Raw genomic sequence first — 72089 nt, 5'->3', positions numbered from 1 at the left:
TATCTTTAGATAAAATGTTTGAACTCAACCTTATCTTTCCTTTCTTTCTTGCTTCCATATGCTCAGTTTTGTAATATAACATACATAAATAGCTTAGTCCCTTTATTTCTTTCTCTCGTCCCTTTCACTCCCTCTTTGGCCTAAATTGTCTCTGGCAAATTCTTCCATCCACTTTGACCGCTACAGCTGACCTTATTCCCGAAAAAGAGATGTCTTTCCAATTCATTACAGCCCATGTAAATTGAAAGGCCAAAAGTGTTGCATATAGTCTGTTCCTGAGCCTCGTTCATCTATTCAAATATTCCCCCGACTCACGGATCTAATGCCATCTCCTAACAGCCTTTTGGTTTTCTCACCACAACTACACAGGATTAAATTTCCACAAAGTTTCCATCATCATCTTTTGTATCGCTTTTTTTTATTTTTAAACTCTGAAAACAGCTATTCACATCCTTTACTGTAAGATATTTACAAAGGACTTTTCACACTTCGATTTACCCAAAGCAGTTTGACTTTTTATTTTCTCCCTTCGTTCTTCCTCTATTTTTACAAACATCACTTTGCACAAACAATTTATACAAACAGTATTTTACATTTCATGACGACAATCATGGAATGCAGTTTCAGAGATGATAAAACCAGTAAATCTTCTAGCCCCGTTATCTATATGTTTTGCTAACTAGTTTTCTTTCCTTTGAAGAGAAGAATCCTTACATTCTTTGAAACTCTGCAGAATAAAGAGTATCTACTATGTGTTTCCTTTCTGAGTTATAAACATGTTTTAAACTCTTGCTAAAGTCTTTCTCAACACACACACACACACACACATATATATATATATATATATATATAAAAAAGAGAGAGAGATAGGTAGATAGATAGATTATGCAGAATGTAGAAACTATGCATAAATGTAAAATTTCAAATATTTAGACCAAAAATTGGCTGAGTAATTTGGTAGAGACTGCAGAGATCAAATTTTTTTTTAACTTTGACCCCAATTTTGACCCCTTAACATTTATTGTTTTGGGCTCAAATTAAATTAAAAAGTTTAATCCATGTCCAAGTAACCTACATCTAAAATTTCAAGTGCTTAGACCCAAAATTGGCAGAAGAGTTTGGTAGAGTTTTCAAAGGTCTAATCGTGGAACTTTGACCCCTTAACAGCCAAATTTCTGACCGAAAGTCAATTAAAAAGATTTTCCCAAATCTTGACTGAAAATTGACAGAGTAGTTCGGTTGGGAAATGTACATACACAGATACACACACAGACAATTTCACTTTTATAGATATAAAGATTAATTATTATTATCATTATTACACAGAATAATAATCTATCTATATACATAAAAGCGAAAATGTATGTATGTATGTGTGTATTTGTGTATGTTTGTGTGTCTGCTAAAACTTTTGACAGACGGAACAAAAATTCACAAACTCTGTATCATATTGAAGCTCCATCCTTCGCTCGAAAAACATCAAAAAATTGCCCAAAAACGTTCACTTTTTCACCCCGAAATCAACAATTTTCGACAGGGGGGATCAACAAAAATGGTCCTCTTATGACGACGACCGGTTCTATGCATGCGTCAGATGACGTCATGACCTGATTTACTTTAAATAGTTGAAAAACTGAACAAATTTCATGTACGTCGTGTTAGCTCAGTTGGTTAGCGCGTTGGTTCATTATCTAAATGTTTTGGGTTCAAATCGTGGTGTGAGATGTCTTCTTTTATTTTTTTGATTTTTTTAATTCAAATATTGAACCAGTGTTATTTAAGCCATTTTTCACGTAACGTTTGTTTTTCTGTTTTTTTTTTTTTATTTTGCTTATCCACCCCCGACCACACACCCAAAAACACCCGAGAACCCACCGATTTTTTAAATTTGAATATTGAAACAGGCTTATTTAAGCCATTTTTCACGTGTTCGTTTTTCTGTTTTCATCGTTCGTTTGCCTTACATTAGTTTTTTTTTTCGATGTTTTGATTACCCCCCCCCCTTAAGTTTTAATGTTGTTTTCTTTTTTCACTTCGCTTATAACAAACAAACCTGGTCATTGAACTCATTTGCTGAATAGCTTCTATCGTCGTCGTCGTAACGTTCGACGACTTCCATGCGCGCACCTGTCAATTTGGTTCTTACTTAAATAAATTCAAACATCTTTCAGTAATTCATTCTGGCTGGCCGATTTTATTTTCAAACTTCGCCTCAGGGCTTCGGGTTCGCTCCTACCAACTTTTACCCCCCCCACAGTTTCTTTTTTATTTAACACCATACACACCTCCAAACACCCGGGCAATGCCGGGTACCCCTTCTAGTCTATATATATAAAAGCAAAAATGTATGTATGTATGTATGTGTGTATGTTTGTGTGTCTGCTAAAAACTTTCGACAGACTGAAAAACATTTGACAAACTTGGTCTCATATGAAAGCCCCATCCTTCGCCCGAGAAATATCGAAAAATTGGCCAAAAACGTTCATTTTTTCACCCTGAAATCAACACCTTTCTACAGGGGGGAGGGGTCAGCAAAAACCGTCCTCTCATGACAAGATCAGTTCGTCATAACCTGATTTAGTTTAAATATTTGAAGAACTGACACAATTAAATGTACATCGTGTTAGCTCAGTTGGTTAGAGCGTTGGGTCATTATCTAAACGTTTTGGGTTCGAATCGTGGTGTGAGATGTTTTTTTGTTTTTTTTCGTTTTTTTAAATTTAAATATTGAATCAGTGTTATTGAAACCATTTTCACGTAAGGTTCGTTTTTCTGGGTTTTTTTTTTTTTCTTTTTTTACTTCGCTTATTCTTAATGAAACCCGGGTACCCACCGATTTTTTAAATTTTAATATCGAAACAGGCTTATTTAAGCCATTTTTCACGTGTTCCTTTTTGTTTTCATCGTTCCTTTGCCTTACGTTAGATTTTTTTGTTTTTTTCCACGCTTAAGTTTTAACGTTGTTTTCTTTTTTTACTTTGCTTATAACAAACAAACCTACGTCGTTGTCATCGTAACGCTCGACGACTTCCAGCCGCGCACCTGTCAATTTGGTTCTTAAACAAATTCAAACATCTTTCACTAACTCATTCCGGCTGGCCGATTTTATTTTCAAACTTCGCCTCAGGGCTTCGGGTTCGATCCTACCCCCCCCCCCCCCGGTTCTTTTTTATTTAACACCACACACACCTCCAAACACCCGGGCAACGCCGGGTACCCCCGCTAGTTTATAATATAAATCTCACCTGTCTGTTTAAATGTATGTATGTATGTTTGTATGTCTGCCTAAAACTTTCGACAGAGGCGACGGATTTTCACAAGATCGATATTGTTTTGAAGCTCGACCCTTCAGATGACAAATATTGAAAAATTGGCCAAAAACATTAATTCCATCACCCTCACCTGGGTGTCTTTTACAGGAAGGGTCGTTTTTTTTTCACTGACATTTTTTGCAAGTCATTCAACCCTCGCATCCACAACATCGCATAAAAGGCGTTATTTCGACCACCTCTGACGTCACAACCACGGTAGGCACATCGGTAAGACTGTTTGTTTATTTTAACTTCTTTTTCCTCTGGCGCATTACAGGTTTGAGCCTGTTTACTAGTCCTATTTGTTTTGTTTTTTTTGTGATCGCTATTTTCCTTTTTTTTTTTTTTGCTCAACCAACACTCATACATAGACCTCCACTTTCTTTTCCGCCTTTGTGTCACAGGTTTGAGCCTGCCTGCCTACTACAACCTTTTTTTTTGCTCAACAAACACCTCCAAACACCCGGGCAACGCCGGCCACTCAGGCTAGTCGTTAATAAATGCTCAAATTTGTTGACAAACACCCATACAGGTCTGTCATATTAGTATAGATATGTGACATATATAAAAGATTAATTTTATATGTTGAATGCTTGTGATGGTTGTGAATGTGACTTTGCTGCTTGTTATTTGCTGCCAATCCTTACATCTCGGAACATTTCTTGTACGATTTGGGACAATATCAACTCGGCCTGTGTTTACTCCACATCTAACTGTTAGACATGGGCCCCAAATACTGATTTTCCACAACTTTGACTGTGCCATGATTCAACCGTGCTTCATCAGAAAATTGGTGTTGGTGGGATTTCGGATGCCTTATGCCTTATTCAGTGTCTCGGGTGGTTTGACCATGTATACCATGCCACCTCCTGCATCAACTCCATAACATGCTTGATTACCCCAGGCACTAGGGTGCATGGTCGGAAACTTGGTTTCTGTGCCTGAGAAGTGATCTGACTGTATGCAGCATGACTGATATAAACTCTATTGAGAGCAGGTGCGAGACATTGCGTGGTGCTGTTTTCCTCAGAGTTTGGGTCAGTTGCAGCATCTTAAATATCAAATCAGATAATAATGATGTGTTCTTGCTCAAGTTTGAAATGGTATTTTCATTGCAAAATGCATAGATTGAATATCCATCCATGTTATCGTTTATCAGCAGTTGTAGTATTTGTAGTTGCAATCTAAAGTTTGTAACCTAATTGGTTACTTTTTTGCATTATAATTTCTAATTGTTTCACAACTCCACCTATAAACATGCACTGTCCAGCATGGTTTGATGGATGCATATGAGTGGCAGATGTTGCGGGTGATAGATGCTTGGCCAGCGAATGACTGAGAGGAGAGATAGAGAACTGAAAATATCTTTGGCTGGAGACAGAGAACTGAAAATATCTTTGGCAAGAGATATTTTCTTTGTTTGAAAAAATAAGTACTTTATTGAATGAGAAAGTCATGATAGAAGTGACCTGCTGGGGAAAAGTCAGATGAGCTCCAAATAAACCTCATCGAATAGAGATTGTCCAACTGTTATCTTTAATAATCAATTTCTGGATGGTCGAATGGTGATCACTAACAAAAGGCCAGAGTCAGTTAGAGGTGAAAAAATTCTGGGAGATAGGTAGGAGAGGTGGTCAGAGCTTTCCTTCCTTCTGAAGGAAGAAGGGTTGGAGTTGAATGTTTGACAGAAGCAGTTGATTTCCCAGAGACCTGCTAGGCAGTTCGGCCGGTGTGCCTTTCCAGGCAGGTTGGGTCCTTTGGAGTTCTCAACTAAAGGATCGTGTAATTGAACTTGCATGTTCAAGTCTGGTCAGGCAAAACTCTCATCCTTCATGTCTGCAATTCAACCTTTGGAAAGTGAATACCACTTGTAATATCTCCTTTCCCTTCAAGAAAAAAAAACATTATTATTTGTGTATAAATTTGATGTGTAGTTTTTGTTTTGGAGAGAGAACTCCCTGGCACAGCGAGTATGAAGATCAGGACCAGTGCAGTGAATGCACTAGGGTATACTCATACATCCAAAAGAGAAAAAAAACAGCAACATTGTTCATTATATTATACATTATTTATTTTCATATCACAGAGCGAAAAATGAAGTAAAAAAATAATTTTATTTGTTTGTGTACAAAAATATAATTTAGTTAGCAAGATGTATTAAATAAATTTTATGTTTTCCACACGGTATAAAAAGAGTTATGGCATCAGAAGTAGATTATCTCCCCTTGCACTAAACAACCTTAGCATTATTATTTGATGTTAATGGCTTCCTTCATAGCATTAGATTGGGAATAAATTGTTTCAACAATGTGTGAAATAGGAGAGAAGTCTGATGCAAGAGTCGTTTGGTAAGACTGAGTAGGTTTTAAACATGTAGATTTAATGTCTATTGATTGTGAAAATGGAATTGAAAATTCTGTGGATGATGATGGAACGGATGATATTGATGTAGATATTACTGTTGATGACGAGGATGGGAAAGTGGTTGATGTGAAAACTCGATTATTGCTCCTGCTGCTCCTTAAATGTCCATATCTATTGTCATCTGTTTCAACTGGTTCAGTTTTTATATTGGGGTAAATGACAAAGCCAGCAGAATTTCCAGACTTGTTTGGAGTCAGTGGTGCTACTGCCGATTCTTGGCCAAAGATGGCAGCCGTGTCCTTTTGGACTTGAGCCAAATCAGCTTCAGTGATTTCTTGCTTGACATCAAGGACCTGAATGGCGACAAGAGGATTGCATTCTGTGGAGTTGGAGGCGGGAGAACCAAGTAAATCGGTTGATGACCTCATGGCAGGAACTGACATGTTAGTTTGAATTTGAGGAGCATTTGTGAAAGCAACAGCAGCAGCAGAAGGTTGCTGTACGTGATTTGGAAGATGACTATCACATAATTGTTCAAATTCACTCATGTTCAGTCTCCTTGCAATGATCTTCAACTCTTTCAAAATCTGAACATCCAAATCTAAAATTCCATCGTACATATACTCAGCAAATGCATTCAGTGCTTCCCTGCTGACTTCCTCAGGGAAATTCAGTTGCAGAAATTCGTGAGACAGCAAGTCCGCACTAAACAGATGAAGCAACTTTGGGCACATGGCCAAGAGGACGAGTTTATGAACCTGAAAAATGAAAAGAAAAAAACGTATATATATTTCACAGAGAAACAAAGTGCTTGGCTGAACTTCAATCCATGGTCCCTCCCTATAAACTCAATGAAAACTCATCTAGCTACAACCACTGTCAATAATTTTCCTCTCTCTCTGTGGTTAAAACTAAATGAAAGTTTCTTTTCTAGAACTACCTATTTATGGAACAAACTACTGCAGGGCTGCTTTGCAGCTAACTACAACATTGTCGTTTTCAAGTGTGAACAAATTTAAATAAGCGGATATTCCAAAGTTTCACTATCAAGACCAATCATCACGGTTTTGTATTAACGTTCACCTGACACTCATTAACCCTTATCCTCGAGTGGCCTTTTGGCCTTGATAAATGGTGCCTCTTAGTAAAAAAAGCACTACCTTTAAGTGATGTAAATAGATTCTTCTTTTTCAAATTAGTTGTTTGAAAGGTGATAAACATGACTGGATGTTACTACATTCAGTTCAAGCCAAAGACCAATTTTGAAAGCATTTTATTTTTGGTGTTTTGTATTATTTGAATTATTCTGACAACAATTCTATCTCCATTGTTATATGCACAATGTTTTGATTGATGTAAACTGCGACCTTCTTCTGGTACACTGCTTTTAGATTGAGGCACATATATGGCGGGAAACTGCTGAAAGTGGTTGTAGTTAGAGGAGTACTTTTTGTGAATATTTGACAGAGGGGACCATAGATTCAGATAAGCACTTGTCATGCAAATAATGATACACAATGTCTTTTCTGTGGAAAAGAATTGCAGGGAAGAGAAGGGCCATCACCTACTAGGATTCAAAATTGATTTTGAACTCTGTCAAGGCAGGATAGGTTGCTCCGAATAGCTTCTGCCCATATGTTGCAACAGTGCTCAATTTTAGGATGAATTTGGCTCTAATACAAATAGGGGAGTGCCCTTCAGAACTTCAGACTACCATCATGCAGGACTTTTTGAGGACAGTATTAGTCTGGAACTCTTCTTTATAATATAATGATGGACGCCCCTTTTGTTGGAGCTGGAATTCCCAACCCATTGTAACTTGTTGAACTTAATATAAAATATGAGTGTAACGATGTTGCATGCCCGGGTAACACCGATTCACCCTGCTTATGAGCTAAGGGTTAGGTGGAGTGTTGACATTTTGTTAAAAATCACACATGGCTAAAAGGAATGACAAGAAATTGAAAAAATGGATTTCAAATAAATAAACACAGGGAAGCCATGCGCAGAATGTATGAAAAGAAATTTAGATAAAAGATAATAATCTTGTGGGCAGAAAGTTTATTAAAAATACGAACCGAAGGAGAGCTACCTGTTTTATCTCACATATTTAGATGTCTGATTGTGGATCACCCAGGGTTAGATAACAACTGGTGAACTGAATTATTGCAACCATCAAAAGTTTATTTTGAATAACCATAAAACAGATTAGCTGACAAATCCTAGAAACTAGTTTGCAGATACAGATTCAGTGCCCATTAATTGTGCTCATTCTCAAAAGATAACAATTTTTTTTTTCTCTTACAAAATGGCATTTGGGAAAAACCCTTGGTTATGTAAATGAAGTAGGAGGAGTAGGAGAGACCCTCCCACATGTGCCCTGAGCATCTGAGTGGTATTTTCCAGTGAGAGTCTGGTCACCCTTGAAGGGTCCACGACTAGACAAAGATAAAAGTGTAGCCACCAGGACTTAGGGTTAGTATCCAAACAGCACATTTAAGGCGGTGTTGTATTACATATTTGGTCCTGAGAACCAGGATTGCAACAAATATACTCCGAAGAGGCAATTATACAAGTGTCGTTCTCTCTTTATTTCTCGTTCTTTCTTTTTGATATGTATTCTAGTTTTCTCTCCCTTTTTTTTGCTGAAGAATTTTACCCCTTCTCTCGCTTCACTCTTGACTGTGTGTAAGAGAGAGAGAGAGAGAGAGAGAAAGAGAGAGAGAGAGGCAGAATTTAACAGTTTAGTGTTTTTTTCTTGCATGAGAACAACCTCAAGCAAGCCAGCTCTTGAGTGTTTTTTTTATGTCTTTCAGATATTGTAAAAATAAATTCTATATATTGTTATTAAAGATGCTTGCTCGCTTTTTTATTACAAAGCATTCAATTTTCAGCTGCCAATTCCTCAGTCAGGCTAATTAATTCTCTAGAAAGAATTAACAACTACTAAAAAGCCAAATAAACCAAACCATCCAACAGTGCAATCATCAATTTGGATAACACAAAGCTGTTGTGTTTAAAAATCTTAGATCATGTGAGCTAAACATTATAAGATAATATTGTGTAACACCCAAGAACTGGTGGTCAGTGCTAGGATGATAAGAGCCCTTCCAGAGACATCCTCAAGGACTTAGACTCTCTGGCCGACAGGGTTACAAGGATCCCCTGCCCACAATAGTAATAGAATGGTCTTACTAGGAGTACATAACTGCGAATGGTATAGCATACATGATCAACAAAAACATTAAAAATTTCATGCAATAGAAAAAAAATAGAAACTCACTTTGACAGTTGTTGTTCCATTACCAATGCCTGCATCACATAACTTTCTACATTTCCAGAGAGAAGATAAATTTGACATGATACAACGTTGATGGTCGGTAATAACAAATATTCGTTTTTTTTTGGGTGGAGGCTTTTCTATTGGCTTTGGCTTAACTACTTCTACCTGAACAGGGGGTGCAGTTGGCATGGGGACTGGGGGCAAGGTAGCCAATTTTAAATGAGGAGGCACCTGTGTTTGAGAAGAAAGCTGTTCACTACGTCTATCTCTCAAAGTTGGTTGTGTAAACATCCGCCGTCTGCAAAATATAATAATAATAACTATAAAATACTAATGAAAATAATAATAATAATAATAATAATAATAATAATAATAATAATAATAATAATGATAACAACAATAATAAAACATTTGAATAACACTGAACATAGTGCCATTATTAATTGCCGAGGGCTTAGTTTGTTTTTGGTTTTTTCTACAGTTTAAACAGAAACCATTAAAGAAAATTTCAAAAAGAAAACCAAAATACACTTCTAAAGTATATTTCTCCTAAGCCTTAATTGTATGTTTAACAAACATAAATCAGATAAAAGGGATAAATAAGGGGTGGGGCAGAAAAAAAAAACCCTATCGAGACATCTTTCAGCCAACCCTTTTCAAGATTAATGTTGGCAACAGGGAAGAAAACATTGTTTAAAAACGTGGTCAAAAGACCATAAATTATTAGCGAGGGTAAAAAAAAAAAAAATTGTATGGGGAATAGGAGAAAAGAAAACAATCTCAACGAATACCCATAAATTCCAAATTATGGGTATACTCTCTTTGTTTACACAGAGATGGTTGGCGTAAATTAATGGATACTGTTTCGAGAATTTTTAAGTGAATTCTCGGGCGTGCTTTGTGTAAAACCGAGAAAGTTTCATCAGTGTATCCGTCAGTGCAGATCTGCCACTGTAATAAATGTTCACCAATGGCCGACTTATGAGCTTGTAAATGCCTGGATGTTGGCCTTTTTTTGTGCCTATGTATCGAAGGGGGGACATGTTGGGAAATTCTAACCTCCAAATGTTGAATGGTATGGCCCATGTAGTCAGCTTCACACTGACCGTTAAACCGATAAACAACCATATTATATTGAGTGGTAAGGATACCATCCTTTTGAAAGGAGGGGAAAGCATTTCTCGTCCCATATACTATTTGAACCTTGGTTGCAAAATAGCAACGTAAAACAGTTGTAGCAATTTTATGCGAAAACTCCTGGCTTTTGATACCAATCCACGAGTTTCACATATATGGGATATTTTTGAGGGCCCACAAACATTCCGCCTTTAAACGCCAAGATTTTATCCCTCACACATTTTTGAATTACGTGTAAAGGATAACCATTAGCCAAAAGGATCTCAGTTATGCTTTGGAGTTCCGCATCTAGTTTAGTACTAGAGCAGATCAACAAAGCCCGATGCACTAAAGTTTTAATCAGATTTAATTTTCTGATTTTACAGAACACATAAAAAGCCCAACATCCGCGCATTTACAAGCTATGTTTCTCCTATTCCCCATACAATCTTTTTTTTTTTACCCTCGCTAATAATTTATGGTCTTTTGACCATGTTTTTAAACAATGTTTTCTCCCCCGTTGCCAATGTTAATCTTGAAAAGGGTTGGCTGAAAGACATCTCGATAGGGTTTTTTTTTCTGCCCCACCCCTTATTTACCCCTTTTATCTAATTTATGTTTGTTAAACATACAATTAAGGCTTAAGAGAAATATACTTCAAAAGTGTATTTTGGTTTCCTTTTGAAATTTTCCTCTTTAATGGTTTCTGTTTAAACTATAGAAAAAAACCCCAAAAAACCCAAACAACTAAACCCTTCACAATTAATAATGGCACTACGTTCAGTGTTATTCAAATGTTTTATAAAATTATGTACCCATAAAAATCTTTTAATAATAATAAAAATAATAACAATTATAACAACAACAATTATAAAATAATATTAAAAATAATAATAACATAATAATAACAATAATAATAGTCATAATAATAATCATAAAAATAACAACAATCAAGACTATGCCAAAACTGATTGATCCAAACACCTGGTAGTTGCTAATGTGAGATGGGGACAATCTGGTAAATATGCAGTCATTCTTTTACTCTGGTTTAACCATTGTACCATCTAGACGAAGGGAGCTGAGGTTGAATGCTGTATAAGAGCTGCAAGGTTCATTTTTATCCATCTCAAACATTCACTGTGGTGGTGATGGGAGATTTCAATGGCTACTAAGGAGCATATGTGTCAGGCTACGATATGGACAATTCTTCATTATGGTTACAAAATGTGGCCAACGAGAGCAATTGATCTGCTGAAAATGTCTGTTTTCTTTGTATTCTGAAAGGCCGCTGTTTGGATAAGTACCAACTAAAATTCTTCATCAACAACTGAATTGCTGACCCTTCCTCTCCGTTCATCTCTAATGCCATTAATGATGGCTTTGACATACAGCTTGGTCCCCAAGAGGTTCTTTTCTTTCCTCCTTTAATTGTTGGTGCAGATGTGCTGGAGGCAATCTAATGATACTATTAGGTTCACAAGTAGTCAAAGATATAAGTAGCCAATGGCAATAAAGCTGAAATTGAGATGAATTTTCCAAACTTGGAAGCTAAGAGTTCAAGGGATTAAAGTTGACGTATGTCAAATGCGGTAGCTAGGGTCAGCGGTGACAACTGGAGTGTCATTCAGTTCGTGTGAAAGAAAATGACACATGAAAAAGAAAGAGAGAAAAGATGTCTTTTGGTTCGCATGCAGGTGCAGTCTAGCTTCTGATTTTGGATGAAGCAGATGAGCAGTTTGCCTTCTAATAGCAATACACATGAAAAAATTGAAATAGCTTGAAATATTTCAATATTGGTATGCATAGAAAGAGCTTGATGAGCTAAGAAAGAATCTTTTTAAATTTTTAAAATCTGATTAAAATTAAGGAAGTTATGGCTATTTTTGTGCCTCACACATTTGGATATTTTTCCCTCTTTAAGACCATATGCGTTTCGTCACATTTTTTACACTACTTTTTCTGTAAAAATGTCATATCTTTGTTAAAACACAAGACTAAGAAATGAAATTTACCATATAAGTGTATTTTTGTACAAGGAATCAGAATATGCAACTGAAAATCTCCCAAAGTTTATGGTTTCCAAATAATCTGCAGTAAATGTGCATAAATATGCAGCAATTCCTTAAAAATGCCATGTATCCATAAACAGAAAAGAAGTTGGAGAACTCAAAATTGAATTGTAATGTGCTTTATGTACAAAAAACTTAAATCTAAACATAAGACCATTTAAAAATGAATATATTGCAATATTTCTTTGGTATTATTGTAGATTAACACCTTCTGTTTAACCCCACTCAACTCCTTCTGACCACCCCTCCAAAATGTGATTCTACCTTTTTAGGAAATTATGTATAAAATGCCATGAAAAACTTTAATGAAAGATAAACAAATTATTTTAGAATTGAATGTAAAATAATTTCCTAATATAAGTCATTCTAGCATTTTAGGGCAGTTAACTGTTTTTTTTTTTTTTTAAGATGATTATGTGTAGTTTTAAGAGGGTTTCTATGCAATGAGAATATGGGGAGGGTTGCCATTCGGACTTTGAATTAATTGTAGGGGCTAAGGAAAATTATGTGTGAACATACTGAAAACTTGACAGAGACAAAGCTAACAAAAACAATATTAGAGGGGGGAGCGGTTAGTTTCACAAAAATTTAATGTAAAATAATTCACCATTTCCTGGCCATTCTAGCATTTTAGGACAGTTAACCAATTTATTTTCATGTGTATTTTTCTTTAAGGAAGGATCTATTTTTTGTTTGTTTGTTTTAGATGCTTGTATGTGGCTTACAAAGGTATTTTATTTGGGGGGGGGGGGGGCTTGCCACTCGAACTTAGTGTTATTGTTAGGGTTAAAGAGTGTTTTAGGAATACGAACCGTTACTTCATTTTTGTTTTGTTGTCCTAACAGCAAAATGCCGTTTCCATTTCAAATAAATATTTTACAGAAAGATATATATATATATATATATATATATATATATATATATATATATATGTGTGTGTGTGTGTGTATTCGACAGGTAAATAAGTCAGAAAATGTTATATTTAGTTTTAATTTAATAAGAAACTGCGTTGCAAAATTTCAAAGAAAATTCCATAAATTTGTTGATTTCTATTTTCGAGGTTGAAGGTGTTAATTCCATAGGCCGTTTATACTACGCTGGAGCAGTTTGTAAAAATATCTTTCGCTTAATAAGTAGAAAAAAAAATAACGAAATAAAAAGCTTCCTAATTGTAGTTTGATGTGTTTTCTTTTAAAATTTCAAGAATATTGATATAAATTTTGAGGGTTTGTATTACTATACACATAGATTCGAAAAAGTTGTCAAAAAACAAATATGTAACAAATAAATGTTATCAAAAGCAAGTTACTTTTCTACATAACTGGATAATTTTTTAGTGTTTTTATTTAATGTAACATGTTTATTCAGCTTGAAAACAGTGTTTACCGATGTTTTGGAAAATTTAAAATGGCGCCCGACTCTTGAAACGGTAAGTTTGTGGAAAAGAGTTAAAAATAAAAACGTAGACAAAATACTGCTAGAAACTCGCTCAATATATGTTACCGTGACATGTGACATAGGCTGACATATATTCGGTGAGTTTTTAACAGTATTTTGTATAGTTTTTTTTATTTTTAACTCCTTTTCTCAAACTTACCGTGTCAAAGAGAGTCGAGCCGGGCGCCATTTTTAATTTTCCAATACATCGGTAAACACTGTACGTTTTTCGAGCTGAATAAACATGTTACATTAAATAAAAACACTAGAAAATTATCCAGTTAGGTAGAAAAGTAACTTATCTTGCCTTTGATAACATTTATTTGTTATATATTTGTTTTTTGACAACTTTTTCGAATCTATGTATAAACGAGATTTTGATACTTATTTTGATTTTGAAAAAAAACATTTGTGGCTGTTCGCAGTAAAACATTGTTTTAATTTGCTGTTCAAAACTAATTTTAAGAATAAAAGTGCATGCAATCTACAAAAGTTTATTTTGTTTTTTTAACCATGTTTTTAAATTTGGCGAGAAATGTGAGAAATTGCAACAGATTCAATGAATGTTCGCGTATTCAATCACCGCGAGCGGATATTTTGTCAACACGGTTTTTTAACAAATAAGAAATAATATTTTTATTATGTTTGAAACAACTTTAATAGTTTATTTTGGAAGTATATTCCATAAATAAAATAAAAAAAACCCACTTTAAAAACAGAAATTACGATTTTTTTATATTTTATTCGCAGTTTTGTCTTAGGGGTGTCAAATTTGCAATGGCGATTTTCTCAAAGATTCTGACACTGCTACAGATTCATAATGCCGAATTGGTTGGGATTGTTGTTATTATACATTCTGAAAACCGAATAGTTCTAAACTAATGTTATTCTGATAATAAAATAGCTCTAATTAAACATATAAGAACATTTATATTCATATTTTATGTTTTTCTTAATTCGTTCTTGAATAAAAATTAAAGAACACGTGTTGTTTATACACTGTGCTGTGCTATGGCTGATTCTACAGGCTGGAGCTGCTGCTGCTGCTAGTACTTCATTTGAACAAATTCGAGAAATAGAAACAATTTTTTTTTCGGGTAGGTCCTTTTAAATTATCAATTACCGCGGTCCTACTCAACATAAAATAATACTTTTAATTGATAAAGATAGTAAAAAGATTGATTTACTTACTACTGAGTGTCCGAAGAATTTTTTTTTCAAAATGTTTGATACTAGTCATATTAAAAGTCTTATTTTTAACACAACAAAAAAAGAAATGGTCAAAAATATTTCGGACACTTGACAGTATTAAGATTAACACCTCTACTGATTGGTTCCCAAATTTCATGACGAAATTCTTCATACAATCACGGTACGGACCTTTAGAAAACAGGGGGGGTCATTACAAAACCTTACCGAAAACGCCATTTTATGACGTTCACATTTTTATCACTTTATTTGCTTATACTCTTAAAATATATAATGTACATTCATATTTATTAATTCATTTGAAAGTATATTCATTTCCGAACAAAACAGTAGTAATTTGAAGACTTGAAGTGCTTTGGTTTAAAAAAATATGGCTATTTTAGTAGAGCTACCTTGAAATCTGTGATTATGCAAAGCGTTTTTTCGTCCGTGTGTATTACTACTTCTAATTTGGGACGAGATGGACGTGTCGAGCGACTCAGAATAGGTAAAAAAAGAAAGAAACGCAAGAAAGTTTGAGTCACAATGTGATGCTTACCCTCCCCTGTTCATTCGTTAGATGAATAAAGAATCCATGCGATAAGATTGATGTTATGTTTTCGTCAGATGTTCCTTTTCAGCATCTACCAGTGACGGGAAGAAATGATCAGAAGACCAAGAAACCATAAAAGGTATGGTGACTTTGTTGCAATACATATGCACACACTAGCAGTGACACGACTACATCCATAGACACACAAGTAATAATAAATAAGATATAATAAAACAAAGACAGAAAATCCTCCTCCTCATGCAACTTTATTACATTACTATGAAAAAAAAAAAAAATCTAGCTTGATCTTTCATGTGCTATGAATCATATTAAAAAGATTCAGTGTTTTAGCTGTTCAAATGAGTCTTCCATGAACAGCCAAAATTACATTTCCATATCAATTTTGTATGTTTTTTCAAAAGGTAATAAGATTTTGCCCAAATGTTCAAGCTGGTTTGATCTAATAATTATTACTTTTATTGTTAATAATTTTTATTTACTACAGTATGACATTACATTTGTTTGAAACCTGCATTTATACACTGTGAAAATTAGCTTCTGGACTAATAGCACACAAAACAGCAAATGTTCTCATTTCCAATGAACACAGAATAGTCATAATCCAGTAACAAACTGAGTTACCAAAAATAAATTTGATATGATTATGTTTTGCAAAGATCTATGTACACACATTAAAAGATTTTCTGAAATAAGGTTATTGCTAATTGCCTGAGGTGTCCCTACTGAGTAATGCAGACAGGGTGGCTCAGGTAATTTTTGTAGGCCAAAGTTTGCTTATCCTAGTGTGCTTGCTAGCTTTTTAAAACTATGCCTGACTTTGTGTCTAACTTTCTGGACAGGCAGTAAACATACTTTTTCCATCATCAAGACTGATCCCACCTCTTCCCATCTGGCCTCAATTGAAATAAATGGCTGTTATCTTAGGGAAGTACCATGTTTTAAAAAACTTCTGAGTCTGACTTTCACACCTGATTTGAAATGGAGCACATACACCAAATCCGTTGCCAAGGTCACTGGAAAAATGGTTGGATCATTCTACCACTCTAGTAGGTATCTCACTACTGACACAATCCGCTACCTGTATAAGAGCTAAGTACATTCAAGAGTGAAATACTGTTGCCACATCTGGGCAATGAGCTGCTCGGAATATCTTATCCTACCTTAACAGAGTTCAATACCGGCTTCTAAACCTGGTAGGTGATGCCCTTTTCTCTTCTCTGCAGCCTCTTTCTCATAGTATAGACATCACTAGCCTGTTTCTGCTCTATCATTATTTTTTATGGCAAGTGCTCATCTGAGTTCCAATCATTGGTCCCCCCTTACCAAACGTTAAAAAAAAACACTCGTCTAGCTACAACCACTATCAACAATTTCCCCCACTCTCTATCTGTGCCTAAATTTAAATGTCGATTCCAGGAACAAAACTTTTCTTTCCTAGAACTGCCTGCCTGTGGAACTCTGTTCCACTGGCTTGCTTTCCAACTGACTATGTTTGTCTTCAAGTTCAATGTAAACAAGTTCATGCTGAGTCGTCTCCTTAAATAATCAAATCGTGCCAAATTCCCACTACTAACGATTGCTACACTGTTCTCTTGATGACTACTGTACACTCATTAATTCTTATCCTTTGAGCTTTGATAAGTGGTGATGCCCCTGTATATATAAAAAAAACTTGGTTTAGTCAACTTATTTGAATCTTCTAAGAAAAGAATGCTTGATGATCTTTGATTTTCAACAACAAGTTCAGACAGATGCACACCTTGACGATGGTCGTTGGTGCAGGGAAGAAAACAGCAAATGTGGATACATGCAGCAATGCTGGCCTCAGTGCAAGGGGACACAAAACAAAATATAAAATAATTACCACAACTGATCGTACAATAGTTATAAGATAAGGACTAAACACTTATTCTACAGTCAAACAAGTCAGCATATATATATATATATATATATATATATATATATATATATATATATATATATATATATACATATATATATTTAGACAAATATTATTGAATAGCACAGAATTATTCTGTTTTACAATTTTCCTTTTTATCTTCTCCAATCTCCGAATAGTCCTTTTTGTGTTTTTCTCAAAATTGTATATGTTGGATCCATAATCGTGAGCGCTTTCGACAGAAGTACTTAATAATATTTGTCTAAATGGGAAAATGCTGCCTAAATATACACAATATATATATATATATATATATATATATATATATATATATATATATATATAATCCTTCAGTTGAATCTCTGAATATTGCATCAAGTATAGCTGGGAGATATAAAGGAAAGAGTGTGGGTGCAAGTGCAGGCAAATAAGAAATCTCTACTTACGAATTGTTGTCAAAACGTTGTTTCTGAAATTGTCCGACTTTGTTCTGAATTTTGGCAGCATTTGGTTTCATTAAAAGATTTTGCCGATTCAAAGAATTCACAGGTAATGAAGAGGCATTTATCCTTTTAGCAGTTCTGACAGCATAACACCGTTTCGAAGAATTTGGGTTCATTGCTTTGTTCTAAAAAGATAATTGAAGAAAGAAAAATAGAATTAAATTGGGAGGAAATATTTTGTAGAATATTAAAAGCAGACTTGGTTGCAGGAAACTTGAAGGAATATTGTTTTATAGGAAACTTAAAATATATTGTTATATAGGAACTTAAAATGCATTGTTATAAAGAAAACTTACACAAATATTGTTATCTGGGAAAATTAAAAAAACATGGTAATATAGGACACTTAAAAATATAGTTCTATAATCAGGTTATAAAAACAATAACTTAGCAAAGCATTGATTAAAGAAAATAAGTTTTAATTTTATTTATATGTACTGAAATATTAGTTACATATTATTAGTTATTATTTTTTATAAGTTATATTTATTTAAATGTGGACACACCAAGAAATGTGTGTTCTTTCTAAATATCAGAACATAATTTGTAAACGATTCATTGAAAACAAGTTACAATGGTTAATTTTTATATTCTCAGTATACTGAAATACAAGATTAACAGATTTACGGGCCCTGTCGGTGGGTCATTAGAATACGCCGACTGCTCCCCTGCAGAGGGTAAAAGTCCCTCAATGGGGGTCCTGGATATGACCTTAAACTATATCCAGTGGTGAGGCCCCGGCTTGTGGGCTTTGGGGAGTGTGGAGCCACCCTTTAATTACCATTGCTCCCAGGTCCACTCTGACCCGGAGTGGTAGTACCTGTTAGGGTCCCAACTATGGGTTAAATAGAAACCGACGTGAAAACAAATATTCTATTAGAAAAAATTTTTCTTCAAATCTTTGGATTCAGCATTAAATAACCCGAAAAGGGTTGATATGCCGTAAAACAAAAACAACCAACCAACAGATTTACACTTAGCGAAACCTTTCCGGTTATTCTAAACTAATTTGATCTTGCCAAATACCTTTCTCTTAATATTATGTGTTCTAGCAGTATTGAATGACTTTTCTCTTCTAAAACACAATAACTTCACTTTTTCTACTATTCATTAAAATATCTCGAATCAATTTGATTGTTCTACAAATGATTGATTTAACAAAATCAAATATGGTCTATGCTTCATTTTAAAACATGCGGTGTATTACTTATAATATAAAAAGCAATGTTAAAAAGCATGTTAATTAATTAATATAAAAAATGTGCCTCCACCTCCCCTACTATAATGGACAGTAAAGAATAAAAATTGTTTACAAAGAAATATTTTACCTAATTGTGAAACAATAAACATAAATGTTAAAAAACATGTAAGTTAATTTTATAAAAAGTTTGCATATGTGCATGATCTCCCCCAATAAAGGAAAATAATGAATAAAAACTGTTTACAAAGAAATATTTTAATCAGTTCTAAAACGATTTGTACTGGTGTTTTTGCAATAAAGGAGAAATCTTTATGGATTGAGGTAATTTTGTTTTGTTTTTCTGAAGTGATTAGTAATGACCTGGAATAGACACTTATACAATCAGGTTGGCAGATTAAGATCTATTGAATAAATGTTTAAAAGGCAGTTGAGGAAGGTAATGAATAAAAAATGTTTGCAAAGAAAAATTATAATCAATCCAAAAACCATTGGTTCGGGTATCTTTCAATGATGGAGAAATCCTTCTAGACTGAGATACTTTTTGTTGTGTGCTCATTATGTTTTATTTTGATTAAGTTGTTAATAAGTTAAGAAATGAAGCTCCATCAAAAAAATAAAAAAAAAGCGGTCAATTTTTTTAACTTTGACCCCTATTATGACACCTTAAAATTTATTGTTTTGGGCTCAAATCAAATTATTAAGTTAGATCCATCTCCAAGGAAACTATATCTAAAATATCAAGTGTTTAGACCAAAAATTGTCTGAGAAGTTTGGTAGAGTTCTCAAACGTCAAATCGTTGAACTTTGACCCCTTAACAACCAAATTTCTGGTTGAAAACCGATCACAAAGCTTTTCCCAAATTTCAGCACCCTGTATATCAAATTTCGAGTCTGTAGATTTTAAATTGACAGAGTTATTGTGTAAGGAAATGTACACACGCACACACAAACACATACACGTTCACTTTTATAGATATACTAGCATGAGTGCCCGGCGTTGCCCGGGTGTTTTGAAGTGTATGTTGAGAAAAAAAAAAAAAACGGTCAATTTTTTTAACTTTGACCCCTATTATGACCCCTTAAAATTTATTGTTTAGGGCTCAAATAAAGTTAAGTTAGATCCATGTCCAAGGAACCTATATCTAAAATTTCACGTGTTTAGACCCAAAATTGTAGAAGGAATTTGGTAGAGTTCTCACAGGTCAAATCGTTGAACTTTGACCCCTTAATTGCCAAATTTCTGTCCAAAAACCAATCACATCGATTTTCCCAAATCTCAGTACCCTGTATATCAAATTTCGAATATATATATATATATAAAAGTGAAAGTGTCTGTGTGTGTGTCTGTGTATCTGTGAACATTTCCTTATGCAATAACTCTGTCAATTTTTAGTCTACAGACTCGAAATTTGATATACAGGGTACTGAGATTTGGGAAAATCTATGCGATTGGTTTTTGGCCAGAAATTTGGCGATTAAAGGGTCAAAGTTCAATGATTTGACCTTTGAGAACTCTACAAAACTCCTCCGACAATTTTGGGTCTACACACTTGAAATTTTAGATATAGGTTCCTTGGACATGGATCTAACTTAATAACTTGATTTGAGCCCAAAACAATAAATTTTAATGGGTCATAATAGGGGTCAAAGTTAAAAAAAATTGACCTCTGTGGTCTCTTCCAAATTACTCTGACAATTTCTGGTCTAAATATTTGAAATTTTACATAAAGGGTATTAAGAGATAGGGCAAGCTTTTTCATCAGTTTGGGTCGAAAATTTTTAGTTACCAATATATAAATGTATGTATGTATGTCTGTTTGCATGTCTGCCTTAAACTTTCAATAGAGGCGACGAATTTTACCAAGATCAGTATTGTTTTAAAGTTCGATCTTTCATACGATAAATATCGAAAAATTGGCTAAAAACATTAATATCTTCCCTTTCAACTAGGCACTTTTCTACAGAAGGGGGGGGTCACTTTTTTCGCCGATATTTTTGAAAGTTATCCTCTCCTTTAGATTGTCTAGCCTTAATTTAAAAAAATGTCTCTTCAGGTTTGGCGGTGGTCGTAACAGCATAAACGTTGGGTTTTACCCCGTTCTTTTCCTCCTTTGTGGTACGGGTTCAAGCCTGCCATCCTACTACCACTTTTTTTTTTTTTTGCTCAACATACAATCCAAAACACCCGGTCATGCCGGGCGCCCCTGCTAGTATAGATAGATTAATAAAAATGCAAAATGCGATGATATTGTAATGTTTAGTAAACAATACATTCAAGTAAATTTAAGAAAAAATAAGAAAATCTTTTTTGGCAACTGCTTTATATAATGTAACAAAGTTTTAACATTGCAACAACATAAAGGTTTGGTTTGGTTGTTGTGTTTTACGGCATATCAACCCTTTTCAGGCTATTTAATGCAGAATCCAGTTATTTTGGAAATAGTATTCATGTTGCATCCAGTTATTTTGTAGAAATTTTTTATTCTTCAAGCTCTTTGTATCTTCAATCGCTAGGATGTGTACTTTTGCTGTGGTCAACAAAAAAATGAACAGTATTTCAGGATTGCTACTGGTTATAATATAGAAATGTCGGATGAGTAAATAAAAATATGTAAACAAAACATACGTGAAATTTAGGTTTTAAAGACAAGGCGGTTCTGTTATGTTCATACTAACCCAATATTTTATTTTTATTGTTTTATGGCGATATTGCGTGTTGTTCTTGCAAGTGTTTTCTAAAATTGTTTATTCTGTTAATCCCGAATTCCAAGAAAGCGCATACTAAAAGCCAATAAAAAACTGGTCACAACTATTTTAGGGAAAGGTCCTTATTTTAAGCCATGTTGTCAGAAGGAGCACTGTGAAATGTATGAGAATGAAAACTAAACACAAATGGCATCCTTGTTAAAAGCTCCGCCTAATGTGGAGGAGTTCTTGGTTATATTGGTCAGAGGAAGAGGAGAAAACAATTAGTGAGTGAAAATCGTGCTACCACTATTTAATATAATTTAATTTTGAATGTGTTTCTTCTAGGAATTAACATAATATTGTTTGATAAAAGGTTTAAGTGAATAATAATAATATGCACAAAACTGACAACAGATAGTGGATAGTAGTCTGATTATATGAAATTTATATGTGGCGTCTGCCTATGCAAAGCTATAACATTTATTTCTAAAGGGAATAATTGTTCCTATTGCATTATATAGAGAGAAAAGAGAAGAAGAAGAAGAATAGAAAACAATATATATAAGTATTTGTTAGAATTTTTAATTAATTTTTTTTTACATTAAATCAACTAGATTGCTTTTTGGTTTTTAGAAGACAAGTTAACCATTTTACAACATAATCATGTTTGACACACCTGTTCTCGTCAGATCACCGAAATTAAGCAATGATGAGCCTAGCCAGTACCAGATGGGTGACCATTTGGGACTTTCAGGTGCTGTATGTGCTCTCTGCCTATTTTAGCATTGTTTCCAGTCGTCCTGAACTTCTTGCCACTAGACTCAAACAGTGCCGATTCAGGGGAGGTGTGGTTGGGGATTGATTGCATAACCCTTGCCACAAAATTACATGCACAACTGCCCCTACGGAGGTATCCTTTGTTTTTCGAGACTGAACGGTCAGAGGCATCGATCGACCAGCCATATTAGCAATTTAATTTGTGATATGAAAATCCTATTTAGAATCAATTATTTACTTGCATGCAATAATTTACTGATTAACATTAGAAATACTATGATGCATTGTGATAGATTAAATCCACCATAATACATTTTGATTTCTTATCAAACAATTTAACCACATTTTGGTTGCTTAGGAAACAGTCAGCCATTTCTTTTACTTGGGAGTCACCATTTATCAAGGCCTGAAAATCACTCAAGGATAAGGGTTAATGAATGTAAGGTGGTAGTATAGTAATCGTTAATGGTGTAAACTGGGTAGAATTTGAATATTTATGGGGACGGCCCAACAAGAACTTGTTTACATTGGATTTGAAGGGTACCATGTTGTATTCAATAGTGTTCCACAGGTGAGCTGTTCTAGGAAATAACCTTTGTTCATAGAATCTGTGTTTAGATTTAGGCATAGATAGAGTGGAGGAACCTGTATGTAGTGGTTGTAGCTAATTGAGTGTTTTTTTGTGAAAGTTTGGCAAGGGGGAACCATACATTGGAGTTCAGTCAAGCATTTTCCATGAAATTAATGTAATACAAATTTTTCAGGCTTTATATTGATTTTCTATTTCTTATATAATATTTTAATAACACTTTTTACTTTCCTTGTTCAAAGACACACAGTATTTTGTGGAGGAGCAGCATCCCTACAAAAGGATTAGTTTTTTAAATGCTATTCAGCTCAATTGTTTTTTGTTTACTGGAAGGGTCACTACTTATCAAGGCCAAAAACCACTCGATAACATACAGTGATAACTGGATGGAATCATAAATTTATATATATATATATATATATATATATATATATATATATATATATATATATATATGGTAAATTTGTAGATTAACATCCTCCACTAAATCATCCCACCTCTTCCAAAAATGAGATTCTACATTTGTAGGCGTGAATATCCAGAACAACATGGTAGAAAAAAAAAAGAAAAAAGAAAAAAAGAAGAAACAATTTAAAATTTAGAGTGCGGAGGATCATTTTCATATATAAATTAGATAATCCCTTAATTTCAAATCAACCTAAATTTTTAGGGAAATTAATTTCATTATTTTGCCAATAACTCTAAGTCCAAGTGACAAGGTTGAGAAACCATATGTAATTACATAAAAAAGTAAACAATCTTCTCTTCAAACCAAACCGCACATAGTATTTATCTCATATAGAAAAAAAAAAAGAAAAAAAGTTGGTTAGCTGCCGTAAAATGAAAGAATGGGTTGAAAATGGAGAATCATTTACATTAAATGCAGAAGAAATCTGCAAAAAAAAAAAAAAAAAAAAAAATTATTTTGATGTAAAGGATCCCTCATATTAAATTTTTTGTAAAGTTACTATATTCAAAATGGCACTCGATTTTACTCAAAGTGTAACCTCGATACCATAGAACATTAAGCAACTGAAAAATCCCTTGTTTTTTTCCTATATTATCTCCTTCACCCCACCCCCACCAAAAAATGAAAAGAAAATCGATTGTCTGCCCTTGATTCTGCTTTAGTGGTTCCTGCAGTAAAACTTTATTTTCTTAAATTAAAAAAATATATATATATATTTGATCAAATTACAGGATTTGTGGAATATTTCATTTTCGTTCCCTGACTGATACGACATCATACAGACATTTCTGTGTTTTCTTAATTTTTAATTACCGCCATCAGTGCCAATCTGAATATGCACCAAAATATTATTCTACTCAATAAATAAATATAACGATAGGAGACCTTTTAAGTAGGTTTAACTCCACGGTGTGAATGCGGTATTTTGGTGAAAGGAACCAGCTAAGAGTAATCGCAGCAAACTTTCGTAAACCAATACAAAGATCCTCAACCCTCGACCCTCTATTCCCCAAATGAACAGCAACAGCACTATATAGTTGGATATAAAAATATTGTATTATAATAATTTTATTGTAATATACCATTTTTGTAATTTTTTATTTGACCAAATAAATAAAATCGATCACCCATTTTCGGCCGCGTTTAAAAATTGAACCAGATTGCAATGATGCAATGCAATACCCTGCAAAGCACAAGTTTGCTAAAACATATTTCATTGCTACCATATCTCAAACAAATATATTTTGCCTTTTTCTAACCTTTTTGCTCGAGTCAATAAAACGGTATTTTTTTTTCTACTTTTGTATTGTGATAAACTTTTCCTTTTTTTTTTTGAAAAAAAAAAAAAAAATTGTTTTTATATTTCCTCTCAAGATTAACTCATAGTCATGGCACTTACGCGAATTGCTATCTGCATACTTTTTCGGATTTTGTCCGCATTGTCCATTATCGTTGTCACTGTCGACGGAGGGAGATTCATCGCCCGATAAACACAATTGCGACTTTCACCATTTTCTATTCGACGAATCACTTCCATTTTCAGTTCCAACGTCAACGAACGGCGTGATCTTTTCATTTCGACAAGTTGAGATGATCAAGTAGATAGCTTCTTTTTCTTTCTTTTTTATCAAAGATGGACACTTTTATCTTATTCTTTTTTCTTACCCAAGAAAAAAAAAAATTCTGTTTTGATCATAGATTTGTTGCAAGCATTGACGGCTTCACCTTTAAACAAAGGGAGACTACCAATGAAAACCACACTAAAATTAAAAAAATAAAATGAAATTAAAAGTAAAAATGTGCGTTGAAAAAGTCACAGACGGCCGTCGAGAGACAATGTCGCGCTTTTAAATTTATTTTTGTTCTTGTTCACAGTGCTACTGCTACAGTTTTATTGGTAAATATCCAGATCCGATACTACAGAACACCGACCACTCTAATTTGTTTTGTTTTTATATAGGTAATTGAGGTCGCTAACAACGAATCTGATAGTCAAACTTGGGGCAAATTTACCGTTTGCATGGTATTAACCCCCGAACCCACGAATAACTTTCCACCATTTTGCAGCTTCCGTTTACGCTACGCGCGTGCGCTGCAGCATGAACGACGGCTTGCTTCACCTAGCAAACTGCCTTCTCACATGCCGTACCAATCAAAAAATTACGGACTGACATTTTTTTAATGACTTACAGTTAAAGAAAAGTACAACAAATTGGGGGACTTTTTTTTTTTTTTTTTTGTCTCACGTAGTTTTTAATGTGGTTTACAAAAACATAAGCACCAAACATCTTTATGTTTTTCATTCTTTTTTTGCGGGAGGGGGATTCAATTATAGAACTTATGTGGCTTAATAAGTGCTTTTGCAGTTTAGTTAAACGTTTTTCCGCGCGTGCCCAAACATCACATCCGCCCCCGCTCGCGCCCCCAATGTAAACAGTAAAATCTTCGGAAAATGTTAAATGGTGTTCTAATTGGTAAATGTCGATGCACGATGCGTTACTTACGGAAAAACGTTTAACTAAACTGCAAAAGAAGCCACATAAGTTCTATGCTAAAATAAATAAATAAAAATAAATAAATAAACGAAGAATATTATTTTTTATGTTAATTTTCATTTACTTAATTTCTTCCTATTTTTGTTCAAATATATTAAAATATCGGGTTTGTATTACTGTACACACACATAGATTCGAAAAACAAATATATAACAAATAAATGTTATCAAAAGCAAGATAAGTTACTTTTCTATTTAACTGGATATATTTTTTATGATTTTATTCAATGTAACATGTTTATTCAGCTCGAAAAACATACAGTGTTTACCGATGTATTGGAAAATTCAAGATGGCGTCTGACTCTCTCTTTAACACGGTAAGTTTCAGAAAAAGTGTTATAAATGAAAAACTAGACAAAATACAGTTAAAAAACCGCCGAATATATGTCAACCTATGTCACGGTAACATTTATTGAGCGAGTTTTAACAGTATGCTATCCAATTTTTTATTTATAACACCTTTTCCGAAACTTACCGTGTTAAAGAGAGAGTCAGACGCCATCTTGAATTTTCCAATACATCGGTAAACACTGTATGGTTTTCGAGCTGAATAAACATGTTACATTGAGTAAAAACACAAAAAATATATCCAGTTTGGTAGAAAAGTAACTTATCTTGCCTTTGATAACATCTATTTGTTATATATTTGTTTTTTGACAACTTTTTCGAATCTATGTGTACAGTAATACAAACCCAAAATATTTTTGTAAACCTCTTGGATTTTGGACTGTTTTGTGTATAACGTTTCTCCGTTCGTTTGTGTTCCCATATCTTTCTTTCTTTCTTTTCCCACACACATGCACACTCCTATATACACATATGATGATTGCAACGTCTCTTGTCAGACGAGTGCCACTCCCTCAGACATTTAAAATCCATGAGCCCAAATGCCTGAGGGAGTATCTATACAAATATGATGTTACAGAGTCTTAGCTTTGTACGACAGCTAAGTCTCTCTCTCGGTTCAAAATGTTGAGATCCAGCAACAAGCAAGAGCAAGATAGCCAGCAACAAATTAAACTGCAGACCAGCTTAATGCGGGTAATGGTCTTCCGCTTTATGGTTTTTTAAATCAGAGATTTGCTTCTAGAAAGATTGCCTTCACCACGGCTTACGGGAGCCCTTTCCACCCCAATACACATTCACACACACACAAATATACACGGTGCTAGTGGGCCGTTGACCCAGAAAAAGAGTTTATTCGCCCTTTGGAAGGTCTTGTTTTTAATCCTTCAGGGAGACTAGCCGCCCTCCTCACCAAACAAGTCTGGTGGGGGAACCAGTTTAGTCGCCGGTGACCCGACCATGAGGCAGGTAGTACTGGGTTACATGGTACCAGTAGCACATGACATGACCTGACACATATATACACATATATACTCATACATACATACATAAAATGGCGGATACAGGGGAAAAGCATTGTTTTTAAATTAGAAGCCATCACAAAAATTGGAAGCTTGATATGCTGGTTAGAGGAATCAGAGTGTAGGGGAATAAATAAGAGCACCAGATTACCGGTGTAGGGTAAGGAGTGAGGTCCCTTGAAAAAAGAAAAGGAGTGAGGTCCCTTGATAAAAGGAGAGAAGAGTCCGTACACATGAGGCACGGACGCAAAAAGTTCTTCTCCCAAAAGACAATGTTGGACAGGCAGAGTACAACTCTAGAATACAGTCCTCACTCCTTCCGTAAACCCCACTATTGAAGTGAGTAATCTTTTTACCTTAATGTTCTGAATTGCAGTGTTGTCATGTTTGTTAATAAATTCTTGTCGTTTATACTTGTTGTACGTTTAGTAATTATTAAAGCTGGTCGGTAGTTTTGGGACTTGGAAGAAACTAAACCCGTACCAACAAGAGGTTAATAACATTTAATATTTTAAATAAAACTGAAAGTTAGATATATTGCAATGCTTAAACAAGGAGTTAAAATAATAGTAAAAAACAACAACAACAATAATAATAATAATAATAATAGTAGTAATAATAGTAATAATAATAATAGTAATGATAATATTAATAATGATAATAATAACAACCACAACCATAATAAACTTAATCATGTATATTGTGAGAAATTTCTTTCCTAAACACTCAAATTCCTCCTTGCAGAAGCAAATGAATTGCACAAACAAAAGCCATACCTTTAAACTCCAAATTTATTCACAAATAACAGCAATGAAAGTTCTTCGGTTCAGGTATAGTCCTTTTGCAAAACGGTGGCCCGATTTGCCCCCATATGCATGGAGCCTTTAGCATGAATTCCTATTGTTGGAATGTTAGTTCATTGTTCCTTTGGAAGGATCCATGAATGTACATGGTAGATTCGGCTGGAATGTTGGTGCCTATAATTAGGCATATGCGAGACACGCCAGTCTCTAAATGGATTGAGATAAGATCCATTATTTGGTGAATAAACTGTGAAGAAATGATCTTTAATGCTATCCTGTAATTAGGATAATTTCTGCTTTATAAAATTGTCTCTGCTTGTAGAGATGTGATCCTTAGTGCACCAACAGTTTGGTGATACATCATGAAGAAATTGACGTAGCTCCCTTCTTTCATGGCAGCTACAGGAAACGAGTCTGTTCCATACCAAATCTTTCTGCAGACTGAAAAATAAACGCATGAATACAAAAAAGGCGCCAAGTCAAATCACCTGACACATTCAAATTCGAACCAATCACAGACCAACTACCAAACCGTGTAGGCACCTTAAAAGAAATATGCCGGTTGAATGTGGAATTTCTCACAATATCTTCAAAGAGGGGTATTATAATATATAGTGTTTGTGAGAGGGAATGGGTAACTCACCCATGTATATACCTGGGCATTTGTGTGTACGCATATGTGTGCTCGGAAAATGGAATTAAATATATGTTGAAAATTAAAATATGTGGAAGCTAAAAAAAAACAAAACAAAAAAAAGAACATTGTGGAAACAAAAACTAACTCCTAGTGGGGAATGCTAAGCCATTCTTCCACGGTGCATAAAATGTGTGTATAATAAAAACGAGTTATTATATCATGGCAATAAAACTTTTTAAATCAAATTTTGAATTGCTTTTTATTTTTTTATAATAATAAAAACGAGTTATAATTGATTTTTTTTAAAGATTTTTTTTTTCATAATTAGTTTTACAAAACATTTTGTGGGTAGGAGGATTTTCCCTACATTAAAAACCGATGTAAGAATTTCGAATTTAGAATGCTTAGTGAAATCGCTGTAAACTGTTTATTAAATCTATGTGATATCTGTGTGATATCTGTTTAGACATTTTTTGTTTCTTACATTAAAAACTTATCTTGTATTTAATTTTGCCTCTGTGGGGAGGCAAGCAAATAGCAAAGTGTTTTATATATATAAAAAAACATTATAAAAACATTTCTAAATAAAATTATGTATTTTATTTATGGCCATCAAAAATTGCATGACTTGAAATGTGAACTTGCATTAGTTGATAAGAATTTGATATCGTGTTTTATTACAGCTTTTGATTGGTTGATTTACATTTGAATCGCACGTACAGGATGTTCAAGCTGAAAACTTCAGTTCGTGTATATATTTCTTACAGGCTGGACCACGTTTGTGTCTCTCCTTCAAGCATCCATGCACTCATTAATTTAAATGAGACTATTCTATGCACTCATTAATTTAAATGAGACTATTCTACCTAACTGATTAGGTTTCATTCCTCGATGTAATATCTCCTTTAAATCAGCTAAAAATGTTGATATTGAAATTGATTATTCAGCAGAACTAACCACCTACTTTCTATTGGAATCATAATTAAATGGACCCTTTTATCAAGAACATTCAAACTCTACTCAGTAGAGATTTAACTAACACTTCTTACAAAGTTTCACCTACCAGACTCAGATGCAAAATGACGCAATGATTTTGCAACCCCGAAAAAAGACAACTGTCTTTTTTTTATCATACTGGGTAAGTTTGCCTTTCGTTTGTTGTGTCAATTTCTCTCTGCCAGTAGTTCTAAATTACATGAGATTAAATTTCTCACATGCTGTGCAGGTCAGGAGGTCGCCAATTTATAATTGGGATTTATCAATTTATAGGACCAAGGTGTCGCAATTTTATTGAAGTCGAGAGTAGGAGTGTAATCACAGGACCTTTAGGGGTAATTTTAATGCCGATTAATAAAAAGGTTTCACCAATCCACATCCTTACATAAAGAAATAAAAATGAAATCTGGAAAATAATGACACTCGACAAAGAACAAGAAATTGCAGTATAAACATGAAATAAACAGCATTTATTTACGTGTTAGGAATATTAGTTTTAATCGTTGCAACATAAGTGTTTTCTTGTGCGGAATGTTCATAATGAAGGATTACTGAAGTGAGGATTTTGTGAGAATAGCACAAGGCTTGAAATTACTTTTTGTATGATAAGTGTGCTGTACGTGGGCTTAAGGTGTTTGTACATCTCTCAGGATGGAGTTTACTCGAACACGTATTAACACTTGAGAAATTGAAGAAAAAACTAATTTGATTTTTGGCGAGCAAATCCCTATATACAGGCCTTCTCAAATGTTCCAGCCTGTTTACTGTATTCCTATGTGAAGAAGAGTAACATAGTTCCTTTTGTTTTAGGTGTGCAGTGGTCACATCATAACATCATGTTCCTACGCATTCTTCATATGTGTGAGGGTATCAATACAGTGATTGCTGTGAAATGTTCCTACCGGGCATAGCGGTTGCTACATCAATTCCCCTCCTAGACGAGAAGTCGATCTTAAGCAGAAGAATAAGAATAGTGCAAGCATTTCACTGTGTGTAGGTAGCAAATCATAGTGGACGTTTTATGTGAATGCCGGATTTGGTGGAAGTTGTAGCACTAGGTAGCAAAGTATTGTTAGGTGTAGCTTAGCTAACCTTGCTTGAAGGGTATATCTTGGTTGATGGCAGTCCAAAAGAAAAGTGACGTCACCAACTTTTATGCCGTGCAGTTGCCTGGTGAGATAAATGGTGTAATTTCAAAGGAAATGAGCCACCTGTGTTTCAGGGGTACATTATGGATGTTCATATTCATTTGAAGTATACCAAGGAGCTGAGCGGTAGATAAGCAAAATGTTGTAGGTTATAACTCCTCGTCATTCCTCTGGTTTAAGAGCAAGTGGATCTACATGATTGTTTATGTTCTTAGTCTGTAGAGTTCAAGTAATGTATGCAAGTAAGTCTGCACTGCCAAGTACAAGTGGGTCTGTACCGGTGTTATTGATGGCTTGAACGGCACCAATAAGCATGTGTAAAAATGTATCAGGATTGCTTAAGAATCCGAGGTGCTTGTAATGATGAGCTCATTCTGAATGTGTCGGGCATTGCTGAAGGGTCATATGGGGCGTTACTAAATTCTGCATGTGTCGAAAATGGTGGTATCTCCAATATGGCCTCGGTCATGGCTGTGGTTGATGTGAGAGCATCTGTTTACATTATATCATGAATTTAATGGGAGATTCAGCGTTGTTGATAATCACCACTGGCAACAATATAGGTAAAATTCCATTAATGGACAAACTGTCCAACGTTCTGTCTGCAGGATCGCTGATCCATAGGAGGACCATGTGTGGCGCTATTTTTGCTGGAATCAAGGCTGCCAGTTTGCAGGAAGGATCGAGGTTCATGTTCATTTTATTCAGATTTCGATTCATAGGGAAACCGTGTTTGGTTTAATTTTCGATTTTTGAGTGATTATTAGCATGAATCACTACTTTTTAGACCAATGTTGCTAGTTTGTAAGGAGGTCCATGGATGCACGTGTCTAAGGAGGTCTATGGATGTACGTGCCGTCACTCTTTTGAAGTAAAAATTAAATGACTGAAAAAGAAAGATTAGTTTTGTTTTTAATTTCCTTTCTTTCAGAATCTGTTCATCTCTCTTTTTTTTTGTAACATCGTTTTTTAGCTCATGTGTTGCTTTTTTTTTTTTAATGAAGTGATCCATGATTCTTTTTTTTTTTTTTTTTACAAAACTCATAATGAGAAATGGTATGAGAACTGCAAGTAGTTTGTGGGTAGCTTGGTAAGTTCACTGTGGATCCTTTGAGTATAAAATTGGGCCTCTACATGTGCAAATCGATGTGTGGAGTCGTCTGTCCAAAAAGGCGGGATCTTTACTGTTGCAAGTGTAGTCAAATCTAATGACACAGTATTGTACTCCATTGTGTGTCACATGGATGTTTTAGTCCGCCACTATTTCCCTGATTACTGTCCGTATGCCACAAGAGTTACGATTTATTAAATTAAAGTATTCATCGTCGTCATTTTATTAGTGATGTTATTTGAAATGAGCTATCCGTATTTCATCTGAGCATCCATCAGATTCAAAATTCACGGCCGAGTCACCAACTTGTAAGATGTGCGATCGCCGTGAATTTATATAAAATGATGAACATTTGGTTCGTATATAAGGAATCTTAATTTGAAGTGTTCATACATATGAGTTGTTTTTGGTGAAAAGGTTCAATAATGATTGGTTTAATGAAGTAAGGATTTTGTGAGAATAGCACGAGGCTTGAAATTACTGATTTTTGTATGATAAGTGTGCCACACGTGGGCTTAAAGTCCATGTGGCTGTTTTTGAGAAGAACAGTCCATAAATTGAATAAGCGAATACGTGTGTGTGTGTTTGTATTATAAGAACAGTAGTTCAAAATAAGATTGTTTAAAAGAAAATTTAAGTCCTGGAGGAATGTGCCGAGCATGTGTGGAAGCGCACAAGTGTAGGAGTCTGGCCTACCTGCAGTGAAAAGCAAACCCGGGACCTTTTGATTACAAATCAAGACTACTAATGAACTACACCCATCTTACCCTAAAGTGGCGAGTTAGTTTTGTCCAACAGCGATAAAAACAAGCCGCTAAGTGATTCGGCAGTTGAAATACACTGCTTTGAAAACGTGTCTTGCATTATTGCATTTCGCATCATGGCGTGTCGATTCGGCAAAATTGTTTGGTGCTGCTTGGGTACGTGTGTGTCAATTCAATGATATTGTTTGTGGTCTGGCGTGTCGATTTGGCGGTAGTGTTCGGAATTGCATGGACGTATTTGTTAAGGATCGTGTGGTCACTTGTGAAACCAAATATATATATATTTTTTTTTCTGGTGCTCTCTTTCTCTTGTGTAGCAACACACTCTGCAGATAAATCAATCTTGGGTGCGAGTAAATAATATAACTCGTTTAAAAAAAAAAGTGTTATATTGTGAAATACAAAATCTCCATCGAACCTATGATGACAAGTAAACAAAACACAATTTGCATCAGCAGGAGCGAAGACACCCAAACACTAGGAGCAGCCACTGATATGACAACAGCAACACATAAGTGACACTGATTTGTACTTTACTTTGATATTCAATCGACTGTTAATGATGCATTTTCAGAAACTATGCTTTTTGTACTCATCCTTCCAATAAGATACGCAGTTTATTATAGCAAAGAATTATTGGGCAAAACACATTACCCAAGCAAATAGCTACAATAAGAGAGAGAACGCTGGAAAATTTCGACACATGAAATACAAACTTAATCTAAATTCATTCACAGACATACCAGGTTTAAATAGAGATAAAGCAAACGTGGAATTAGGGAAACCAACATTTCCTACGGCAAGGCTAACCGTATCCTTAAGACACATCTAGTAATAAAAGATCCCAATTGTTTACACCTGAAAATATGCCTACAACTACATCTGTGTGCAATATATAAACACTCGCAACATCCGTTCAACAGCAGTGGTAGCAGTGGTGACAACTAGTATGGACTATGCTTCTCTCTCTAATAGCAGCAACTACCATGAATGTCTTCACCCTTTCCTTTTCATAACAGCAGTGGGTGACGGAAATTGTCGGGACGACTGATATAGATTACCCTTTCTCTCTCTAACAGCAGCAGTTACAACTAACTCGAATATCTTCGCCCTTTCTTTCTCATAGCAGCAGAAGTCGTTTGCAACAACAAATCTTAATGACAAGGATTTGTCATTTTCTTCTTGGAAACTTCTTATCAACAAAAGACAATTCTAATTATTTTCACTCTAACAAACCTTAATGACAAGAACTTTGTTATTTTTTTCTTCTTGGAACTTCTTGTCAACAAAAGACATTTTCATCCATTTTGTTTCTTCAATAAATATTTAACTTAATACTCTGTCTTTCTTGCTAACATATGCTAAATTTATTATTGTGATGGTCATTATCAGGTATTGAGATATAATATCTTATAACACCAATATGACAACTGGTGCCAGAAATCATAATATAGCAAAAGCAATCTAAAAGTTTGGTTTAAAAAGTTTTACTGTGGCGATATAATAATATAACTTGTTATTATGATTATTATTTTTTTTATAAAAAAGAAAGAGGAATCCAAAGTTTTGTTTTAAAAGTTTTATTGTCGCAATATAGTAACATAACTCATTATTTTGATATATATGGCTTGAGATAGTTGCTTATCTAGCCGCACTGATGAGCTGTGAAACAGCGAAACAGTACTGTATGTGGATGACTATAATGCTCCCTACCTTGGGTCGAGCATATTGGAAAGTGATATACAAATTACCATCAGCATATGAAGCGATGCTCTTTGTGTAAACAAATTGAGCTTAGGTATTTGGATAATGTCAAAACATTGTTAATTCACTGCCCACATAGCAGCAGCTGTATAGCGCAACAGTTAGAAGCCTGAGGTATTTGCTTGTCCAGCTGCACTGATGAGCTGTGAAACAGCGAAACAGTACTGTATGTGGATGACTATAATGCTCCCTACCTTGGGTTGAGCATATTGGGAAGTGATATACAAATTACCATTAGAATATGAAGCAATGCTCTTTGTGTAAACAAACTGAGCTTAAGTATTTGGACAATGTCAAAACATTGTTAATTCACTGCCTGCATAGCAGCGGCTTAATAGTGCAACAGTTAGAAGCTCCAACTGTCATATGGGCGGTCAGGTTTCGATCCTGGCTTGAGATAGTTGCTTGTCTAGCGGCACTGATGAGCTGTGAAACAGCAAAACAGTACTGAATGTGGATGACATATATATATATATATATATATATATATATATGGAATGGTTGGAAGAGTTTGTCATCAGAACTCACTTTCAGACTCATTCCCCATCAATGGTGGTCTGAACAGGGGTGTGTTTTGGCTCCAACGTGTTTCTCACGAGATTCCATCAGACATACCAATTGGCTGCAATTCCGCTTGGATGGAAGAATTTTCGACCTCACACGACTCTGTGCCAAAACCAAAACCACCTTATGCGAAGTGTGAGAACTACAATATGCTGACAACAACGCCATTCCAGGTCAGACAGCTGAGGACCTGCAGTCGTTAGCAGATGCATATAACTCTGCATATGAAAGGTTTGGGATGCAGGTCAACATGGACAAGACCAAGACCCTCGTTCAACATCCACCAGGACAGATGCTCCCAGCCCTTAATATCACAATTAACAACCAACCACTAGAGGAGGTAGATCAATTCTCTTATCTTGGAAGCATTTTAAGATCTACTCCTACATGCAAGAAGGACGTGGAGAACAGAAACAACCACGTACTTATGATGACCACAAAGATAATGGTGTTCCGGGCAGCTGTCCTCTCCACACTCCTGTACGCCTGTGAAACGTGGACACTATACAGAAGTGAAATAAAACATCTGGAACGCTTCCAACAAACAAAATTAAGGCAAATTATGAAAATACCCTGGCAGAGCCATACCTCCAACTCTAAGGTATTGGAACGTGCCAAAATGACAAGTGTTTAGGCTACTATTATCTGCCACTGCCTCCGCTGGACAGGCCACGTCTACAGAATGCAAAATTCAAGGTTTCCCAAGAGAATGATGTACGGAGAACTGGCAAAAGGAACCCGACCACGAGGATACCAAAAATGCACTACAAAGACCAGCTGAAGCGCATTCTGGCAGCAACTGACAGCGACCACTCTTTGTGAGAAGAGGCTGCCAGGGACAGGAAGGCATGGAGGAACGCTGTACACCATGGTAGTGCTTACTTTGAGAAGGAAAAGAGAAGAAGAGAAGAGGCTGGGAGAAGGAGAAGGTTGCGAGAGCAAACCCATCTCCCTACCTTCCCCTGTGAGCACTGCCCGTGGCTCTTCCGCCATAGAATCGGTCTGTACAGCCATGTATCACATAGGCACCCACCCACCTGACGACAGGACCCAATGCTCAGATACGAGTAGGAGCCACCGACGATATATATATATATATATATATATATATATATCAATACAAAGTTTCGTTTTAAAACGTTTTTTTGTTGTGATATTTGTTTACAGAACCAGTGAAGTCGGTCAGGTTCCTTATTTCCTACTTCGTCCATTTTTTTAAAAAAATGTTATTAATAATTTGTCACATCTATATTTTCTTTTGTAATGTTTTTATTTTTTTGCTTTGTTACATTTATTAAAAAATTGGATATTTTATTAAAAAAAAACTGCGACAATAAGTCCACATAGAAGCAAAACGTAAAACGTATTAAAACATTTTGCACTAATCTATTGACATCTATGTGTCAAGTTGCATCGCAATTTTCTTGAATAAAAACTCCAATTTTTGGCAACTCGAAAACTTAACTTATTGTTCTAAGGGAAGTAACTATTTTACTAAGAATTGTAAGAAAAAAATGATTTTTTTAACTACTTTTTGTGTTATTTTATAACATTAATAACAAAAAAAAATAAAATGTGATGATATTGTATTTGTTCTTAAACAAAACATTTGAGTAATTGTAAGAAAATAAAAGATCTTTTTTAATTACAGGATAGTCCACTAAAAAGTAGTCCGATCTCTCTAATCTTTCTCTTAATGACCAACTGACACCACAAGACAAAATGCAATTTTTTTCCAACAACATGGAGCTACATGCCACACGTCTTACAAATCACTGACATGAGTTCATGACATGTTTACAGAAGGGAAAACAATAAGCAAAGGGTTATGGCCACCATATTCCCCGAACTTGTCATCATATGATTTTTATTTTTCATGGACTTTAAAACAAAAAGTTTATGCAAACAATCCTCACAGTCTAGACCAACTAAAGGAGAACATTACCAATGCCATCAGGAGAATCACCAGAGAAGATCTACAGTCAGTATCTGTAAACATGAAACGTGCTCAGAAATGCATAGATGTTAACGGGGAGCACATCCAGCATCTTTTAAACACTACAGGTAAATTAAACAATAAAAGAATGTTCCTTATCTCTACTACATTTTCTGGGCATCTTTTAAGCGGGCCATCCTGTACTTTAGTAAAATAGAGTTATCTCTCTTAAAACAATGAATTAAGTTCCTGAATTACCCAAATTTTTAATAAATATAACAAAGTAAAAAAAAAACAAACAATAAAACATTACAAAAGAAAATATTGTTTTGACGAATAATTAATAACATTAAAAAAATCTTTTAATGTCTAGGTGTCAAGTCACGGCACATTTGATAACAATGAAATCATTAAAAAAAAGAAAATAAGGATTTATTGTTTCAGTTTCCTCAGTCCAATTTTTACATAAACACAGATCATGTAACAAATTGGTGGCCATCAGAACAATGTGTCAGTATACCACATCTGTGTCAACATTAGCATATTTTGTAACAAAAGGGTCGTCAAACGAAAGGAAAATGAAGCACTTTTATAAATAACAACAAATTTAATTAAGAGGCCAACACTGTTGGGTGTAGGTTGCTGAAAGTTTAAATGTTGTCTCATTAAAAGAATAATAAAGTAAGAATATACTTTGAAAGACCAAAGTTTGTTGAGAAGTTTTAACATTCTTGAATATGAAGTAGATAAAAGTGTCAGAAGGTTCATTTCAAAGTTCTGTTGTGTTTGTGTGTGTGTGAGATAAAGAAAGACTTTACCTTTTGAATAACTGTATTCACTGGAGATAGAGCAGCAGGATTAAAGGAATTTCTTCTAGGATGGGCATTGTTGATGTCAAGAGTTGAGGCAGGCATGTTGCATCACAGGTGTTCCAAGAAAAACTCTGAATTTCTGTTCACGCCGGCACTGTTTTATAGATTCATTGAATTTCACACAGAATTATTAGTTATGGAGTTTGAAACGATTTTTATTGGTTGGAAAATATTTTCAGTTCATACATTTCAGTGAAACCTTGCTTTTAAAATGAGGAAGAGAGTGAATTTCAACGAAATCAGAGAAAGAAAGAGGATAGCAATTAAAGTCATTTGCCTTTTAGCATTCATGAAAATCGCATCTCGATGTAAAAATCTGACAATAAAAGAAGTGAAAAATAAAAAGTAAAAGCAAACCAAACGTACATAAAAAAGGAGTAACTTCTTATGCTCATTCGTCTTATACATAGAATTGTGGAGATTATTCCGCACAGCTAAAAGAATCTTGAAAGCTCGAAAATTTGCAAACTAAAATACTCACCTTGAGTTATATAGTTAAAGTTCCGTATTCGCAAAAACATTTGCAAGTTTAAGCGGGCTTCCAGATCTGTTAGGGGTCACTGGTAGTTATTCCTTTAACTGAGGCAAGTTATATCTGTAGTTTAGCAATTTCCCTTATTGAAGAAAGCTGAAAAGTTCAATAAGTTCTTGGTGGGTAAATATCATCTATTGTGCAATGTTCCTGAACAGAGGAAAATACAAGGTTCTTCTAAACTGAGGAAGAAAGTAAGTTTGAATCTTGAAGAATCACAATTTAATTATCGCAGCAACTTGAATGTAGAATAAAGTTCAAATATGCTTTCCAAACTGAAATATCAATACAGATTGCATATTAGGGTTTAACAGCTTGGAGTTCCTGGAAACCCGACTGCGATCTACAGACAAATTAATTTGATGATGTTTCAACGTGACATCTTTCCTGTTAAAGGATTCTTGTTGAAACAATACCGATACGTCTCATTGGAGTGAGATTCAAACTGGAGTATGGCAGAGGTTCTAAGTTCCTTTTAACGTCTTTTGCAAACTCTAATATGCAGAAATAATATCCATAAATCGAATTTTTATCTGATACAATTGGCCAAGTGTAGTTGTGGCAAAATCTTACAGAAACTAAAATAATGATGCAATTCAAATTCACACCTTCATTGTTAAGTCTCGTCTGAAATAACATCATGCGTTATTTCATCTGAATAAAGGAAAAATATTTTTTATGCAATTCTCAGCCTGCAACAGTAAGCATTTTAGCTGTGAATTTCCAACACACTTCCCCAAAAATGGAGCAAAAAGTAATGAATATTCATTACTTTTTATTTTCAATACGTGCACAAGATGCTTTTCCATCTGTCAATTCTTTAAGTTAAATGTAAACCTCCTAAAGGTTTTTTTGTAATTAATGTTCAATTTTTAGTAATACTACTAGAGCAAGATTAGAACATTATTATTTTTATATTGCAATCACGCATAATTTTATAACATTTACAAGTAATAAATAAGTGATTGTTTTGTTTTAATGTAACATTATGCAAGAATTAAAGACTTGATTGTTATTTGTTAATATTATTTTTTAGTCTCTAGGTATATCTTTATTTATCCTAAATGAAACAAGAAAGATTTATTACAGGTGTTTTACATATCAGCATTTGCTGGAGAAGGGCTTTGATACTTCCAGCAGAAATGAGATTGTGCACACACACATATTTTTTGTTTAATGAACAATCCCTGCAAGGGCTATGCATGCGCAATGATTTTCATTGGTTCATTTACTCAACTAAATTTGTTCCATTTTCTTTGAGGATAATTGATACACATCTTTTTCGTGTATAATTCCAATTATTTAAAAATAAACTATTTTAGTTGGGACCAACTAAACACAGAAAAGAAAGATTTTTGTGATTAAATAAATCAAGGTAAGTATAGAAATAAATTTAAAATGTTGAATGGTGTGTTAAAATAAAACAAAAAAAAAACAGTTTTTGTGATTAAATAAACCATGCGCATGCATAGCCCCTACAGGGACTGTTCGTTAAACCAAAAATGCATGTGTGCATGGTTCCATTTCTGCAGGGAGTATCAGGGCTTTGAACCTTACAATCTGAACAAAATTAATCTTCACAATATTCTCCCTCAGAGACTTCTACACATTCAAATTTGTACCATCTGTTGCAGTCATTACGACATATCATTGGGAAAGAACCGTCATTTATAACAGAACAAGAAAAGCAGAAATGAAGTCCCCCTCTTCCTCAAATACAGTCTGCATGAACTTTCCTAATTTTCAAGGGATACAAATGTTTTAGGAAATGGATTTGTTAACAATTATCCCTTAATACATAACCAGAACAAACTCGTCCATCCTTCCTTTGAATGAGACAAATTACTCTACCAAGACTCCAGAATGGCCTGGTTTGGTTTAGCAACTTGACCAAAATGGTGTTGCGTACTGAAATCTTCTCAGTACAATAATCTATTATATTTTTTTCTTTTTCTCCTCAAAGAAGGGAGATAATTTGATTCTACCTGAAATAACTTATTCTCATCCCCAAACAGATCAATGTGGTATGTCCCCTCCTTCATAACAATAGTTTTTTTTTTTAAAAAAACTTCAATTTTGTCCTCATTATAGGGCAACAATTCGGAATTTCTGTCTATTCCAATAGAGTTGAGAGAGAAAAAACACTCAATTCCCCTATCAACAGAGGATTCCTCAAAAAAATGTTCCCATGGATCAGAAGTATGGCTCTGTTCAATTTTATAGGGCCATCTTTTCAGGCATTATCTTTTCTGAATTCAATCACTGCAAATTTTGCTCACATCCATTTTGGAAGTAGGGGGTCTTGATTTAACACTTTTAATCGAAAAAATTAATTCATTTTTGAAAAATACAAAAATAAATTAGGCACTAAGCCATTCAAAGTGCTGGGGAACAGAGAGGGAGGGGGGTTCTTTGGTCATCTTTGTCACTCTACCTTATACATGTCTATCATTTTCTTAACTAGTATCTTCAATAACCATAATACTACATTCTCTCCAGGTGGCCGTCCTACTTAAGATTCCCAAATCGATTATTATTATTTTTTTTTTTAATATGGACATAAACAAATAAATCATTTTTCTAATGGACTTTGTAAATTTCACAAGAAGCAAATAAAATAAAAGTTCAAAAGAGAAATGATCATGATCATAAATCATGATCGTACAGTGGTTATAAAACTATTCTTGTTTTTAAACATATAATTTATCACTATAAATCAATACTTACTACTACATTTTCTTGTGGACAGTTCATACTAGAATTGTCCACAAGGATCTGTGGCATAATGGATAAAGTGCGGGGTAAAATTCAGTTGTAAGTGACACTCTTCTGTAGCTTGAAGATTCAATCTTCATTATAGGCGATACTAAGAATACAATTGTAAATTATTTGAGACGTCTATCTAATCATGGCTGACAGAACAAGAGCATACTACTCGAAATGGATTAAATAAATGGTTTCTATTTGAAATTTCATACAAAGCAGATTGAAGGTTACATCGGCGGAAACATTGCATCGCAAATATAACAGGTAGAATTTCTTAGATTTTAGCTTAGATCAAATTTGCGTGAATATACTCATAGCAAGAAATGCATGAATTATTTTGGCATGAAATCACAATGCATTCATAACAATTTGGTTGTGATCTTGTTTCTTATTCTGTTGTTTTGGATTTTATATATGACTAGCATGGCTACTTGGTATTGTCAGTCTAACAATTTCTATTCCCCCTCTTGCTTCTTCGGCAAGCCCATTTCTTTCTCTGAGCATAAACATATACGAGTCTGAGTAAGGGAAATAACTGTGAAAAAAAATCAGAATTACTTATCTTTACTCAGTGGCCAGAAACGAGGCTATATAACATTAACATTACGTTTTTATAACATTAAATGAGAAATGATATAAGTAAGCATTCGCTGCAAATATGAATGTTAGCCAAAGGATGAGCGTATAGGATGTGGTCAATTTTCTCAGATATACTCTTAAAGCTAGTAACCCCACTGTTGTGGGAGATTATAGAGGGCAAATATAAATGCAGTGGTGTAAGCAACTGCAACCCGGAAGCACATATAAGGTAAATTAGGGTCTTCTCTGGAGATATCCCTACCACATGGAAAGCCATCTTTAATGTAGGCACATATTCCATGCCCATGGCGATCTTGGAGGTCAAATTTAGATGTTAGGTTGGAGTATCCTTTAATTATGAACTCATCTCCTGTAATTGGGTTTCAACCTCTGGAAGGTTGGAACGTAGACCCCTAATGTTGGAGAAGGAAACATGGTAGTAGGTGTCTATGTTGGCGGATGGGGTTCTGGGTTTATTCATGTTTTTTTTTCTGGAGATATGTCATGTTGAGGTTTTGGGATTTGTGGAACAGGTCGACAGACTTGGTTAGAGCAGGACAGAGAGAAAGCAGGAGAGAAAAAGACAGAAATTTTTTTTTTTTTGTAGCGCATGATAAGATAAAGCCGTTACAATTACCCACTAGTATGGCATCGAGAGGCCCCACCAGAAACTACTGCATGGTCCAGAATCCATTCACCAAATGGCAATACAGCAGCCCCAGTACTTTGCACCTGCTGATAGGACAGCCTCCTTAGTGGTTAATCCAAGGTTTGGGTCCCTGACTATCAGGCAGATAACGTCAGCCCACATGAAGTGTTTACCTCCAGCGCCCTTACCAGTGACATGGCCATAGAAATACAAAATTTCTGACATCTCAGGTTACCATTCATGAAGTACTACCGACCTGGAAAGCAGCTTTTTATTCACCCTTTGTCATAAAAATCACTCATTGGAAATGAGGATTGAGGGACAAAAAAGGAGAAGCAGGAGTTACTGGAGCTGCTGATAACACATCCACAATGCATTATCTACTCTCCATTTAAAAAAAAAAGAGGGGGTAGGAGGGACTTATTAACATCTACTTGTATAAGTCCATTACTCCATTCCTAGTTTAGGACAATACTTGAAGATAGTCTCCCCCTCCCATATTAGTGCGTGGATAGTTTTTGGCTTTATCTACCGTGAGGCAGAACATTCAAGCATTCCAGCTCCACCCCTTAATTAAAACACTATAATGGAACTTTTATCAATTTGGGAAGTCGGGTTATTTTGTATTAATTCAGATTTGAAGAACTTGTTTAAAAGACTGGTTAAGAGTAATACTGTTTGAGTTACGTATTAAGTTTAGACTAGTTTCTTATTTAAAAATAAAATAGTTTAGACTAGTTTCTTACTTAAAAATAAAACTACTTCAAGCTGTTGCCAATTGCTAAAGATGTTAAAAGGAATACAACATAGTTGGTTGTGTTAAAAATAGTGTTTGCGTGTTTATTTATTTATTCTATATTATTATTAAAACATTTATTACTATAATTTCTTTTACAGTTTTACCTTACTGTTATGAGTACTTTTATGTTTTATCAATGTTTTTACATATGTGTGTCGGTGTGTATTCTCTTACGTATGTTACGTGCAGTTCACTGTTATGTGTGTGTGTTCTTATCCTTACACCGTTTCTTGCCTTGAAAGGTTTCCCCGAGACGTGTATGTGCAACGTAATGTGAAAAGACCTGCTTGCTTTGGCCAACGGATGATGCCTTCTGGTCGCTGGTCTGCCATCTCATTGCAGACAAATTCATTAATGACAACAAGATGGACTGAAGCTTCAATCTTTTATTTAAGGCAAGCCTATATTTCGGACCCTGGTTGTCGGGGAGAGACCCGAAATCTCTTGTCTCGTTTCTCTGCTGCCCAAAATCACTCTCTCATGTGGTCGTCAACCGGAAACTTACGACCACAATCCCATATCACCCCTCAATTTCCGGTACATCTAATCAAGGTCATTGAAGGTGACTTGGTTTGATGGCTGTCAAATCTAACCTTCTGACCCTGCTAACTCGCTGATGGGAAATCAAATATGCTTATATCTTTCTATTTCTAAAACTACCTACACAGCATTTAAGCTGGGATTCCCAATACTACAGTTGTATTCATAGTTTGAATAGAAATCTATCTATCTATCTACCCCTTTAGTCTGGTTGACTAGATGGGGTGCCTTTACCGAAACCAGCTCTCTCCAAGATAGTGCTGCTGAGCCTCAGGCCCGTCCATTCTCTGATATTATCCTCCAATCTCTTCTTTTATTCTTCAAGGCTTCTTTCTCCTCTTACAGTCATCTGCATTATCATTTTAGTAAGTCTTGTTATCCCATTATATAGCCACACCACTGTAATTTGTGCTGTTTTATAGTGGATAAGAGATTTCCATAGGACTCATAAGCTTGCTTTATGCAGCTAAAATAAATTTTTCTGGATAGAAAGAAAAAGTGATTATACTTTGTTTTGAATCTTATGTAAATCTAAAGGATTTTTAAAACTGGAATACATATTTTATAAATTTAAGGAATTAACATAAAAAAAAACAAAACAAAAAACATTGCATAAATATTTAAAAGTTAAGTGACTTTTTTTTGTTTGATAATCTGCGATAAAAGTAGAAATTTTTAGCTTTAAAAATATAATTTCTGATTGTTGGTTGTTTTTGTTTTACGGCATATCAACCCTTTCCAGGTTATTTAATGCCGAATCTAGTTATTTTGAGGAACGATTTTTAATGGAGTATATTTGTTTTTTAAGTCGGATTCTATTTAACCCATAGTTGGGACCCTAATAGGTACTACCACTCCAGGTTAGAGTGAACCTGGGAGCAATGGCAATTAAAGGGTGGCTCCACACTCCCCAAGGCCCGCAAGGTGGGGCCTCACCATCGGATATAGTTTTAGGTCATATCCAGGACCTATAATTTCTGATGTTTATCGCCAATAAAAACAATACACAAATAGATTCATCATAATACCTGCATGAATGAGTAAGTAATTAAATAGTAATTAATTTTTGCTACAAAATTTCAAATATTTTCTTCAGACTAACTATAAAAATTAGGTAAAGATAGAAATCGACACGATAATAACAAGGAGCGAATATAAACAGGTAGAAATAAAAGTGAAATGACATAAGAGCAGGAGTACACAAGAGTAATCATTCATCCCTGGAAAATGCAAGTAGGTGTTTACTTGTGGTCAATAAGTGGGAGCCATAAAAAAGGAGTGATGCTTTTCCTTGATTATAGATAAGAAGTCTAGAAAACGAGTGCCTTCAGCTTGCCATCAACTAGAGTTAGCTAATTTGGCTGTTTTTTTTAATACAACTTTGTACAATGGTAAAGATAAAGCAATGAGAACATTATCATTTTTTTTTTTATTATTTATTTTGTTAGAAAAAAAAAATCACAAATTAAATTATGTAAGAAAAATAAAACCACTTGTAAAGACAATATATCCACTTTTTTGTACAAAAATATAATTTGGTTGGCAAGATGCAGGAAATCCAGCATTTTTATTTTTGTTCATTTGGTAAATAAACAATTAACAGTCATAGGTTCTGTTACGGGTGGAATTAACAGAGGAAGATTATCTCCCTTTGCACTAAATAACCCGACAGGGTAAACTGTTTTCTCAGGATGATCTATGGCCGTTGAAAGGTTGTCGACTGGAAATAAAGAATCTGATAAACTAGATTTTTTGGAAATATTTTCATTCATAGAATCTGACTGAGAATTACTCATTTTAACAAAACGTGAAATGGGAGAGGGGTCCGACACAAGAGGAGTTTTTAATCGGGTAGATTTGACATCTGTCGATTGTAAAAAAGGAATGAGAAATTCTGTGGTTGATGTTGGAACTGATGTATGGACTTTTGTTGATGTTTCTAGTGATGAAGATGAAGAAACGGTTGTTGTCAAAAATTGATTTTCACTACTGCTTAAGCATCCATATCTATTATCATCCGGACTAACCGGCTCTGTTTTTATACCAGAAGAAATAACAAAGTCAGTGACATTTGCAGACTTTTTTGAATTCGATGATGATACTGCTAATTCCTGGCCAAATACGGCAGTTGTATCCTTCTGGACTTGTACTAATTCAGCATCAGTTATTTCTTGCTTGACATCAATGATCTGCGTGGTGGTATATGGAGCCGACTGTATTGCGGTACTGATGGATGAGACAAGTGAGGAAGTCATGGCAGAAATTGGCACAGATGTTTGAATCGAGGGAATGTGGTTGAAAGATGGACCAGCAGTCGTTGTTTGGTGCACATGGTTTGGAAGATGGTTATTACACAATTGTTCAAATTCACTCATGTCAAGCCTCTTGGCAATAATCTTTAATTGTTCCAAAATGTTGTGGTCCAAATCTAAAATTCCGTTATACATGTATTCAGCAAATGCGCTTAGCGCTTCCACACTGACTTCACTTGGAAAATTCACCTGTAGAAATTCATGTGAGAGTACGTCTGCATTTAAAACGGAAAGCAATCTTGGACACACAGCCGATAGGACCAGTTTATGCACCTGATAAATAAAAAAACAGCGTTTATTGGAGTCACATTCTAAAAAGTTCTTTTGGCATAACAGGAGAACAGAAAATTGTGTTATGCCAAAGTCAGGCCCCACCTTGCGGGCCTTGGGGAGTGTGGTTATAAAATACTTCCTGTTATTTCCGGTTTGGGTTAAAAAAAAAAAAAAGTCCTTTTATTGAAAATAAGTAAGTAGATGCAAGTAGTTTATATGATTTTTATTTTATTTTGGAAAAATTGTTATTTTAGATGTACATTTTTCATATTTTTTTAAAAATGTTTTTTAATATAATATTATAAAAAATATTTAATGAAATTGATTTTAATGAAAAATATTTAATGAAAGTGATTTTAATGAAAAATATTTAATGAAAGTGATTTTAATTTATACATAAAATATGTGCTATACACCAGTATTATAATTCTATAAGAAATTACTTTATTAATTATTTTTATAATTGAAATAAAAAATCTCATATTTCCTAAATAAACTCAATTTCATTAAATATTTTTATGATTCATAATTTTAAATATTTTTATTATATAAAAAGCATAAAAAAAAATATCAAAATGCTCTGGTGTATATCTTTTCAAAAATAAAAAGGTTAAAAAAAATAAGAATAAAAAATATTTTATATTTGCAAAATAAACTCAATTTCATTAAATATTTTTATAGTGAAAATTTTGTTAAAATTATTATTGTAATAAAAGGAACAAAATTTAAAAGACCCCCTCCCCCCCAAAAAAACTCATAGAAACTGTTTGAATATTTTGTGTTGTAAACTTTTATTTTTAACCAAAATCAGAAGTAACAGGATATATTTTATATCTGGAACCTATTTTAGCCTAACACCGTTTTCTGTTCAGGACTTCTATTATGCTGTTCTTTTATACAATACTAAGCAGAGACACATAATGTTGCCAAGGAATGAAAGTGGTTCTTATGTATTAAAAGAAAGCAAAGAAGCATGTATAGCAATTTTGATGCTTGTGTATGTAAACCCAATTGCAAAATATATCAGTTAAAAATAAAATGGCAAGAAAACTTTATAAAATATTTACTTGTCATTGAAAAATACTAGCATACCCCGAAAATTATTATTTAAGAAATTAAACATACATAGTTCTCAAGTGACATTTGCATCGATTCAAGGGAGGTAAATCAACCTATTTTCAATTTTCATGAAAATCCTTCATTGTAAAATTGTTAACCTTATAGATACATTCACGTTATGGTTTTATTGGAATTCTACTTGCTCATTTACAGTATATGGTAATATTTAGTTATTTATTTGGGAGATGCGTTTTTGGGATGAGCCAGATTCAGAGAAATATTTTCAGTGAAAAAGGTTTGTAGGTTTTATAATCAAATGTGAGAAAAACGAGAGACGTTATAATGTAAACAAAACAAAGAGTTAAATAAGCATACATTTACAAAAGAAATAGAAGTTTATAGCAATAGGAAAAACATAGAATGTTTGTGCATATTTTTAGAATTCTTGTAAAAACTAAGGAAAAATTTATTAGTTGAGATATCGAAGAAGTCTGAAGCAATTAATCAAGAGCTCTGTGTTACAGGGATTGGAAAATCGTAATCAAAACTTCTCCACTCAATTAAATAAATTATAATCCATTGAAAGTTGATTGTAAGAGTCTATGTTCTTTGTTTATCATATTAGAAAATAAGTGCAATGAGAAAAATTAGAAATATTTCAATGAATAAAGTTTATACAGATTGGCAGATGATAATGAGGCAATGAAGCGTGTGTATCTGTGTTTACTAATGTTTGAGTGTGTCTGAATGGAGGGAGAAACACCCAATAGAAGGGTGTTGGGGACAGGATGGTCTGCTGTGTGATAGACGACCCTGTCCCCATGTGTGTAATGGTGTATGTATTTAATGGTAGAGGAATTGAAAAGGCAAAAGGTCGCATAATGAGGACGAAAATATACCGTTATATATCAGCGAAAGAAATGCAATTTATTTACATAAATATACATGAAGAAGCGATAGAAAGAATGAGAGTTATCATTTTTTAGTAAACATGGTTGCTTTAGAACTTTATGAAACTATTATGATTAAAGTTTGTTATTTTTAATTACTAAACTCTGTCTAAATTAGGAAAAATATTAAAATATTTCTTGTTTGTCCATGCAAATTTTCTATTAAATTCTTTTATTTTAATCTATAAATAAAATTGTTTTTGAATTATGAAGCATTTCTTTTAGAAGAGAAAAAGGGAAGAGGGAGGCAGAGAAATAGTGTTAGAATTATTAGATAATAGGGAGAAAGAGTAAAAAAAAAAAAAAAAAAGGAGAGATAAAAAAGGGGAGGAAAAAGTGGGGAGAGGCATAGGGCGAGAGACAGGATGAGAGAGAGAGAGAGCGAAAGAGAGAAAAATACAGTTAATGAAAAAGAAATCTGGAAAAACAGAAAAAATAAAGATGAAACCAATGTTTGACAATGAAAAGAACGATGAAGGAGAAAAAAAGATAAAAAATAAAAAAAAGGGTAAAACAGTTTCTCCAAATCATTTACGATTTAAAAAAAAAACAAATACTTTTTGTCTGTATGCTTACCACATTTTTTTTAAATATCCCCTCCGCAAGTTTAAATAAAAAACAACTTAAAAAAAAATTTTTTTTTTACAAAAGACATGGATATATATATATATATAATATATATATGTTCATGTATATATAAATGTTCATAAACTGACAAATTCTGTAAACTTAAAACGAGTATAAATATTAATACTAATATTTATAGGACAATCCTAACCAGATAAAAAAAGCTCAATATTCAAGATAGAGCATTCATATAAGAAAATCAATTTAAACTGTAAATTAGAATTGACAACAATTGATTATTCGAAAAAGAATACAAGTACATTAAACTTTTCAACTTGTATTCCTTGTCGAATATTAAATTGTAATAAATTCTAATTTACAGGGTTTAAATTAAATTTCTCATAATATATAATTTTCTCTTCTTTTTTCATGATTTTTATTGCTTATATTATACGTGAAGTAATTTTCTGACAGACTGACTTCTTTGACACAGATTAGTTGATTGTGCTGATTATTTGTTCACAACCAAATGTTTCTGGATTTGCTTGTTACAACAGACACAGCAAACTATGCGACATCGTTTTGCCTGATGAAAACAACCATCATCAACAGAGAGAGCATCAGCCCCAGCAGTCTTACTTTTTGAAAATTATGATAAAAAAGCAAAAACGTTAATATAGAGTTCAAAATTAGATGTACATAAGAATCCTCATTCTGATGGTTTTTGGATCAGTCAAGAAGAAAATGAAAAACTTACTTTAACGGTGGATGTTCCGTTGCCGATACCTGCATCACATAACTTTCCACTTTTCCAAAGAGATGACAAATTCGACATGACACAGTGTTGATGGTCGGCAACAACAAATATTCGTTTTTCTTGCTTTGGCTTGGTCACTGGTACCTGGACTGGTGGTGCAAACACTTGTATCTGTCTTGCAGCTGGAGGGGCAGGGACAGAAGGAGAAATGGGCACCTGCAACTGGTGTTGCATCTGCAGTTGTCTATGTGGTGCCAGGTGAGATTGCTGTACTGAATGGATCATTGATTCTTGCCTTAAAAAATGCAGAAAAATTAAAATATACAAATTTTCGAAATGGGATGATTATAAAAAAGGTGAAGAAAGAGAAGGAATATGATGATAATGAGGAAGAGGAAATTAAGGTATCCATCAGGCATTCAAAAGTAGAATAGTATGAAATGATGAAAATTTGGTTTAATACTGATTATTCTAATAATGTATGAAAAGTGATACTCAAATAAGTGGTAAACCAGAAGAACCACTGACTGTAAAATATTTATGTAATGTTTTCTTATGTGATTATGTTATTCTAATTTTTTCTTTAACTTTAAAACACATATCCAATTAAAAAAATCATTTAAACTTTTCTGAGATTCAAACTTGCGTATAAACATCATAAAAACTACTGCTTTAGTGATGTGTACTCTGCCTACTCCTTTTTTTTGTCAACCAATCAAGTGTTCCTTTTTGTGTAAGGACAAACAAACTAAAAAAACAAACCAAAAAAAACATAGTTATTAGTGTACGGCACAATCCCCTGACACACCGGTTCTTGCCAGATCACTGAAGTTAAGCAACATTGAGCCTGGCCAGTACCAGATGAGTGACCATTTGGGAAGGCTAGGCACTGTATGAACCTTCTGGGAAGGTTGGGTGTCGGGCCAGCACCTTTACCCTGAAAAAAGAACTCCTTGCTACAAAAACATCTACAAAGTTATAGATGGCCTATGCCCTTTCAGGAGATCAAGGGTATGGATGGATGAATTGTTATTAGTAGGTAGATTCTAGACTTGCCCCATCTCTGTTTTATACTCACATTTTCTTTTCCACGTGTTGATTCTCTAATCTTTCTACTGGTTGTTTTGGAAATTTGGCTAAACTTGGCTGAGACAAGGAATCCTGTTGAATCAAAGAATTCATTGAAGACAAACTTGCAGAAGTATTTCTAGTTCTTCGCAGGGTTCCATGCCTGGCAGAATAACTCAGGGGAGATGATTCCGGCTTGAAAGACAATCAAAGAATAGAATTAAATCAAAGCAATATATATATATATATATATATACATATATATATATACTAGCTGGCTTTGTCAGCTTACTATGGCTAAGTTTGCTATTTGAAATACTTGTAACTAACTTTTAAATGAACATTTTATTCATAAGACTTGTGATGTACTAAAAAAAAATATTAATATTAATTTCAGTATTATGTGACCAGTAGTTTAAGAGTTTATCAGTTAAATATTTACACACACACACAATCACACATCTATTGTTTTATTTATATAGATTACAATAATTACATATATATGTTATTCAATGGATACTTTACATTATTTTGATCATCCCTCAATACCTTCAGTTTCACCAAAACACTGGAAACTTAACCTATTAGCTTAAAGATACCAAATGTGATCAGCTTATCAGCTGATGTCATAATACTCGCATGACCTCAGTTGATTTCTAATCGTGTTTTTACTTCCTTTATTTCAAACATCTATGCAAACTGGAGGTATTCAAACATTACTGCCTACACTCCACCCTCTGTGTCCACTGGCAACAGTTTATCTCCAACAGTACAGTTGAAGCTCATTGCAAGATCCACTACCTCCAAAAATATCTTGCCAGACGCCTTTGTTGGTTCAGGCCATCAACCCAGTACCACCACCAGGCTGGAAGAAATGTGACGGTGGGCAACTCAAAACCTGGCTCAGGGTGGTGAAGCAGAATGCTGGACTGATTTTGGTCTTTCAGCATTATGGGATCTGTTGCTTGCATTGATAACAGAAGCAGCTTTGGATTGTCGTGCCTGATCAGTCAGTATTTGGGATGTGGAAATTGTTGGAAACAGCTGGTTTAATCGAAACAGAGTAAATGCTACCATCATGAGCATGACCAACATCTATCTTTAAATTGATGCCACAAGTCATACCACACTTATAAAAGTAGCAGGAGTCAATGAATATTGTTTAAAAATACTGACTCTTGATTGAATAAGATCACAGTGAACATCTCTTTTGATTCATATGGATAATCATATTTTCAAGAACACAAATGAACAATAATACTTGACTTTTGCCATGGATTATTTTCTGATTGACAGTTTAAAGGATTCAAATTCATTTTGGTCACAAAGTAAACAAATGCTAACATTAAAAATAACAAAGGCATATCAGAGTGGAATTGTACGATGCTGTCTGGTCCTAAATAGTCATTCTCCTTCGGAAGAGATTGGCTTACTTTGATATGCCCACATCGAGCAAATGGTAAAATTTACTTTTTTCTCCATGAGGGTAGAGTGAGGCACAAACAAATTTTACTGCTATTCAGAGTGACCCCCCCCCCTTGTGATATGCCCTGTCTGTAGGGAAAAATTTGTTTGCTTGCTGCCATGAGCATAAGAAATTTAGAAGTGATTTTCAATGTTGAATATCAAAGTAATTTCTGGCTAGGATTGCACTAGTTTAACATCCATAAGCAAATTAACTGCTTTAATTTTAAGTAAACATGGCCAAAACACAGAGAAATATCAAGTTGGTGTTCTTTTTTAAAGAATTAAAATCTATTAAAATCCAATATTTCTGAACAAATTTTCATTTATCCAGAAAAATAAAACCCTGAATTTTATATTAAAAGCAGAATAATATATTTTTTCAGTAATTTTTAATAGAAGTTTAAATTTTTACAAAAAACAGTCAAGTACCAATTTTTGGATTAAAAATGTAAACAGTAAACAAAACTTTAAATATTCAAAAAGAAAAAAATATTTTTGGATCAGTTAAACTAATCTTTTTATACTTATGGAAAAATATTAGAATATTAATACTTGAATTTCAAATAATTTCAATTAATTCCATTTTTTATGACTAGATAACATAATTGGCAGATGCCATCTTGATTTGTAAGCTTTTCTTTCTTTCTTTTTTTTTTTTACACATTGATCACCACTTATCAAGGCCTGGAAGCCACTCAGGGATAAGGGTTATTACAAGTACATTACGTTAGTGTGGAGATTTGATGAAGTGTTTACTTAAGGGGGCGGTTCATTAGGAATTTGTTAATGTTGGACTTGAAGACATCCAAGTTGTAGTCCGGTGGGAAGCAGGCAGACGGAACAGAGTTCCACAGGCGTGCAGTTCTAAGAAAGAAGCTTTGTTCATGGAATCCACGTTTTGATTTAGGCACAGATAAAGAGTGGGGGAAATTTTTCACAGTGGATTCAGCTAGACGGGTGTTTTTCGTGAAAGATTGGCGAGGGGGGGGACCAGAGATTGGAGTTCAGATGAGCACCTGCCATGGAAATAACGATAAAACAAGGATAGGCTTGCAACGTCTCTTCTGTGGGAGAGAGGTTGCAGGATAGAGAAAAGGGCATCCCCCACTAAGCCACAAAGTCTATTTTGTACTCTGTTCGGTAGAAGGATCCCATCTTTCCAGCGACCTTGGCAACAGACTTGATGTATGTGTTCCATTTCAGATCAGGAGTAAAGGTCAAACCCAGAAGCTTGTCAAAACACGGGGCCTCACCCAGACGAGAGTCATCCATCACAATTGATGCCAGATGGGGATCAGAGCGTTGATGATGTAAGGATAGGAGTTTGGTTTTGGATGCATTGAAGGTAACCAGCCATGTCTTCCCCCACTGAACCACGCGTTCGAGATCAGAAGAGAGAGAATCAGAGAGAACTTTGTCATTTACAGCCTTTGATGTGTTGCCGTAGATGGCCGTGTCATCAGCATAGATGTCAACGAATGATTTAAGTATGTGTTTAGGGAGGTCATTGATGTAGATCAGAAAGAGAGTTGGGCCCAGGATTGACACCTGAGGGACTCCACCATTTATATTGCAGGCCTCCGATTTTTGTCCATCTACCACTACTCTTATGAGCTTATCGGAGAGAAATGATTTAATGATTGAGAAAACATTTCCAGTTATACTGTAGCTGGAAATCTTGTGAAGTAGACCCTTATGCCATACCTTGTCGAAGGCCTTTGATATGTCAAGAGCAATTGCCCTAGAAAGGAAGCCTTTGTCAAGAGATTCACTAATCCTGTGGGATATAACCGTCAGCACATCTGCGGTAGATCTTGCAGAGCGGAAACCATATTGTGTGTCACTAAGAAGGTTGTTCCTGATGAGGTGGTTGACTATTTCTCTATTTAATAAGGATTCCAGCAACTTACTCATAACACACAGGAGACTTATTGGTCTGTACTGAGAGGGAGATGACTTAGTTCTTTATATTGTCCAGTAAGTAATGGACGATAACAATAATTTTTTTCTATTTCATTCAATATTTTCTTTTTTTAGATATTTAAAAAAGAAAATTTCAGTCGACAAAAAAGAATGAAAATATAATAAATAAAAAATTTATGTATTTCTTTGAGAAAAGAAAAAAAAAAAATTCCTGGAGTGTTTTTTTTTTTTTTTTTTAAATCTTATGAGTAAAATTTGACAATTTTTAGACCATGGGAACATATATTTCTCCAGGTACATGGCTACACGCCTAACACGAATGTGTGGTTTTTGTCCTTTTGTTCATCTGTAGTTCAAAACAAGGAGAAAGATTACTTCCGGTTTTTCGAAAAATGCTTCCATGATCGCGCGTTTTTCAAATAGTCCTTTAAAAAATTCTTTTATTTAAAAAATAAATGGAATTTAAAATATAAATATGGATAAATTCTTAACAATGAAGAATGGAACTACACATTGAATTGTTTTTTTTTTTTAGGTAAGTGATTTTTTGGAATTTATATTGATTTTTTATACTTGAAGGAAGAAAAATTTCGTTGATTTTCTTCAAATCTTTTTTTAAAGAAAGCCGATTTAAAAAAACAAATATTGCATAATTTGCTATTAAACCTGTTATTTTTTAAAAATTTGATCTTTGCTCCTTTAATTGAAAAAAAAATTAGGGCTTGAATTACATTTTTCAAGTAGTTATAAGCTTGTAAAAATAGGAGGCCGAATTATTCAATTTTTTTTCACGCATTCTTAAAATCGGTTTTTGACACTGCTAATGCAGAATCAGTTCCGGAAATGTCTGAATCAGCTTACGATATGAAATCCACTAGGCATGCGAAGAGTTAGGATGGGGTTGCATTACCATACACAGAGGTACAAAAAAAAAATTGTAAAAAAGCAAATATATAACAAATAAATGTTATCAAAGGCAAGATAAGTTACTTTTCTACCTAACTGGATAAGTTTTTAGTATTTTTATTTAATGTAAAATGTTTATTCGGTTCAAAAACCGAGTAATGTTGAACGTTGCCAGAAAACAAGATGGCCGTGATTTCTTTGAAGACTTAATAATCACTTCAAAATAACAAATAAAACAAAATGGTGGGCTATTATTGGTTAGGTTCAGCTACCATTTTGTTTCATATATAGTAATACAAACCAGTTAGGGCAGTGTTTAAAAAGATTTTAGCCATAAAGGAAGAAAAATCGAATCCTAAAATACTTTGTCCATTTCAAGGAACGACTTGTAATCCTCTGTCGATACTCGGGACTAACTACGTAAAATCACCTGGATACCCATTCCTGTCAAGTCAAGTACCAATCTTACCTTGGTGCTTGCTAAAATAGAGTCAACAATTGGACTTTTAAAATATGTCATTTTAAGCAAAAACAATATTACGTGCTTAATTGTCGTGACGAAAATAGTAATATATCCAAAAATTACGAAAATTCATCGAGTAGAAAACTGTTATATGCAGTAAAAACAAATTCTATCGCTATAGACAACAAATATTGCACGCCATGAACAAGTAATCTAAAATATTCGTTCCGAGTTATGTCCCGTGTGTGAACTCCTCACTGTCTACTTTATGACGTCTAAGAAAAAATACAATTTTATCCAATTTTCCGTAGAAATTATTTATTTTAACTAAATACTCGAATTTTCGTAATATTTGGATATATTACTATTTTCGACATGACAATTAAGAACGAAATATTGTTTTTTCTTAAAACGGAATATTAAAAAACAAAACAAAAACGATCTGTCGACTCTAACAGGCACTCTTATCTTTAAATCCACCCTTTTTCCTGTTTTGTTTTCACTTACCAGGGTTGGACGGACGAAACGAACGACGACTTCCTTCTTGATGTTTGCGTCTTTCATCACGGCATTGTTTATGTTGTTGTGACTCTTTTTGCGCAGACGTTTCGCCACTTTCTTATTGGACATGGCTCGATAACTTTGTTCGTTCAATATCCACCCTTTTAAAGTTTGCCGGTCGACGTTTACGTCCGGGTGCCTCGCCGCCTGGCTCGTGTTTTCTTTCAACTCCCGCCATTTCGCAATCGCATTCAACTTGTATTCAATAGAATACTGATGTCGTTTTCGACTTAAACCTGTCAGAAAATAAATAAATAAAAATAAAAACAAAATAGAAATTAAATTTCATCTATTTTTTTGAAATCCACTCCATAACAACAACAACATTTTTTTTTTTTAAGTAATCATAAAATTTCAAATTATTAAAGTTATAAAAACAAACAAAATAAACAAACTTTTTATCCTTCTCCGAACAAAAGCCATTGCTTAGCAAGCACAGAGAATAATCCTTTTATGTCTCCAGAAATGACTCCTGGTACTACAGCACTTTGGTTAAAGTGAAAACAATAATACGTGCGAGTTACTACTACTAGTGGTTCATCTGCTGTAATATATATATTATTACCCAACGCTACTGCTGTGAGATATACGACTACAATCCGGCATTACTATTTTTACTGAACTCCGCAACGGTTACTACTGCATAGCATTGCTATCATCACTACTAAAAAGGACAATAGTAGTTTTCCAGCATTCATTATTGAACGTCGCTCTTTATTACTGCTGCATGTAGTAGTAGAGTATGTCCATATTTGCTATGTTTAAGTTTCGTTGCTGCAATTCAATTCCGGTTGCTGCTTCGAAGACGATGACAACGTAGAAAATGTTCCCATTATAAGAACATACGTTTTCTACTTTACTTTTTACGGCATCTTTTGTTTATTAAATTGTTGGGTGAAAGTACAGAATAGTTACCAAAGTGGCGCTTGTGCAGTATAATAAAATGCATATAAATGCATTGCATTCTAGTGCTTATTCAAATTAGCACTTATAGCGGCAGTTTAAAGTATTTAAAGAAAATACAGATAAATCTGTATGTACACCACTACTACACCACCACTACTACACCACCAGTCACGGAACGAAAATGAAATATTCCAAAAATCACGTTATTTGATCGAGTAGTTTTTCCCCCCCCCAAGAAAATCAAGTTTTATGACTAAGCGAGTCGTAGTGTTTTCGTTCGCCATGATTAAATCCGATGAAATAAAAAAGGGGAGACAAAAATCGAGTGAAAGGTGAGAAAACTCAGCCTTACGTTCAATGTAATTTAAAAATTTTGTTTTTCTTAGTTTTAAAAATACTTGATCGATTTACGTAATTTTTGGAATATGACATTTTGGGTTTGTATTACTGTACACATAGATTCGAAAAAGTTGTCAAAAAACAAATATAGAACAAATAAATGTTATCAAAGGCAAGATAAGTTACTTTTCTACCTAACTGGATATATTTTTTTGTTTTTATTCAGTGTAACATGTTTATTCAGCTCGAAAAATATGCAGTGTTTACCGATGTATTGGAAAATTCAAAATGGCAGCCGACTCTCTCTCAGAGAGGGTACGTTTGGGAAAAGGTATTATAAATAATAAACTAGACAAAATACTGTTAGAAAACAACCGAATATATGTCAACTTATGTCACGGTAACATATATTGAGCGAATTTCTAACATTATTGTTGGGGAAATTTTTTTATGCCCAGTCTGTATAGATAATCTAAAGATTTTTCTTGATTCCCTGATAAGACTAAAAGAATCATTGGAAGATAATGAGAAACTTACCATTATTGCTAAAATAGAAAGTATTAATTTAAAATCTATAAATATCTTTAAAATTCAAAATGGCTTAATTGAAGAAGATAAAATAACATCAGAGTTGTTATACAGATTTAACACTCGAAATTTTATTTCAGTCAAAACTACGGCAGATGAAAACTGCCTATATAATGTGATTTCCAGATCTTTATTTGGTACCGAAAAGTATCATTTACTGATATGACTCAAAATATCACTCTATATAATACTAAACAGAAATCATATAAAAAATAAAATCCCTGATAATATTGTTTTTGTTGCAGACTTAGATCTTGATGCTGCTCTAGAGTCATGTTTGTCAATTTATGATTGGGAAAACCAATTAATATTGTTCATAGCATCTTTAGCACTTGATATAAGAATACATTCTATATATCCACCATTAAATGGATTAACTGATATATCTGTACCTGCGCTGAATGCAATACACAATGTAAGAGCAAAGAAAAGTATATATATAATGTGGACAGGACCTTGTGGGAATATATATTGAAGACCAAACCATTTTGTCTCATTGGAAGAGTCTTCACAAGGAAACGTCCCTATTAGCATTGATTCAAGCAGTAGTGATTCAGGAAGTGTTACCAATGAAGCTGAAATTCTAAATGATACTCCAGTTTCATGTGAAATTCCGAATCAAATTGAAATGAAACATTTTGATCAGCCAATCAATAAGTTTGCATATAATATGGAAGGGTTTTCTAAATTCATGACTTATATAAGTTCAGGTAAAAAGCTGTATCAGTAATTTCCAAGTGGCCTTAAAAATAATTGCCAATTTATGTTGAGATTTAATAGAAAAAATAAAAATATAGGTATAAAAAGATCATTTTATGACGATTGTGGTGAATGGGATCTTCATAAAAAGGTATACCATTTTGACTATTATATTCGAGAAGTTTCCAAGTAATATATAAAAGAAACAACAAATTCTTTTTAAGAAAAACTATACTAAATGAGAGAAAGTTCATCTTGATGGAATCAGCCTGACAATGCAGAAATAATAACAATAATTAGTCATGAAATTCTTCACAAACTTGATAAAACCTTTAAAAGATGGATTACAGATATTTCTGATACACAAAATCCACATGCAGATGAGCTTATGTTCTACCAATATAATGGTATTCAACCTTTGAGCAGCAAAAAAATAAGAACCAATCCTGAAACTCTAGACAACATCAAAGAAAACATAGATTTGCCAACTAAAAAGATATACCTCAACATACCAACTGAGATTGCTGACTACAAAGTCATTACAAATCTGAAATACAAAGAAAAGATTAAAAAAAAAAACAAAAAAACTCTCAACCAACAAGTACAAACTTATCTGATCAGCTACAAAAATGTTTAACCTTAATTGGTGATGAATTCGTTAGGATGGTTGTTAAAATAAATGCTGATATTCAAGCTCTAATACTTTACACAGACGACCAAATTAATGATCTTTGCTCTTGTATGGATGACAAGTCTATAATTGGGATTGACAGAACATTCAACTTAGGTCCTTATTTTCTGACATTGATGAACTTTAAAAATACAAAAATATCTAAAAGAACAACCAAGAATAATCCAGTATTCATTGGCCCAATACTCTTACATAGGAAGTCAACTTATGAAGTCTACCACACATTTTTTAGCCATATAGCATCTAAGATAGCAAGATAAAAAATATTTGTTTAATTCTTTCTGATCAAATTCAGATTGGATCAGATCAAGAGAAAGCCATCGTAAATTGGATGCAGTGTTTGGGAATGCAACACAATATTTATGTGCTAGACATTTAAAGGAAAACTTGGTTACATTTGTAAATGATGCCAATATGCGAAATGCATACAATCAATAAAAAATATATTTTGTGGAAAATATGGCCTGTTAGAAGCAAAAAATGGATCAGAGTTTAATTCTGCATTAAATTAGGCACCGCCAAAACTGGGGGGGGGGGCAGGTAAGTACTTTTTGACGGACAGTCTTTTTAAAATTCAACCAAAAATCAGGTAATTATCCAATCAATACGAAATTTTCAGCGATTATTAAGAGAAGAATGAACTTTATAACAGTGCACTTATTTTTCATAAACAATATATATATATATATATATATATATATCTTTTTGCTTACAACCCCCCCCCTTGTTTTGAGGGGGTTCCAAATATGCTTAAAATAATCATCTGAAACTGAACAAAACATTATGTTGTTGTAAGGGACGGGATTATAGATAAAAAAAAACAAACTTGTTTGCATACCTTATTTTGATGTCTGAATATCAAAACTTCGATTGTGTTTAATTATCCAGCTTTTGAGTTTTGAAGTGTGAAATTCGGTGAATATGTTAAGTAAAATAATATATTTAAGTTAAGCAAAACAAAAATTTTTTTTTAATATTTATATGAAAAAAGCCATTTTAACATCTTTGATAAATAAATTAACAATTTCTTTTTAGCGAGCCGAATAATGCATGACCATTATTAAACAGGGCATGCTTTGAAGAATCGATACAAAAAAAATTCGATAAATATTGTGCCCTTTGTGTTAAAAATATAATTATTTTTTCGATCAAGTTTGGAAACGTTTGCCGCCTTTCGACTACGGTGGACCAAACGCGCTGAAATAATTTTTTTATTCTGCTTTAAATTGCCCCCCCCTCCCCATTTTGGAGAACCTGGACCCCCACACACATACACATTAAAAACCAAACTCATACAAATGGTCACCCATCTGGTACTGGGCAGCCTCAGCGTTAATAATACATTGAAATTTTCCTCACTAAGAATAAGTTTTTTTTTTGGCTTTTTGGTCTTCCGTAGTTTGCTTTTTATCAAGCACAAATGTAAACAGTAATCAAATCGACTCAAAGTAACTGGTTGCCTATATGAATAAGTGGAATTATTTGAAATCCAGGTACTTATTATATTATAATATTTTTGCATATTCTCATAGAAAATCACCCTAAATCTTAGTTAGACAAGAAATAAACAAATTAATTCTTTCAAAAACCTTTTCTTTTTTTTTTTTTTAAACTATTTATATACGTTTTTTATGCAAAACAAAAAACACCAATTGTTAACTTTTAAGGAAAATTAAACATTTAAAATTTAATTAAAAATAGTAGAAAAAGTTTTACATTATTTTGCTTTCTATATGATAAAATTCAGGATTTTATCTTTCTGGAAAAAAAAAAGTTACTCAGAAATAATGGATTTTAATAAATGTAATTTCGTTTTAAAAAACAACAACAACTTGATTTTTCGGCCATTTTTGGCGGTGCCTACATTAAATGTAATTAACGAAATTGATTTTGATCCACAAAATGATTCATACACGCAGTTCATACATTGAAAAAATGTAAAACTATGTATGCAGACCAAGATGGGAGAATAAAAATTTTAAAACATGGACAAATAATAATGCTGAATCCATGAATCATGTCATCAAAAATTTTTCAGGCTGGAAAATTATTTCCCTTGAACAACTTATTGAAAATCTGAGAAACCTGGTTAGAATTCAGTACATTGATATGGAAAAGGCCATATACAATACGGGAAATTTTTATATAGAAAAATCTATTCCAATAAATGAATGGAATACTTTTTCAGAAAACGAGAAAAAAGTATATATGAAAAGCTTCTAAACGGAAAACTTGGAAAATTGATATCGAGTGATGGGAACTTTGAAATTGATGAAACATTAAAACATTTAGCACGTAAACCCGGTTCAAAGAAACGGGTAAAGTCGACCAATAAAGAATTTGTCTTTGTGTTTTGCATATAATAAAAAATCAGGTGAATTTTATATAAAATAAAATACAAGTCAAACCTATTTCTGTACAACATTTTAACATGAAATTTATTTCATCAAAAACTAATTTCAATAATAAAAATCCTTTATAAACAAAAGCTGTAAACCCAGAAGCAGAATCAGTGGAAAAAAAAAATCAACTGCAAAAACTGATAAAAGATATTTTGACTTCCGTGAAATTGATAGGAATTGAAATATTTTATCCATTAATAATTTTAAGTTCTGAAGATGTCAAATTCAAAGTAACACTTATGACAATTGATTATCTATTAGCATTTAAAGCTATTTTTTTCATTAGAAATATTGATTTTTCTAGTACTATCATGAGGAAAGCATTTGGTAAATATGGAAATATATTTGTTCTGTATAACATTGAATATATTTTACTGTAACTAATGTGCCAAGACAATCAGCTATGTTTTGAGTTCGAACTTGAATGAGACAGACTACTTTACAAAAACCAGTGTAATGCTATTGTAGATTCAATGATGTACATGGAAAACAAATATGAAAATACAATGCATATCAAAAAAGAATTACACACTTTTTAATGGACTTCTGCTACTTTGCTAATGCTCTTTCAATAAAAAAGTAAAATAATCAAAGTAGGTTTTCATATGTAATTTTATATTAATTCACTAAATAAATGTGTAGTGACACGCTACATACAACCAGAACAAACTGTTTCTATAAAAAAAATAATTACAACAACTTCAATCTTTCCTGCAGCGCCTCTATTTAAAAAGTCATAACTTTCCAACCTTGTGTCAAACACAAAATTCATATAATATTCATTCTTCCAGAACATTCTAACACTAGAAAATACTTTTGTTGGACACTTTGATGTAACATTGTTGGACACCCTTTGAATCTATACGACTTTCACCTGACATGTTAGACAACACTTTTACATTTAATAAAAAAATGTTTATATTATAATACCTCAGCAATTCATATCTTTTGTTAACTACTGTCATTTCCTGAATTTATTTTTATGTCAGATGGTTGCGTTAGCCCTTTCTGTGAATTTCACAACCATGTAACTTACTATTACAGGTCCTGAAAAGACACCTCTAAAAAATTAAAAACAATAATAAACCTGTTTTTTTTTCCATATATATTTTTATGCTTATTTGCTAGGTAAATGTCTAAATATTCTTGTAAAAATAATTTTTATTAAATTTTATTCTTTAGAAAAAATAATTCATGAGTATGCCAAACACAATTTTATCAAACAAAGTCACTTTCCTTTAAGAAAAAAAAAAAGGAAGCCAACTTCATACCCGGTGTATAATTTGGATTTTTAAAAAATAATAAATGCAGTCTTTCCTATATATTTTTATGCTTATTCACTAGGTAAATGTCTAAACATTCTTGTAAAAATAAACTTTATTCAATTTTATTCTTAAAAAAAAAAAATTCATGAGTACGCCAAACAAAGATTTATCAAAAAAATTAGTTTTGTTTTAAAATCAAAAACATTGACTTCAATTCTGTTGTTGGATATTAAAAATAATAAACGTGGTTTTTAATATATTATTTTATGTTTATTCACGAGATAAAAATGTAAAAATAAGTTTTTTTTTCTGTAGAAAGTTGTTTTTATGACGGAATAAAATTTGGCATGTGGCATACTTTTTGTGGAGCTGGCGTCCTAGCGTGCCAAAAAAGAATTACCCACAATTTACATACGATTTTTAAATCGTACCAGAATATTTGAAAACATTATATTTAAACAATTGTTCATAAATTTGTAGATTATTGCCCTCAGTTGACCTCCCCCCATGTTATTTTATTTTATTTATTATTATTTTTTTAAGTGATTACGTGTTGAAAAAAAAAAAAAAAAAAAATAATTTGTAGGGTATTGGTCGATATTCACCGATGCCTGGTGTTGCATGAGGGACTAATAAGAGTTTTCACTGTCTCGAGTTGCGTCCCTTACCGATGTACGTTTTGCTTTGTGTACAATGATAATAAAGACGCCATTATGTAAAAGCCGATCGATCGTTCTGTCATTTCTAATCCATTGACATCCTCAATAAAATAATGACACATGGTGGCAGCGGTGGGATGGAAACAATCCAAGTAAGATGTAGAAAAGAGTAGGAAGCAGAAAGTTATTTGCAGAAACAGATAAGTAACTTTATTGTTTTTGTTTCAAATTGTAATTTATATGTGCGTCACATGGAGGGGGTAAAAAAAAAATGTCAGAAGCGGACATGGAAGAAACAAACAGACCAGTGGCTGGCATAAGGCCTCTGGCGCCCCTATGTATGGGAGACAATTTAGTGGCAAATTGGAAGTTGTTTAAACTGAAATGGTATAACTACACCATTTGACGAAACAGTCATTGCAATATCAGAGGGCACTTTTGCTTCATACATTGGGAGACAACGCACTGAAAGTTTACTACAGGTTCAATTTTTAACACCCAAGGACGAAAGAATACCCACCAAAATTATTCCGACATTTGATAAATATGCTTTAGGTGAAACGAATGAAACCTACAAACGTTATATATTTCATTCTAGAAAGCAAGGAGAATCAGAAACTGTGGAATCTTTCATTACGGCACTTTGGACGTTGATAAAAACATGCAATTTTTGTGACAATTGCATTTCATCAGTACTCAGAGGACAGAGACTGGATGAGCGATCATACCATATAAAAGTGGATGGGGAATTATATCGATGGAATAGAGTAGATTTGAAGAAAACTGCAGAGACATCCCCCCTCACATCAGTAATACACCAGCCATATGAAGTGCAGAGTGAGTTACCCAAGAATGCAGGGCGGAGTACAGAAGAGATATGCACCACAGAACCACCTCAATATGAAGGTGAAATAAGAGAAAGCCCAAACCCGACCCCATCCTCAACAAAACCAAGCCCAGAAAGGTTGTGGACAACACGGTCGGGAAGAATAGTAAGAAATCCTGTGAGATTCAGGGATTTAACAACATAAGTGAAAGGGAAGAATAATCCCTGTTAGGTATGAGGGTAGTCAGCCCAATGAATGCCTAGATCACTATATTTTATAGACTGTTTTCATTCTTAGACATTTTTTTTTTGTTCTGTTTTGTCATTGAGAAAAGGGAAGATGTTGCATGAGGGACTAAGAATAGTTTTTACCGTCTTGAGTTGCATCCCTTACCGGTGTATATTTGGCTTTGTTTACATTATGTAAAAGCCGATCGACCATTCTGTCATTTCTAATCCATTGACATCCCCAATAAGATAATGACACACCTAGTATCACAGCATAGATAAATATCTTCCAACCCTTAACAAAAGATAAAATTAAAAAAAAAAATCAATAAATAATTAAAAATAAAAAGTGTCAGTAATTAGTCATATGAAGACCAGTTTCAACATTTAATATAGAAATTTATTGAAGGAACATCATTTTTTGGTGTATTTTTATATGCGTGTGCCATGTGTGGCTCCCAGGGAAGGCTGTTAGAAAAGATTTTAGAAAGTGTTTTCTTCGAGTGTTGATTGGACAGAAAATGGTATTGCCTTGTCCTACGTCCACACAAAGAGGCACAGTTTACTTTTTACTTCTGCAGAATTAGCGTGGATGAATACGAAAATTGTACGCGTAACTGAAATGTTATTTACCCATCCATTTTAATGTCTCTGGCGTATCGCTATAAATTATTTCAGAATTTAGAGTACGAGATTAGTTTTGCATATAAAATTAGCATAAATTTACGACCCATTTAAGCTGATCATTTATCTGTATAGCATTTTACACATATAAACAGATATTTTTTTTTAGCTAAGGAAAATAAATTATGTTTTTATTTTAGAGGGGAAAAAAAAACTCCATTAACATTCGAACGAACCCTAAGTCCAGGTGGCAACGGTCTCTCTTCAAAATCACTCCTTAATCCTATCATTAATCTTAAGCTCAAGTCCAATACCCGCTACCCTAAAAAAAGAATACTGTACATTTAAGTTTTAACTAGAATAACTAGATGTCATTCAAACGTTACTTTGTTGGAAAAATTGAAGGATCATTGATGTTAAACTTATATGCAAAACTTATCCCTCAATTTAAATTCTAAAATAATTGTTAATTTTTTTCTATAAATATAGAAAACATTTTCATAATGTTCATACATAATGATCTAAAAATGCATAGTTTTAATTTTGGGATGTTATTTAGTTGTGGATCCTCAGCAACAATAGAGCCAAAAAGTTAATCTTTGAATTTGTACTCTTGTAGGAAATTTGGTTGACATTCACCGATGCCTGGTATCACAGCCATGGCGTAAGCATAGATAAATGTTTCCCAACCCCTAACAAAAAATAAGATAAAAAGGTGTCAGAATCAGCATCAAGGCAAAGACGAATTTAGACGTTCATATGATCTTTATTTACCAATAGAAAGAAAAAAATACCATTTTTTGTACTGTTGCATTTTTGTATGCGTGTGTTGATTCAACACACGGGAGAAAGACTAAATCGTCCATTATTTAGCAACATGTGGCAGTGTTCTTGTAAAAAGTGTTCTGGAAAATGTAATGAAAAGCAGGAGAGAGAATTCTTTCTCTGACTGAGGCAGAATGTCATTTTGTAGAAAAATGTTCCTTACTTTTTTTTGGTACTAGTACACTGATTGATCCATGCTGAAATAATAATGTTATTATTTAAAAAACCATTCTTAACATCGAGAGGGGAGGGTGTTTTGTATCTATTCTGTACTTTAACCTTACAATTGAATAAAAAACATATCATAAAACTTTAATTAAACTTGGAAATACGATTAAAAAAATAGCACGGATCAGTAAGTGCATTAGCACCCTTTTTTAACCAAAACAGAAAAGATTAATTCTCACTGATCTGGTACTTCCCTGTGGAGAATTTAGATGTATGATGCGCACAAAGTTACGTTGGTTGATTTATGTTGAACCTCGACGGAGTCCATGTTGTTGTTTACAGCATGCTGGCTGGCTTTGACTGATTGGTCTTTGCATGCAGTCCTTTTTTACAGGCGAAGACTGGCTCCAGTGAAAGCTGTCAGAAAAAATATTTTGGAAATTCGCTTTCTTTGAATGCTGATAAGATAAAAAGTAGACACCCTGTCACATGGTATTGCTCTGAAATACGTCCGTGACAATTATCAAATTTCAGTTTTTATGCCCACAGAATTTGCATGGATGTATATAACAGATGTACTTTTTTTTTTTTTTACAAGTGAATCACTATTTATCAAGGCCCGAAGGTCACTCAAGGATAAGGGTTAATGAGTGTACAGCAGTCAGTGAGACAAAATGTGAAGTAAACCATTATGACATACTCTATCAAAGGCCTTTGATATGTCAAGAACAATTGCCCTAGAAAGGTAGCCTCCGTCGAGACATTTGCTAATCCTATGAGATATAACTGTAAGCACATCTGCTGTAGATCTAGCAGAACGGAAACTGTTTTGCGTGTCACTAAGGTTATTTTTGCTGAGATGGTTAATTACTTGTCTATTTAACAAAGATTCCAGCAACTTACTCATGACTTATTGGCCTGTACTGAGAGGGAGATGAGTGATCACCTGAACTCTTAAATACAGGGCATACTGATGAGATTTTCCAGGGTGATGGGAAGCAATTCTCCTTAAGACAATGTTTTAACAGTTTTGTAAGTATGGGCGCTAGTTCTGGTTGAAGTCTTTTGAGTACTATAATTGGAATACCGTCAGGGCCGGTTGCTTCATTGTAATCAAGCTTCTTGATTAGCTTGGCAACATCACGTACAGATATTTGTATATCACATAGCATGTTTTCTAATACAGGAGAAAATATTGGAGGTTGGTGAACTTCGTCGCAAAGGGTAGAATTAGCTGCAAAATTCTTGGCAAAGAGTTTGACTTTGTCTGATGCTGACGAGATTAACTCAGGTCCATTTATGATAGTTGGAATAGAGAGAACACGCTTCTGTTCAGGATCCTGTTTGCTATTTGCCAAAACTGGTGGGAACCAAGCTGCTGCTCAGCTACTTTGGACTTGACGGACTGAGTATACAACTCTCTTGTGTTCTTTATTACTTTTTTACAGTGGTTGCTGGCAGTCCTGAAAGCGGCTTTAGTCTCAGTACATCTATTACATTGGAAGAATGGAAAAAGTGATTTCTGTGCGCAATAGCAGCAGCATATTTTGGAGAGAACTACGGCTGGATGTTCGGTTTTTGCTGGAGTTTTTCGAGGGTATGAAACGACCTATACCTACAATTAACCATTCCATCAGGTCTGATACTATAGAGGACACATCCTTTTTAAACATGGAACATAGAGGTAGATCTGATATAAATGTACGGAAGCTATCCCACTCAGCCATAGAGTATCGACATACTGTATTATGGAGAGGTACATCTGAGGACTTATTACATTTCATTTTATCTTAACTGATACAACGGAGTGGTCGGAAGATTCAAGGAGACAGAATGGAAGCTGAACACAGTTCAGGGCAAGTTGTGAGAAAAAGGTCTAGGAGATTTGCATACTGGCCGTCAGTATCGGGCACACAGGTGGGTTCGTGAACAATCTGAGTGAGGTCATAAGCAATGCAGAAATGAAATTCGCAGAAGAAAATAATTATCTTTATTTTGTTTGATACTACAGACTGTTGTGAAAATGTAGCGTGTGTTACAATGGTGATCCAAATAGGCAGAGAGTACTGGAAATATGGAATGACTTGTCAATCAGACTCAAGGGAATGCCATGTGAGCAACCGCAGGCAATGCTTTATGTAAGAATTCCTAGGGAGTGAGCGAAAAGAAAGTAGTGCTGTATAGACGGGGAACAGTTAAATACATTGTTGAAATTGAAAACAAATTATTATTTACAAAATATAAGAAAAAGTGGTGGTGGTGGTGGGGGGGTAAAATACAATAAGAGGTTTATTTTTTTTTTAAATTAACACTGGTCAAAATTTCCGATTTCATATTTTGCGGCCATGACAGTAGAAAACTCAAATTTATACAACAAATGACGTCGAACAAAAGCATGGCCTTTTGTAGACATATATTACGAAGGTCACGGCAAAAAGCTTTTTATATATATATATATATATATATATATATATATATATATATATATATATATATATATATATATATATATATATATATATATATATATATATATATATATATATATATATATATATATATATATATATATATATATATATATATATATATATATATATATATATATATATATATATATATATATATATATATATATATATATATATATATATATATATATATATATATATATATATATATATATATATATATATATATATATAAAGCAATCCTTATAACTGAGTATGCAATGTAAGGGAGGCAACTCTAATTGTTTTATGTAGTCATGGCAACATCAAAAATGCGTGTCAACTCATCGCTTTTTTTGTTAGTGTTTTCTAGAGAACCATACACTAGTCTGCAAGAAATTTGTTTATATATATATACGTATATATTTTTCCCTTTTACGACTTTGTCTTTATTAACAAGGTTAAAAAAAAAAGAAAAAAAATTTAATCATGTCTCATGCGTAAGTATCTATTTCCTCATTGCAGAACAAATTCGGGTGCTAAATGCACTTACTGATCCGCGCTATTTTTTGAATCGTATTTCCAAGTTTAATTAAAGTTTTATATGTTTTTTTTTTATTCAATTGTAAGGTTAAAGTACAGAATAGGTACAAAACACCCCCTCTCCATGTTAAGAATGGCTTTTTAAATAACGTTATTATTTCAGCACGGATCAATAAGTGCATGACGAGTATCCAAATTCGCATAGTTTGTTATTATTACAATTACAGTCTGTTATTACAAAACGTGTGTAAAATTCAACACTTACATGACCGTAATTTATTTTGTTAAAAATCATTATCATCTTCTATTAGCATTACCTATTTCATGTTGGAATCCTTGTATTAACTAATAAAATGTCCGATGTTTATCGAGTTTTACCTCAATAGTTAAAAAAAAAAGGCGCTTTCTTACAATTTGTCATTATGCAGAGGGAGATAACTCTCGTTTACTAAGATATTCGTTTATTTTTTTCATCTCATAATTTAGGACGCTCAATCTGACGAAATTTTTATTTATCCAAACATTAAAAAAAATAAATAAATAAAAATAGCTGCAACGAATTTTTGGTAAATATCCAGATACGCTACAACAAAAAACCGACCACTCTAATTTGTTTTTTTTTTTTAATAGGTAATTGAGGTCGCTGACAACGAATCTAATAGTAAACTTGGAGCAAATTTACCGTTTGCATGATATTAACCTCTGAACCCGAGAACTACTTTCCACCATTTTGCAGCTTCCGTTTACGCTACGCGCGTGCGCTGTAGCATAAACGACGGCTTCACCTTCTCACATGGCGCGGAAAATTTGAAATTAGATGAAAAAGAAATAAAGCAAGAAAAGAAAAACACATGAAGTTGTGGGGGTGGGGTGTAATTTAATTTTTTTTTTTTTCTCCAGAACATAGAATTTTCTAATTTTCAAAAATATATTATAGCACTTTTTGTGTGGAAAATTTAAAATTAACTGAAAAAGAAATAAAACAAGAAAAGGAAAGCACTCCAAGTTGTAGAGAGGGGGGGGATTTTTTTTTTTTTCCCCCTGGAACATAGAATTTTCACCCCCCCCCGAATGTAAACAGTAAAATCTTCGAAAAAATGTTAAAAGGTGTTCTAATTGGTAAATGCCGGTGCGTTACTTACGGAAAAACGGTTAACTAAACTGCAGAAGTACCTATTAAGCCACATAAGTTCTATGATTGAATCCTCCTCCCGCAAAAAAAAAAAAAACGAAAAACATAAAAATGTTTGGTGCTTATATTTTTTGTAAACCGCATTAAAAACTACGTGAGACAAAAAAAAAAAAAAAAAGAAAAAGGTCCCCCATTTATTGTACTTTTCTTCAATTGTAAGTCAAAAAATGTCAGTCCGTAATGTTTTGATTGATACGCCATGTTAGAAGGCAGTTTGCTTGGTGAAGCAAAGCAAGCCGTCGTTTATGCTGCAGCGCGTAGCGTAAACGCAAACGGAAGCTGCAAAATGGTGGAAAGTAGTTCAGGGGTTGATACCATGTAAACGGTAAATTTGCCCCAAGTTTGACTATCAGATTCGTTGTCAGCGACCTCAATTACCTACAAAAAAACAAATTAGAGTGATCGGTGTTCTGTTGTAGCGTATCTGGATACCTTTTTTTTTCATGTAACAAAGTTGATAACAATAATACAAAACGTAGTTTTTACGCAACTATTAAGAGAATCGTTCGTTTTCATGACATAATTTACGATACTAAAACCAACGATGTTTTCATTAGATGAAAACATTTAAAAAAGAAGCAACTTTTCTTTCCTTTTTTTTCTTAATTAAAAAGTAAATGCTTTAGTAAGTTTTTTTTTAAATTAATCTTTAACCTAAAAAAAAAAAAAATTTAAAAAAAAGTAAAAAAAAAAAAAAAATTTAAAAAAAAGTAAAAAAAAAAAAAAATGCAAAGAATGAAACTCTTTAATAAAACGAGGATGAAACTTAACTTTTAAAGCTGCGGCGACATTTTCTTTTTTTTTTTTACTGTGAAAGCTTATAATATTAATAACACATCGAATATAAAAACAAAATTACACCTTTATAAAGTTTGTTCTTTACTTAATAGTCGATGAAAATTTCATATTGATTAGATAATTATCTGATTTTCGGTAGATTTTAAAGAGAGACACCGTCGAAATAAATCTTACAATGCCTCATGTCCGTCGCTATAGTGTCTTGCTCCAAGACTTGAACCTTCATATTTTCTCAAATTCAAGCAATTTGTTGCCATTTGTCAACCCTCATTTTTTTTAACGTGTGTATACACACAGTGTCGCTTTTAAGTTTATATGAATATATCTATGCATACGCGCATCCATAGTATCTTATTTAACTGGTGACTTCCATGTAAAAAGAAAAAAAAAGAAGTCTTTTGCTTTATTCTTATCCATATTAAAGTTCTTTTGTAGAAAAAAATATTTTTTTCTCTCTAAGAAGCCATTCATAATATAATAATTTAATTTCTAGATCTTTTTGGTCCCTCGATTTATCAGAGAGGGACCTATGTTTTCAGTGACGTCCGTGAGTCCGTGCATCCGTTAGTCCGAACGATTGCCAGATAACCGTCCATTAGGTTTTCCTGAAATTTTGCCACAAATTGTATTTCATTAAATAGATATACACAATAAAAAAAATTTTCTGTGAAAATTTCCGTTGTGTCTGCAGGGGCTCAAAAGAGGTCAAAAATGCCCCAAAATAAAAAAA

General features: G+C 33.6%; 3 protein-coding genes across 4 annotated transcripts in view; 1 reads left to right on the top strand and 2 right to left on the bottom strand.

Annotated features, from left to right (window-relative positions):
* Nucleotides 1–5360: 5360 nt before the first annotated feature.
* Nucleotides 5361–25202, bottom strand: LOC145303494 (uncharacterized). Its single transcript, XM_080144919.1, has 4 exons — nucleotides 24869–25202; nucleotides 17689–17870; nucleotides 8959–9256; nucleotides 5361–6433 (listed from the first exon to the last, which is right to left on the bottom strand). Exons 1-4 carry the CDS (start codon nucleotides 25043–25045, stop codon nucleotides 5561–5563), a joined length of 1530 nt encoding a protein of 509 aa, XP_080001045.1. The 5' UTR covers nucleotides 25046–25202; the 3' UTR covers nucleotides 5361–5560.
* A 20068-nt stretch (nucleotides 25203–45270) lies between these two features.
* LOC145303493 (uncharacterized) lies at nucleotides 45271–56963 on the bottom strand. Its single transcript, XM_080144918.1, has 5 exons — nucleotides 56552–56963; nucleotides 56103–56392; nucleotides 50847–51031; nucleotides 49769–50063; nucleotides 45271–46435 (listed from the first exon to the last, which is right to left on the bottom strand). Exons 1-5 carry the CDS (start codon nucleotides 56577–56579, stop codon nucleotides 45428–45430), a joined length of 1806 nt encoding a protein of 601 aa, XP_080001044.1. The 5' UTR covers nucleotides 56580–56963; the 3' UTR covers nucleotides 45271–45427.
* Nucleotides 56964–69178: 12215 nt separating this feature from the next.
* LOC145303496 (dynein regulatory complex subunit 11-like) overlaps nucleotides 69179–72089 on the top strand; it is a 152905-nt gene continuing 149994 nt past the window's right edge. Inside the window, exon 1 of one of the 2 annotated variants that reach the window (XM_080144925.1) lies at nucleotides 69179–69326. In XM_080144925.1, coding sequence (XP_080001051.1) covers nucleotides 69316–69326 — 11 coding nt within the window. In that variant the 5' untranslated portion in view covers nucleotides 69179–69315. Of the gene's footprint in view, nucleotides 69327–70712; nucleotides 70887–72089 lie in introns of those variants that run through there. The other variant, XM_080144926.1, reaches the window with a different exon arrangement.

The sequence above is a fragment of the Euprymna scolopes genome, chromosome 19 (assembly GCF_053919585.1).
Source record: "Euprymna scolopes isolate OS-2025 chromosome 19, ASM5391958v1, whole genome shotgun sequence".
Lineage (NCBI taxonomy): Eukaryota > Metazoa > Mollusca > Cephalopoda > Sepiida > Sepiolidae > Euprymna > Euprymna scolopes.
This window is presented reverse-complemented; position numbering and strand designations above follow the sequence as displayed.

Coding starts and splice junctions, on each gene's coding strand:
- LOC145303493 (XM_080144918.1), bottom strand. CDS start 56,579: ATGGCTTTTGTTCGGAGAAGGATAAAAA. Junction 56,393..56,551: donor TGTTCGGAGAAGGATAAAAA/GTTTGTTTATTT, acceptor ATTTTCTGACAG/GTTTAAGTCGAAAACGACAT. Junction 50,064..50,846: donor CAACACGTGGAAAAGAAAAT/GTGAGTATAAAA, acceptor GCATTTTTTAAG/GCAAGAATCAATGATCCATT.
- LOC145303494 (XM_080144919.1), bottom strand. CDS start 25,045: ATGAAAAGATCACGCCGTTCGTTGACGTTGGAACTGAAAATGGAAGTG. Junction 9,257..17,688: donor CAACGTTTTGACAACAATTC/GTAAGTAGAGAT, acceptor TATATTTTGCAG/ACGGCGGATGTTTACACAAC. Junction 6,434..8,958: donor ATGGAACAACAACTGTCAAA/GTGAGTTTCTAT, acceptor TTCATTTTTCAG/GTTCATAAACTCGTCCTCTT.